Genomic DNA, 61,557 nt, shown 5'->3' on the forward strand with positions numbered 1-61,557 from the left:
TTGTCAAGTTGTTTGGAGAAATAGGCAACAGGTTGATGCCATGATCCCATCATCTGGCACCTTCCTCCTTCTCTTCCTGTATGAACAAAGGAAGAAATGGAGCAGTCTCTACTCCACTGACCAAGCTTTTTGCACCTTCTGCATTGGTCTCTATCAAGGGTGCAGTCTTGGGGCCTGCCCTTCTGTAGCATGAAGAAGGTGGGCAATTTGGGGCGTTGTATGGGGGTAAGGGCTATCTTGACTGGATTGCTGCAGCTTTTTAAGTCCGCCTTCTTTTTAATTTTAACAATTCTTTGTCTCTCAACTCGATCGCTATTCACAAAGACCCTCTGTGCCATTTCCAGCAATTGTGTGGCATGCATTCCACCAAAACCTTCCTGTTTCTGTAACTTTCTTCTAATGTCACTGGATGCTTGAGCACCAAAAGAGAAATTAACTATACACATGTTTTCCGCTTGGTAGGGATCAAAAGGGGTATATATTCTATACGGTTCACACAATCTTTCAAAGGAAGGGGCAGGACTTTAATCTGCACCTTGTATCACTTCTGCCACTTTAGACAAATTCATAGCTTTCTTCTCAGCTTTTTGAACACCTTGCATTATAGCATTTCTGTGCATCGGCAGACTATTTCTTACACTGTCACCGTTAGCATCCCAGTTCAGGTCGACACCAGGATATACGGCAGCTATATTAGTGGCTGCATTTGCCACATCAGGTGGAATATGCTCTGTCAGGTTCTCCTTCAGTACTAAATAGAGTACAAAGAAGGTGTTGACAATCCCTATATGTGGGCTCATGAGTGACCATGACACTTTCCAACAATTCCGTCATTGCCTGCGGTCTTTCAGAGAACGAGGGAGTGCTATTTTTCCAGCTCACAAGGTCAGAACTGGTGAAGGGGACATCTAAGAATGCTGTCCACCCCTCTGCTGTAAGCATTACACGTAGAGGCAAAATAGGCTGGACTGTATTGGATCATGTTCCAACTGAAGAGGATGCTATGGGGACATCTTCCCTCTGTTGTGCCCCCTCCCCTTTCATTTGTCTCCCTTCTGACTGCACCTCAGATATGTCAGAAGTGGGTGGGTATCTACCAAAGAAGCGGTGACAAGGACATGTGTAACACCTCTGCCATAGAGACTACCATAAGAAGGTAGTGGTTCCTCCTCTGACTCCAAAGGAGGTGCCATATTTTGGGTGCGGCCAGATGCCAGGGTCCTAGCTACCACAATGATTCTTATACAAAGTCTTAATGCATGGCTTTTGGTTTCTAACAGCAGTTATTCAACAATGTACATAAGGATGCCTATGCTGCTAACTCCCATCATTCACAATGACTTTTTGGAGCTTCTCAAGCATTTGTAAATCAAGACTCGCCTCTGGTGGCCAAGTTGGTAATAACTTCAACAATTCTATTTCACACAAATATTTTAGCTTTTTCTTGTCCAATGTCACATTAGTGAATTTACAATACAATTGATTGAAGTTTTTTAGCATGCATTCAAGTGGTGATTGTGGGATTGCACTGCCTATACGTGGTTGGTATTATTTGACAGTTTTACTGCTTTTTTCTCACTGGACTGTTACCACAGTAAACTTACAGACAAGGCTTCTTCACTTGGAAAATTTCATCAAGTTACTGAGGTCTGTTTGGGACGTGATCAAGATCCCCATCCATCCCTACGGGATAGGTCGTTTACCTGTAATTGTCTCAGACTAATCACTAGCATTTACTCGACAGGGCATATTATCTCACAATCACAAAACATATATTACTTCACAATATATATCAGAACTGAGGTTAGCTTTTCAGCTGAGCACTTTTTCAAATCAAAGCCGGATACTTCATCAGCCCCCTCTCTGTCAGCAGCTCAGGGATCTCCTCAGCCTCCTCTCTCTCAGCAGCGTCCAGTCCCTCATCAGGCTCCTCTCTGTCAGCAGCATCCAGTCCCTCATCAGGCTCCTCTCTGTCAGCAACGTCTGGTCCCTCATCAGCCTACTCTCTCAGCAGCGTCCAGTCCCTCATCAGCCTCCTCTGTCGGCAGCGTCCGATCCCTCATCAGCCTCCTCTCTCTCAGCAGCCTCCTCTCTCTCAGCAGCTCAGGAATTTCCTCAGCTTCCTCTCTGTCAGCAGCATCCAGTCTCTCATTAGCCTCCTCTCTGTGAGCAGCTCAGGAATCACCTCAGCCTCCTCTCTCTCAGCAGCAGTGGTCCCTCATCAGCCTCCTCTCTGTCGGCAGCGTCCAATCCCTCATCATCCTCCTCTCTGTCAGCAGCTCAGGGATCACCTCAGCCTCCTCTCTCTCAGCAGCGTTGGTCCCTCATCAGCCTCCTCTCTGTCGCCAGTGCCCGGTCCCTCATCAGCCTGCTCTCTGTCAGCAGGGTCCGGTCCCTCATAAGCCTGCTCTCTGTCAGCAGCATCCAGGCCATAATCAGTCTCCACACTCTCAGTAGCATACAGTCCCTCATCAGACTCCTCTCTGTCAGTAGTGTCCAGTCCCTCATCAGCCTGCTCTCTGTCAGAACATCCAGGCCCTCATCAGCCTCCACTCTGTCAGCAGCGTCCAGTCCCTCATCAGCCTCCACTCACAGCAGCATCCACTCCCTCATCAGCGTCCTCTCTGTCATCAGCATCTGGTCCCTCAACAGCCTCCTCTCTGTCATCAGCATCTGGTCCCTCATCAGCCTCCTCTGTCAGCAGCGTCTGGTCCTTCATTAGACTCCTCTCTCTCAGCAGCATTGGTCCCTTATCAGCCCCCTCTCTGTCAGCAGCATTGGTCCCTCATCAGTCTCCTCTCCCTCAGCAGCATCCAGTTCCTCATCAGCATCCACTCCCTCATCAGCCTCCTCTCTGTCAGCAGCGTCTGGTCCCTCATCAGCCTCCCCTCTGTCAGCAGCATTGGTCCGTCATCAGCCTCCTCTCTGTCAGCAGCATTGCTCCGTCATCAGCCTCCTCTCTGTCAGCAGCTTTGGTCCCTTATCAGTCTCCTCTCAGCAGCGTTCGGTTCCTCATCAGCATCCACTCCCTAATCAGTGTCCTCTCTGTCAGCAGCGTCTGGTTCCTCATCAGCCTCCTCTCTGTCAGCAGCATTGGTCCGTCATCAGCCTCCTCTCTGTCAGCAGCATTGGTCCCTCATCAGACTCCTCTCTGTTAGCAGCGTTGGTCCCTTATCAGTTTCCTCTCTCTCAGCAGCGTCCAGTTCCTCATCAGCATCCACTCCCTCATCAGCGTCCTCTCTGTCAGCAGCGTCTGGTCCCTCATCAGCTTCCTCTCTGTCAGTAGCATTGGTCCCTCATCAGACTCCTCTCTGTCAGCAGCGTTGGGCCCATATCAGTCTCCTCTCAGCAGCGTTCGGTTCCTCATCAGCATCCACTCCCTAATCAGTGTCCTCTCTGTCAGCAGCGTCTGGTCCCTCATCAGCCTCCTCTCTGTCAGCAGCGTTGGTCCGTCATCAGCCTCCTCTCTGTCAGCAGCATTGGTCCCTCCTCAGACTCCTCTCTTTTAGCAGCATTGGTCCCTCATCAGTTTCCTCTCTCTCAGCAGCGTCCAGTCCCTCATCAGCCTCCACTCACAGCAGCATCCACTCCCTCATCAGCGTCCTCTCTCAACAGCCTCCTCTCTGTCATCAGCGTCTGGTCCCTCATAAGCCTCCTATGTCAGCAGCGTCTGGTCCTTCATTAGACTCCTCTCTCTCAGCAGCATTGGTCTCTTATCAGCCCCCTCTCTCTGAACAGTGTCCAGGCCCTCATCAGCCTCCACTCTCTCAGCAGCATCCAGTCCCTCATCAGCCTCTCTGTCAGCAGCATTTGTCCCTCATCAGCCTCCTCTCTATCAGCAGCGTCTGGTCCCTCATCAGCCTCCTCTCTCAGCAGCATTAGTCCCTCATAAGCCTCCTCTCTCTCAGCATCGTCAGGTCCCTCATCAGCCTCCGCTCTCTCAGCAGCATCAGTCCCTCATCAGCCTACTCTCTCTCAGCAGCGTCAGGTCCCTCATCAGCCTCCACTCTTTCGGCAGTGTCCAGTCCCTAATCAGCCTCCTCTCTGTCAGCAACATCCAGTCACTCATCAGCCACCTCTCTCTCAGCAGCGTCCAGTCCCTCATCAGCCTCTCTGTCAGCAGCATTGGTCCCTCATCAGCCTCCTCTCTATCAGCAGCATCTGGTCCCTCATCAGCCTCCTCTCTCAGCAGCATCAGTCCCTCATAAGCCTCCTCTCTCTCAGCAGCGTCAGGTCCCTCATCAGCCTCCTCTCTGTCGGCACCGTCGGGTCCCTCATAAGCCTCTGTTGGAAGTGTCGGTCTCTCATCAGCCTCCTCTCTGTCAGCAGCACTGGTCCCTCATCAGACTCCTCTCTGTCAGCAGTGTCCAGTTCCTCATCAGCCTCCTCTCTGTTAGCAGCATCTGGTCCCTCACTTGGCCTCCTCACTGTCGGCAGCGTCCAATCCCTCATCAGCCTCCTCTCTGTCAGCAGCTCGGGGATCACCTCAGCCTCCTCTCTCTTAGCAGCGTTGGTCCCTCATCAGTCTCTTCTCTGCCGTCAGCATCCAGTCACTCATCAGCCTGCTCTCTGTCAGCAGCGTTTGGTCCCTAATCAGCCTCCTCTCTGTCAGCAGCGTCCAGGCTCTCATCAGCCTCCTCTCTGTTGGCAGTGTCCAGGCCCTTATCAGCCATCTCTCTATCAGCAAGGTTGGTCCCTCATCAGTCTCCTCTCTCTCTATCAGCAGCATTGGTCCCTCATCAGTCTCCTCTCTGTCAGCAGTGTTGGTCCCTCATCAGACTCCTCTCTCTTAGCAGCGTTGGTCCTTTATCAGCCTCCTCTCTCTCAGCAGCATCCGATCCCTCATCAGGCTCCTCTCCGTCGGTAGTGTGAGGGGTTAATTCCAGATTTTCTCCTGTCTCAAATAAAATAGAGAAAAATAAGCTTTAATTTCTCTGTCTTTCTGTATTTCTTTCTGTTCTTGTTCCCACACGAGTTCTTATCTATCCTCCCTTTTCTCTCACACGAGTTCTTATCTATCCTCCCTTTTTCTTCCCTTCTGGGAAAGTATCCTTGAATACTTTTTTCTTTTATAAACTGATCATAATATGTTGATGTACTGTCCTGGGAAACCAGGTGTCTTTGAAAGAAGTATTATTAATTGTTCATCCAGATGTCCAGCGACCTCGGACATGCGCAGTGATTAAATCTTACGCAAGCAATTTTTCTCTATAACTTCTGTAATTCTGTTGAATAAACCCACTTTGCTTTTGACAATCCCATGGTGCATGTGGCTGTCCATTTGCGTCGTCCATGAGTACTCATACCTGAAGCTGATTGGGAGGCAGACAGCATCAGCTGAACGGTCTGTTTAGACCCCCTACATTACTTGGTGCTGCAACGTGGGGGCAGAGGCTAACTCCTTACCTGCAGCCGATACCTGCCGACCCTACCTGCTGACCAGCCGGACCAGAGGCCACGGGACCCCAGATCTACAAAACACCGATGTAAGGTAAGCCCTTGACTTGCCACTCCAGCTCTGGGCTCCCCTGACTTCAGTCCCGTGTTGACAGGAGGTGAGTCGCTGCATGTTTATAGGACGCTTCTGCCTGTTATTTTTGGTGTTCTTAGTAACTGTAATAGACGGAAGAACCCATATGTGTATATTGCCATGCTGTGTGCTGTAGAAATTATTGCTTTTATTCTTGCTTTAACTGCCGGACTCATAATGTTAGATGTAATTTGTAATAAGATTACTAAAAGTCCTACCCTTATCCCCGTAAGAAATAAAGATATTGCAAATAGAATTCCTGTCAATACTTGGCAGAAGGGCCATAGAATTCCTGCCAGTTGCGGACTTGGCAGAAGGGACTGAAAAGTCCATAAGTATCCTGCCAGTTGCGGACTTGGCAGAAGGGACTGAAAAGTCCATAAGTATCCTGCCAGTTGCGGACTTGGCAGAAGGGACAATAGTGGTAAATCAAGAGGTAAGTCCATAGTCAGAATGGGGTCCGACCAGTCTAAGACTTTCCTGACACCCATTGAGATAATAAGATTGGGGGAAGGGAAGGACATTTGTAGGCAAGCCTATAAAGTATATAAACAGATAGGACTTAAAAAGGCGGGAACCTTTAACTATGAGTTCTGGCAACAGTACGGGAAAAAGCACATGAAGGATATCAGAGACGCTGGTCTAGAAAAAGGAATAGAGGCCATAATAAGATATAGCAAAAAGGTAAATGTAGAACCATGGGATTGCGCAGCAAGGGATGACGGCATACTTGTGTACTCACCCCCGGTGCCAAAGCTGGCTAGAATGTACCCGGTCCTACCAACCGTGGACAGCTCCGACATTCTTCCTGACTATCAGAATTGTAACGTCACAGTTCCACCAAAGAAGTCCCAAAAAGGGAAACCTTACTGGCATTGTCCCAGGTGCGGACAACAAAACCCTTTATGAAGACAAACGGCTTTAACTATGTGTAGGCGGGAAAAGAATGAAACTATTGAATGTTATTTTGGTAGGCTGGAAACGAAGGCTAGGGACATGGGTCTCACCCTCTGTCCAGATGAGGTGTACTACCCAATGATGTGTGAGGTGTTCATGCAAGGCATTGGCCCATCATTGGCAGATAAGGTAAAGGCATGTACCCCCGAATGGCGACAAGCCAAGCCCAGGGACTTGTATAAAAAGGCAGTAGGGTTCGCTATGGATGAGAAGCGCCCTGCAGTGGTGGTTAAATACTATAGCAACCAGGAGGGGAAGGTGCAGCTCCAGGACAGACCCAACAGAGGAATACGCAAGTGTTATAATTGCGGCAAGGTAGGCCACCTGGCCAAGGATTGCCGTTATCCCAAAAGACCCCGTGACCAGGAGATGGATCAGGGTGCCACCCCCAGCGACAACGACGCGCCGCGTCGCCCGAATCCGTCCCAATGAAGTCCCGGCAAATCCCGCCCCAGTATCCCTATTGTGGAAGCAAAGGACAGAGGCATTCAGATCTTTGAGCCTGCTTCCATAGGAGGTGGGGAAGTGCCTTTCCTTATAGACACTGGAGCTATAAAATCCTGTCTCAGTTCACGAGTAATACGAGATCTTAATATCCCTGTTTCCACAAATAACCATTATTGTTTGTCTTGTATGTCTTGATGTTATGTAATCTAATCTTTGTTGTACGTCTTAGTCTCCTTCATACAAGTGTAAGAAAGTTATACCCCACTCACATCTGTGGGGGCCTTTAAGAATACAAGGGTCAAAAATGCGGAAAAATGCTGCGCTGTTAGAAGCGCTTCACATGTTGTCTTTTCTATGTGTTTAACTATCCCCTGCCGTCTGTGTTTCATAGTTTGTGCAGAGAAATATACCTCTTGCAATTACTAATGATTAGAGATGAGCGAGCACCAAAATGCTCGGCTGCTCGTTACTCGAGTCGAACGTCCCGCGATGCTTTCGAGTAACGAACCCCATTGAAGTCAATGGGTGACCCGAGCATTTTTGTATGGGACATATGCTCCGCTAAGGTTTTCATTTGTGAAAATCTGGGAAATTCCAGAAAGTGATGGGAACGACACAGAAACAGATAGGGCAGGTGAGGGGCTACATGTTGAGCTGCATCTCAAGTTCCCAGGTCCCACTATTAAGCCACAATAGCGGCAAGAGTGCCCCCCCCAACAATTTTTACTTCTGAAAAACCCTCATTAGCAAGGCATACCTTAGCTAAGCACCACACTACCTCCAACAAAGCACAATCACTGCCTGCATGACACTCCGCTGCCACTTCTCCTGGGTAACATGCTGCCCAACCGCCCATTTCAGTAATAGTAGCAGTCAAGACAGGCCCCAGTAACAATTCCCAAGCAGCAGTATAGGGGGAGCACAGTATTAGTTCCATTTCAGTAATAGTAGCAGTCAAGACAGGCCCCAGTAACAATTCCAAAGCAGCAGTATAGGGGGAGCACAGTATTAGTTCCATTTCAGTAGTAGTAGCAGTCTAGGGTATTAATGAGCGACTACTACCCCCAGCAGACACACAGTAAACTGAACACGGTCACAGGCAGCCCAAAGATTTTTTTTTCCAATTTTTTTTGAAAAAGCCCACTGCCTATATAGCCAGTATATCTCTTTCCCTGTACCACTGTCCCTGCCTCACCAGTACTGCCCCTATACTCAGTAAAATGACTGCAGACTGAGGACGCTATGGTCTGCACGCTCGATATACAAAAAAAAACAATGTGCAAAACTGCTAAAAGCAGCCTTAACAGTACTGCACACGGTCAGATGTGGCCCTAAGAAGGACCGTGGGGGTTCTTGAAGACAAAGATAACAGCCTAACACTCTCCCTATAGCAGCTACAGCAGGACGGCACTTTCCCTAATGTCTCTCAGCGTGCATCTGTGGCGAGCCGCGGCCGGCCCCAGTTTATATACTCGGGTGTCACCTGATCTCCCCAGCCACTCACTGCAGGGGGGTGGGATAGGGCTGGAACTTCACAGGAGGAAGTTGTAATGCCTTCCCTGTGTTTCTATTGGCCAGAAAATAGCGCAAACTTTTCTGGGAAGAAAATGGAAGTGACTCGAACACCGTGTGGTGCTCGTCTCGAGTAACGAGCATCTCGAACACCCTAATACTCGAACGAGCATCAAGCTCGGACGAGTACGCTCGCTCATCTCTACTAATGATTAATGTTGTTTAAGGTCTGAATGTTCTGGCCGCTTTCTAAAATCTTAGTTATTGTTCTGTTTCATAGAGAGATAAAATTCAAGGTCATAGAAGGAAGACAGACGTTGATGAAATAAGAAACTTGTAATGAATTACGTGAGTTATACAGTTTTAAAAATAGAAAACACATAGGGATTTTAAGGTATATTTTTGCTTTTTGTGTAAATGTTAGTTCTGTGATTTGTTGGACCGTCTGTATCACTGCTAAATGCTGTTAGTATTGTACTGTCTCTGAGAGAATGTTCTGTAGGAGAGACACGCAAACGGCCAGTATCGAAGGGGTGGAGCTAGATGATGTAAAAGTACGTAATGTTTCATCCCTCTCTTCTCCCAAAGGAGGGGGTAAGAAGCTTGGGCAGTTAGGAAAAGTTGTTTTTTTTTTCTTTTCTTCTCAAATTTGATGAGACATTGCAGGCAGGATCAGATTAATAATGAATTTGCTTAAAGAATATCATATTCCAATGTGGATAGATGTTTGTGGATTATTCTGCCTTGTTGTAATTCATGTCTTTGTTATTTGTACTAATATCTTACAAGCCTTATCTGCATCCATCAAATTCTCACCAAATGGATCGGTACGGGTTGAGATCTCAGGTGACAGTTCAGAAGAGTTTTGTAAACTAACTGCTCTCTTGGTGGATCCGGCTCATGTATTTGTCTTGACAGCTACTGCAGAAACTCAGCTTTCCGCAGGTCCTGACAAATAGTAAGCCACCTGCAAGACAAACTCCAATTCTGCAAAACAAAGGTTGTTCTCCTGGGTCATCGCTTAGCCCAAGGAACTGGACATCTGACATAGAGACAAAAGGCTGCTGTCCAAAAGCCATACCTGTACTTACACCTGCTGCCAAACTCCGCACCTTTCTGGGCCTTGTTTCATACTGCCGCCCATGGATCCACTCTGTTTCCTCTCTTATGCAACCACTCTATGACTGTCTTTCAATCATTCTTTTCTCTCTCACCCCTGAAGCTCACTTCTCAGCTCTCCACCCTTTTACACTTTATCATTTATTCTTTTCTGTACTGAATTTTCTGGCCATGTGACGACAGTATTGACACAAAAGCACGGAGGACAACCACGGCCACTTGGATACTACACCATGAGGCTGGATCCAGTGGCTCGAGGAGCTCCCTCATGTGTTTGTGCGGTGGCAGCAGTACAGGCAATGGTTGACAAATCTTCGGAGTTGGTATTGGACTACCCCCTAGTGGTCCTCACCCCTCATGACATCCGGAGCATATACACGCAAGTGCAACCCAAGCACTTATTTCTGGCCAGTCAAATCCAGCTACAATGTGCTCTGTTCATTCTTTTCAATGTTGCTACTACTTTGAACCCAGCTACTCTCCTTCCAATTAAGTATCCTAGTTCCAAGGGGGGAGGAGAAGACATAGGTGATCTAGGTATTGCAGGTCAGCTATTTTAAAATTTTAAATTTTTTTTTTTGCAACAAGGTTCTGATCTATTTGAAATAGAATACCAGCCTGATTGTCCAGCGGTAATCGGTGCAAGGGGTTTCAGGAGTGCCAATTCAGCTGGCAGAAACTGAACCGCTTGAGGTAATGTTTAAAGGGTCGCGATGCTCACGCGCTTCCTTGTGCTGGAAGGTCCTGAAAGCATATTAGGAACTGACGTGATGGGACCCTTGGGATGTTGTATCAAACTTCACCCATCCGGTGAGGCTCGTATACACCCCGGATCTGAAAGCAACCCGACCTTCTGTCGGATGGCAGCAGACCAAGCGACACATCTCCCTGTCCTCACTCTTACGCACGCAGAGGAACAAGCTCTTAGTGTCGTTCCTTTGAGCCTTTGGGCTACCAAACAGACGGACCTCAGCAGACTGTCAGTCCCACCGGTAATGGTTTACCTAAAGGAAGGGGAAAAAGCCCCCTTGGTCCGACAGTACCCCCTGGAACATGTCCAGGAAGATGCAATTGCAAACACTGTCTCTTCTTTATGTTAACTTAAAGCCCTTAAAGGGGGTGTCTCGCGGCAGCAAGTGGGGTTCAGCACTTCTGTATGGCCATATTAATGCACTTTGTAATGTACATCGTGCATTAAATATGAGCCATACAGAAGTTATTCACTTACCTGCTCCGTTGCTAGCGTCCCCGTCTCCATGGCTCCGTCTAATTTCGATGTCTTCTGGCGTTTTTAGACACGCTTGCGCAGTCCGTGCTTCTGCCTGGTGAATGGGGCCGCTCGTGCCAGAGAGCTGCTCACCGCGTCGTCATCGTAGCTCCACCTCGTCACGTGTGCCAATCAGGAGGCTGGAATTGGCAATGGAACGCAAGGAAGGAGAAGAAAATCCACGGTGCACCATGGAAGAAGACCCGCGGTGCACCGTGGGAGAAGACCAGCGGCACCATCTTTAAAAGAAGAAACTGCAGAACGCTGATGCAGGTAAGCGCAATGCTATTTTTAAAAACTAACCTATGCTTTCTTTTTAACACGGTAGAATGCGGGGGTTAGTGAAAAAAAATTTTTGCGCTTTCGCCGCGAGACAACCCCTTTAAGGAATGTGTCTTCCCAGCCAATACCCCTTTTGTTCCCCGTTAAGAGAAAGAATATAAAGGGCCAGCCAGACTGTCAGTATTTGTTTGCATTTATTTTCAGAGGAAAGCAGTACTGTTGGACAGTGCTGCCACAAGGGGCACAGAATAGCCCAAAACCAGTTCACCAGATGCATGAAGCTGGTATTAGATGCCTAGCCAATTCCCGAGGGCACCGCCCTCTTGTAATATGTTGATGACTTACTTTTGTGTGCTCCTGACCCAAATAGTTGCCTCAATGCATCGCTAAGCCTTTTGTGTTTCCTCCATCAGAGTAGAATGGCTGCAAAGCCAGCAAAGACAAACTTCAGTTCTGCAAATCTCAAGTAGCGGAGTGCACGAAGGTGGTAAGCGACATGCAACTTCCCACCTCGCATGCCGAGTTGCGTACCTTCTTGGGACTGGTTTCATACTGTCGGCCATGGATACGCTCTACCTCCATGACCATGCAGCCTCTGTACGATTGTTTGGGTTCACGGCCATTTGCCCTGACCCCGCAGGCTGAGTCAGCCTTCCATCAGCTGAAAGTACAGATAACCAGTGCACCCGCACTGGGGCTGCCAGACTATGACAAACCTTTCCAAATGTACGTCACTGAGATGGCGGGGTACGTCACTGAGATGGCGGGACACGCCACCGCTGTACTGACACAAATGCATGGTGACAAAAAGCGACCTGTAGCATACTACAGTGCCCATCTTGACGCAGTGGCTAGAGGGTCTCCATCATGCGTCCGAGCGGTTCTAGTAGTTCAGGCACTACTGGACAAAAGTTCTGACATTGTCCTAGATCACACCATGGTGATCTACACCCCACATGACATACATGGTATCCTGACTCAGGTAAGCCGTCGTCATCTGTCTCTTGCCTGGCAGATAAAAATGGAACTCGCAGTGCATTCCTCCTCGAACATCTCATTCCAAAAGGTGCACTACCTTGAATCCAGCCACTTTACTTCCATTAGGTGACGTAGATTCAAATGGGGAGTAAGTACAGGGGATCAGTTGTTTCACAACTCCCTGACTGACGAACAGGAGGCATTTGACACCGGAAACCAGCATGACTGTGTGGCCCTCATGGCCCAGGAAACGTCTGGGTTCGCGCATGTCACAGACAAGCCCCTGCAGAACCCCCAGTTTGAGCTGTTTGTGGATGGATCCAGATACCTGAATGACGAAGGAAGGTTTGTAACAGGTTTTGCAGTAGTCACACTGAATGAGATACTTGTACAAAAACCACTGCCGCCACACATGTCAGCGCAGGAGGCTGAGCTCTGTGCTCTAACTGAGGCCTGAACGATTGCAGAAGGTACCACTGCTAACATCTACACTGATTCCAGGTACGCCTTTGGTACTGCAGACGATTATGGACCCATCTGGCGGTCCAGGAGCTTCCTCATGGCACAAGGCAAGCCCATTAAGAATGGTGTATCAGTAGGTAGATTAATGCAAGCCATCATGTTGCCCGAACAGGTGGCCATAATAAAGGTTAAAGCACACATGCAGGGGCAGTCACCAGAGAGCAAGAGAAACGATAGAGCGGATAGGGCAGCCAAGGCTGCAGCTCTCCTGAACAGGACTCAAGACCCCCCAAGCCCTGTGTGCTGTAAGTTGGATCTTGGTCCCACCACCCTTGTTAATGTGGGATTTGGCGCCACACACGATGAAGTGGAGCGGTGGACCAAGGCAGGAGCTAGGTACGTAGATGATGTATGGAGAATGGGAGACAGGGTGTGTTTACCAGTTACTGGTGCAGAGCCCAAGGGCAGGAAGCAAATATACAAGTCCCTATGCGAGAGTGTGGGAAGAGAAAGAGGTTATAAAAGGAAGTGACGCAGAGCAGTTAGTCAGACTCAGCCAGGAGTGAGTGAAGAGTGTGGAGAGGAGGAGTGGTTCAAAGAGTTATCGTTAACCAAGGTAGAGTGTGGTGATCAACCTGCTCCTTTGGCATCGAGCCGCAGAGGAAAAAGAAGATCCTTTCTGAGGTCCATCTTCATCTAACAGTGAGTTATCGCTCGAGTAATTGCTCTAAATGAGCATGTTCGCTCATCTCTAGTTGTCTACCACACAGCATATTTCACGTCTTTATTGCATTAAATGTTATGCATTCTCTTTGTGCCTTCGAGGAGAAGAGCTATGTAAGTGCCCGATTCCATCCTAACTCAACCAAAACTAAAAAAAAACTCAACTTATGCTTAGTCACACATACTTGGTAGGGATACCTTTCTGCCCCTCGCAGCTCAGTACTGCCGAGGGAGGCTGTGTTTTTAAGTAGGGGGACTTGTAGTGGCCCAGTAGGTCCTACAGAACACTCACGGTACACTTGTCCTGTCTCACCTGTCTGTATGCGTACATGCATACAGAAGGTGCTGTCTGTGGGAGAGACCCTGTGTCTCTCCTTCCGCTCTAAGCATAGGGCTCAGCCCTGATGTCAGCTGGCCACTCATTGGCTGGCAGTCAGGTTTAATCTTACTAGTGCAGATCCCAAGGGTGGGAAGCAAAGATACAAGTCCCTATGCAAGAGTGTGGGAAGAGAAAGAGGTTATAAAAGGAAGTGACGCAGAGCAGTTAGTCAGACTCAGCCAGGAGTGAGTGAAGAGAGGCTGCAGTTCCATGGTCGGAGAGGAGGAGTAGTTCAACGAGTTATTGCTACCCACGGTAGAGTGTGGTGACCAACCTGCTCCCTTGGCATCCAGCCGCAGAGAAAAAAGATCCTTTCTGAGGTTCATCTTTATCTAACAGTGAGTTATAGCTACCCGGTGAAATCAAAGCCAGGATTAGCAATACAGCCACTTGTCCCTCTGCTTCATGAAACCCTACAGTCAAATCTAACTAAATTGTTTCATCTAAAGTCACTAGTGGGGAAATTATCTAGTAAATCAATCTTCAGGAAAATAAGAGAGAGCGTTGAATCAGAGTATCAACAAGTCAATACTGCTGTATCTTGCCTGAGTACTGCATCCTTGTATACCTGGTATATATATATATATATCTACAGAGAATTGTAAAGTTAACCTGTTGTTGCAAAATACAAAAGTTAGTAGATCTGCTCACTCTCAGATGTTGTTGGATCACCTATATCTTGGATACATGATGTGATACGGGTGGGCATGGAGGCTCTAGACCCTGTTGTATTATCTCTAGCTTGGATAAAAGATGTGATACGTGAGGGCATAGAGGTTCTAGTACCCTGTTAAACTGTGTCTAGCTTTGATACAAGATGTGATACAGATGGGCATAGAGGCTCTATTACCCTGTTGTACCACCTCCAGCTTGCATATAAGATGTAATATGGGGACCTGGAGGCTCTAGTACCTTGTTGTAATACCTCTAGCTTTGATACAAGATGTAATACATGCGGGCATGGAGGCTATAGTTTTCTGTTGTACCACCTCTAGCTTGAATAGATGTGATACGGGTGGGCATGGACTCTCTAGTACCCTGTTTTACCACCTCTCGATTGGATTGAAGATGTGATACGCACTGGGACGGAGGCTCTAGTACCCTGTTTTACCACCTTTCACATAAATACAAGATGTGACACTGGGGCCATGAAAGCTCTAGAACCCTGTTGTATCTGCTCAAGCTTAGATACAAGATGTGATACGGATGGGCATGGAGACTCTAGTACCCTGTTGTACCACCTCTAGCTTGGACACAAGATGTGATACGGCTGGGCAAAGAGGCTCTAGTACCCTGTTGTACCGCCTGTAGCTTGGATACAAGATGTGATACATGCAGACATGGAGGGTATGGTACCCTATTGTACCACTTCTAGCTTAGACAGATGTGATACAGCTGGGCATGGAAGCTATAGTACCCTGTTGTACAGTCTGTAGCTTGAATACAAGATGTGTTACAGGTGGGCATGGAGACTCTAGTACCCTGTTGTACTGCATATTGCTTGGATGCAAGATGTGAGACAGGTGGGAATGGAGGCGCTAGTGCCCTGTTGTACTGCCTCCAGCTGGGACACAATCTGTGATATAGACGGGCATGGAGGTTTATAGTACCCTCTTGTACCGCTTCTAGCTTGGATACAAGATGTGATACAGGCAGGCATAGAGGCTCTAATACCCTGTTATACCACCTCTCGCTTGGATACAAGATGTGATGCAGGTACACATGGAGGCAGGGGCGTAACTAAAGGCTCAGGGGCCCTGATGCAAAACACGAGCTGGGGCCCCCCCTCTATCTGTATCTGTACCCGTACCCATACCTAAACCATGCTGCACAGAGACATAACTTGAAGCTTCTGGGCCCCATTGCAAAACCTGTAACAGGGCCCCCCAACTATAATGCTTTATTCATAGTACTGGGCTCCCTATATGGAGAAAAGAGGCCTTATGGGCCCCCTAAGGCTCCTGGGCCCGGGTGCAACCTCATCCCCTGCACCCTCTATAGTTACGCCCCTGCATGGAGGCTCTAGTATGCTGTTATACCATCTATAACTTGGTTACAGGTACACATGGAGGCTCTAGTACCCTGTTGTACTGCCTCTAGCTTGGATACAAGATGTGATACAGGTGAGCATGGAGGCTCTAGTACCCTGTTGTAATGCCTCTAGCTTGGATGCAAGATGTGATACAGGCAGGCATGGAGGCTCCAGTACCCTGTTGTACCGCCTCTAGCTTGGATACAAGATGTGATATGGACATGTATGGAGGCTCTAGTACCCTGTTGGATTGCCCCTAACTTGAATACAAGATGTGATCCAAGTGGGCATCAAAGCTCTAGTACCCTGTTGTACCACCTCTAGCTTGGACACAAGATTTGATATAGATGGGCATGGAGGTACTGTATTACCCTCGGGTCCCTGTCACTAGGTCAGAGCAGGGACCACTGCCCAGTTTTCGCCCTGGGGCTTAGCCCAAGGGGGCAAGTGGGTAGGGATACGGGAGTGGGCTGGTGTTGGGAACCCCCCTGGCCATCTGTCTCAAACCAGCCATAACAGAAACACTGGCCAAAATGATATTGGGTTTTTCTCGACCTGCCCTGTTGACTCCAGATATGGTGGTTGTATCTGCTCTGGCAAACCAGGTGCAAGCCCTAACTGGTTTGGTGCAGGATCTGTCAGCTCAACTTCAGCAGCAGGAACAGGCTGCCACTAGAGCCCACCCTGCTGCCTCTGCTGTTCCGGGTGCATGGTGCGAGCCTAAAGCCACCATGCCAGACTTCTTTTCAGGTGACCACAGAGCCTTCTTTTCTTTCCGTGAGGTTTTCAAGTTATATTTTAGTTTGCGACCCCATTCGGCTGGGTCGGAACACCAGAGGGTGGGCTTAATTATCTCACGTTTAAGGGGGTGACCCACAAAATTGGGCGTTTTCGTTGCCTCCCGACTCACCACCCAGCCAGTCCATTGAAGCTTTTTTTTCAGCCCTTGGTCACATATATGATGAACCCGATAAGGCGGGGTATGCTGTCAGTAAACTGTTAAAACTTCACCAGGATAGACGCTCAGCGGAAGAATATTGTTTACAGTTCCGTCAGTTTTGCGTTGAGTCCCAATGGAATGACCGTGCTTTAAGGGATTTGTTTTTGACTGGGTTGTCTGAGGCGGTAAAAGATCTGTTGTTGTCACATCCTGAACCTGAGATGTTAGATCAAGCCATGTCCTTAGTAGTTAGGGCGGCCCGACGACTTAGAGCCAGCCACAACCCTCAGCACAGAGTACCTCCTGCTCCTCATTTTGGTCTTTTCTCCTGATTGGAGTCCCATGTCGAGCATTTGCGTACTGTCCTGTCGCGTCTCTGGGAACATCACTTGTTTGCTAAGCTGGAGAAATGTCTGTTTGGGGTTCAGGAGATCTCGTTTTTAGCTTATGTCATTTCTCCTTCGGCCACACGGATGGATTTGGGCAAGGTTAGGGCCACCAATTTAAAAGCTTTGCAACGCTTTTTGGGCTTTGCTAATTTTTATCGAAAATTTATTCAGAATTTAACCGACTTTACTAAGAAGGGAGCGGAGGTTGGCTCCTGGTCTCCAGAGGCTGTAGAGGCTTTCATACTTCTCAAGAGGGCTTTACAGCGCCGATTCTGGTTCAGCCGGATCTTAATCAGCCGTTCATCATTGAGGTTGATGCCTGGGAACACAGAGTAGGGGCGGTTCTCTCTCAGAAATCCTCAGGCCGAGCCGGTCTCTAACCTTGTGCCTTCTTCTCTAAGAAATTTAACCCTGCAGAGCGCAATTACAATATTGGTAATAGGGAATTGTTAGCTATAAAATGGGCCTTCGAGTAATGGAGACACTTCCTGGAGGGGGCCCGGCCCCCTATTACGGTCCTTACTGACCATAAGAGCTTGGTTTATTTGGAGTCCACTAAGCGTCTTGATGCCCAGCAGGCACACTGGGCTCTGTTTTTCACACGTTTCAATTTTGTGGTTACTTATGTGCCTGGATCTAAGAATGTGAAGGTAGATGCCTTGTTGCGCAGTTTGGGGGTCCCTGAGTTGAACAATTCCCAGCTGGAGTATTTTGCCCCCAGGTGTTGTGGTTGCAGCTCTGACATGTGACTTCTCCACTCAACTTCTGGCGGCCCAACAGGCGGTTTCCGGTTGTTCGTTCTCAGTGCTCTGCGTCTCCTTGTTCTGGAAGAGGTCCATTCGTCTGTCCTGGCCAGTCATCCAGGGGTCCAGGGTAAAATGGAACTGTCTGCCCAGTTGTATTGGTGGCCGCAGATGTCCCAGGATGTCAAGGAGTTTGTTAGGTCTTGCTCCACTTGTGCCCGGGGAAAGAATGTACGTAGACGGCCTGAGGGGCTGCTTCTCCTTCTTCCTGTTCCAGATAGACAGTGGTCCCATCTGTTGATGGACTTTATTACGGATTTACCCGTGTGGCTTTCCTCCACACTACAGTTAGCCATCATATTTATCAAGGAGATTGTGTATCTTCGTGGTGTTCGGATAGACATTGTTTCTGACCGAGGAGTGCAATTCGTTGCCTGGTTCTGGTAGGGCTTCTCCAAGTGCTTAGGAATCGGGTTGTCTTACTCCTCTGCCTTTCACCCCGAAACTAATGGGCAGGCCAAACGTATTAAGCAGGAGTATCTGCCTTTACCGAGTGTGCTCGCTTATCTCTTATTTACACCCATGCAGGTTGCGCTTTGCACAGATGTAACAAAGCATTCCTATAGAAAGCACAAATGTATAATGATGTAGTTTTCCGACTTCTGTGGGGCAGTCGACAACTCTGGTGGTTTGACGGAAACATCTACTGGTCCCTGCTTTGAGATGTAGCACTAGATGGTAATCTAAACCACTTCGTATTGTACATGGGCCCTTCCTGTGGAGACATATAACTGAAACTATTCTCTGTGTATTTGCTTTCTTTTGGGTAATTTGGGTCTAAATTGCAGTATCAAAAGTTGTTAGAGAGCCAGAAACCTGCTTTAAATGTGGTAGAATTCTAGTTTAAGAATACATTGGTGTTAAAGGTTTTAGTTTCAGTTTTGGTGGTGAGAGATGTTTAAGTGGGGTTTCATGTCTGCACCTGGAGTTTCACTTTCCTGATCCATTTTGGAAGCACAAAAGGGGAATCCCCAGGTCAAACGGCTCCATCTCAGGACAGAACTGAACAGCACTGAACGGACCCTAGTAACTATAATGGGGTCTGTTCAGTTTCCGCTCAGCTGCCTGGGTTTAAGCCAGAAGAAAAAGAGCTGAATGCCGCATTTTTTCTTCCATTTTTTTAAAGTAGGATCTCCCGTGCAACCTACGACTAGAGGTTCCAGCACAGATGTGAAACCACCTGTCATGTCTGTCCCTGAGACCTGTGGTTCTACAGGTGCTCTGTAGTTCACCTGCTCAGGTGTGGGGATGGAGCTGGCTAGGCGCATGTGTGTCTCCAGTCAGCCAATCACTCTAGGTCAGAACACATAAAGCTGCCTTCCCAGGTGTGGGTGTGGTCAGCTGTGTTCCCAGGTGTGGGCGTGGTCACCTGTCTTCCCAGATCTGAAGACCGCTGCGCCGCCCTCTATTGGGGCGATGTCCCCGCTCAGGTAGGTCTGTGTCACTAACCCTAGTAGAAGGGAGAGGTGTTAATGGGTTGTTATTTCACCTGGTGTTCCCTATGTTTGGTAACATTTGTGTGGGCCCGGTGCTCACTTGCCCACATGAACGTAACACTTGGTCACTAAGTGGTTAAGGTAATTATTCCAACTTAATTTAAGTTTGGAATTCTTCATAATCAGCTAAATATGCGGAAAACTAATACTTTTGACAGAAATTGAGAAAGGGCCATATGAAGCTTAAACACAATGGGCGCATGATCCAACAGTGTGACTGGATAAACCAGAGAGTCCCAATGATGATGAAATGGTGAGGACAAGATAAAAAAGAAAGTCTTGAAAGAGGTGTGAGGAGTAGCGGTGTGACGTGTGTGCTCCCTAACATGTGCGGCAATCATCCTCCACAGATTCACACTTTTGTATTTTCCAGGTTTCAGGGCTTCTTCACGCTAATGCTTGGAACTTAGCCCCGCCCCCGTCCCGCCTCCTTTCATTGCAAATAGTGCAGAGGAGCGGAGAGGAGGCAGAGAGGGGGCGGGAGCTCAGTTTCTGCTCCTGGCTCTTCCATCCCCCGCCCCCCTGCAGATGTTCATGTGAATCCAGCCTAAGGCTGTAAGGGCTCCTTCACATGGGCATATCCTTAAATGTGCAACATAGTTGTGCTGTGAACAAGGTTGATTTGCGTGCATCTGCGTAGTTTACCGTACTTTTTTGCACACGCAGAGCCTGTTGCTATGCGCCCCTCCCCAATTTATCAATTTAGCCTAATGAAGTCCAGATGTGTTCAATTAGTGCTGCACCTGCAATTACGAGTGCCGGCCACTAGCGGAGTCGGAGCAGCGGCTTCCACTCCAACCCTGATGTATCCCAGCTGTGTGGAAAATCCCTTTAAAGTAATCCTGGGGCGCAGCAGGTGACACCCTCATTGACGTCCGAGAACGCTGATCGGTGGTCGGTGACATCTGTTGGCGGTCGCCATGTTTCCAGTTTTAGGGCTTATTCACACACATTTCTGCTGTGTATTATGTTGCTAAATCTGAAAAGAAAAACGCTGCATGTTCTATTTTCAAGCGTATTTTGCACAGAATAGCACATATTAAACTTAAACCAATGGGAACAGCTTGCGTGTTTTTCTGTGCACAAATACTCAAGGCACGTGCGAAAAATATAGTAAAATACGTGGACACGGGTTGAAAAACGCAAAACCTATCACGCAACTGCGCACATAACCATGCTTGTGCCTGTGTGAAGCCGGCCTAAGGCTAGCGTTATGCAGCCCGCTATCGCCCTCACTATCCATGTAAAAAGCCCCCTGGATACAAGGCGTTTTCATGTGCCGGTGGTCACCACTGACTACAATGGATCACCTCATAACGGAACCAACTGCGCCAGCAGACACCACAGACTGCAATGGGTCTGTCTCCTAATGGAACCAACTACACCAGCAGACGCCACTGACGAGAACAGGTCCATATCATAACTGCGCCAGTGGACATCACTGACTACAACGGATCCATCTCATAACGGAACCAAGTGTCCCGGCGGACACCACTGACTACAAAGAGTCCTTCTCATAATGGAACCAACTGCGCCGGTGGACACCACTGACTACAATGGGTCCATCTCATAACTACGGCAGCAGACACCACTGACTACAATGGGTCCCTCTCATAATGGAACCAACTATGCCGGTGAACACCACTGACTACAACGGGTCCTTCTCATACCTGAACCAACTGCACCGGCGAACACCACTGACTACAATGCGTCCTTCTCATAACGGAACCAACTGCGCCAGCGGTCACTGCTGACTACAACGGATCATCTCATAATGGAACCAACTGCGCCAGCGGTCAGTGCTGACTAAAACGGGTCCTTCTCATAACGGAACCAACTGCGCCTGCGGTTACTGCTGACTACAACGGATCATCTCATAATGGAACCAACTGCGCCAGCGGTCAGTGCTGACTAAAACGGATCTGTCTCATAACGGAACCAACTGCGCCTGCGGTTACTGCTGACTACAACAGATCATCTTATAACGGAACCAACTGCGCCAGCGGACAACACTGACTACACCGTGTCCTGCTCATAACGGACCCAACTGCACCACTGGTCACCACTGACTACTACGGATCAACTCTTAAACAGAACCAACTGCGCCAGCAGACACCATGGACTGCAATGGGTCTCTCTCCTAACGGAACGCACTGCGCCAGCGGACGCCACTGACTACAATGGGTCCATCTTATAACAGAACCAGCTGCGTTGGCAGACACCACTGACTACAATGGGTCTGTCTCCTAACGGAAGCAAACTCCACCAGCGGACGCCACTGACTGCAACAGGTCCATCTCATAATGGAACCAACTGCGCCGGTGGACACCATTGACTACAACAGGTCCATCTCATAACTGCTCCGGCAGATGCTTACAACAGTTCTGTCTCAAATCTGCGCTGGTGGACACCACTGACTACAACAGGTCCGTCTCATAACGATATCAACTGCACTGGCGGTCACCGCTGACTAGAACGGGTCCATCTCATAACAGAACCAACTGCACCAGCAGACACCACAGACTGCAACGGGTCCGTCTCAAAACGGAACCAGCTGCGCCAGCAGACGCCACTGACGAGAACGGGTCCATGTCATAACTGCGCCAGTGGACACCACTGACTACAACTGGTCCATCTCATAACGGAACCAACTGCACCGGCGGTCGCTATTGACTACAACGGGTCCGTCTCAGAACGGAAAGAACTGCACCAGCGGACGCGTCCTTCTCATAATGGAACCAACTGCGCCGGTGGACACCACTGACTACAACAGGTACGTCTCATAACGGAACCAACTGCACCGGCGGAAACCACTGACTACAACGGGTCCATCTCATAACGGATCCAACTGCGCCAGCAGTCACTGCTGAGTACAAAGGATCATCCCACAACGTAATCAACCGCGCTAGCGGTCACTGCTGACTAAAACTGGTCCGTCTCATAACGGAACAAACTGCGCCAGCGGGCGCCACTGACGAGAACGGGTCCACGTCATAACTGCGTCAGTGGACACCACTGACTACAACGAGTCCATTTCATAACAGAACCAACTGTACCAGCGGTCACCACTGACTACAATGGGTCCTTCTCATAATGGAACCAACTGCGCCAGTGGTCACTGCTGACTACAACGGATCATCTCATAATGGAACCAACTGCGCCAGCGGTCACAGCTGACTAAAATGGGTTCGTTTCATAACGGAACCAACTGCGCCGGCAGACACCACTGACTACAACGGGTCCTTCTCATAACGGAACCAACTGCGCCGGTAAACACCACTGCCTACAACGGGTCCTTCTCATAACGGAACCAACTGCGCCGGCCGACAACACTGACTACAACAGATTATCTTATAACTGAACCAACTGCGCTGGTGGACAACACTTACTACAACGTGTCCTTCTCATAATGGAACCAACTGCGCCGGTGGACACCACTGACTACAACAGGTTTGTCTTATAATGGAACCAACTGCACCAGCGGACACCACTGACTACAACTGGTCCTTCTCATAACGGATCCAACTGCGCCAGCGGTCACTGCTGAGTACAAAGGATCATCTCACAATGTAACCAACCGCGCTAGCGGTCACTGCTGACTAAAACGGGTCTGTCTTATAACGGAACAAACTGTGCCAGCATACGCCACTGATGAGAACGGGTCCACGTCATAACTGCTTGTGCCTATGTGAAGCCGGCCTAAGGCTAGCGTTATGCAGCCCGCTATCGCCCTCACCATCCATGTAAAAAGCCCCCTGGATACAAGGCGTTGTCATGTGCCGGTGGTCACCACTGACTACAATGGATCACCTCATAACGGAACCAACTGCGCCAGCAGACACCACAGACTGCAATGGGTCTGTCTCCTAACAGAACCAACTACACCAGCAGACGCCACTGACGAGAACGGGTCCATATCATAACTGCGCCAGTGGACATCACTGACTACAACGGGTCCATCTCATAACGGAACCAACTGTGCCGGCGGACACCACTGACTACAAAGAGTCCTTCTCATAATGGAGTCTGTCTTATAACTGCGTTGGTGGACACCACGGACTACAACGAGTCCGCCTCATAACTTTGCCGGCGGACACCACTGACTACAACGGGTCCGTCTCATAACAGAACCAACTGCGTCGGCGGACGCCACTAACTACAAGGGGTATCATAACAGAACCAACTGCGCCGGCGGTCACTGCTGACTACAACAGGTCTGTCTTATAACAGAACCAATTGCGCCGGCGGACGCCACCGACTGCAATAGGTCCGTCTCATAATGGAACCAACTCACTGGCAGTCACCGCTGACTACAACGAGTCCATCTCATAACTGCGAAAGCAGACGCCACTGACTACAACGGGTCCATCTCATAATGGAACCAACTGCGCTGGAAGTCACCGCTGACTACAACGAGTCCATCTCATAACTGCGCCAGCGGACGCCACTGACTACAACGGGTCCGTCTCATAATAAAAACCAACGGCGCCGGCAGTCACTGCTGACTACAACAAGTCCATCTCATAACTGCGCCAGCGGATGCCAGTGACTACAACAGGTCCGTCTCATAACAGAACCAACTGCGCTGGTGGTCACTGCTGACTACAACAGGTCTGTCTCATAACAGAACCAACTGCGCCGGCAGACGCCACTGACTGCAATAGGTCCGTCTCATAATGGAACCAACTGCGCTAGCAGTCACCACTGACTACAACGAGTCCATCTCATAACTGCGAAAGCGGACGCCACTGACTACAACGGGTCCGTCTCATAATAAAAACCAACTGCGCCGGCAGTCACCGCTGACTACAACGAGTCCATCTCATAACTGCGCCAGCGGACGCCACTGACTACAATGGGTCCGTCTCATAACGGAACCAACTGCGCCGTTGGACGCCACTGACTACAACGGGTCCGTCTCATAATGGAACCAATTGTGGCGGTGGACGGCACTGACTACAACGGGTCCATCTCAAATCTGTGCTGGCGGACACCACTAACTACAAATGGGTCTGTCTCAAATCTGCGCCAGTGGACATTACTGACTACAACGGGTCTGTCTTATAACAGAATTAACTGCGCCAGTGGACACCACTGACTACAATAAATCCATTTCATAACTGCGCTGGCGGACACCCCTGATTACTATGAGTCCGTCTTATAACTGCGTGGGTGGACGCCACTGACTACAACGGGTCCGTCTTATAACTGAAGCAACTGCGCCGGCGGTCACCACTGACTACAATGGGCCAGTCTCATAAATGCGCTGGTGGACGCAACTGACTACAACGGGTCCGCCTCTAACAGAACCAACTGCGCCGGCGGACGCCACTAACTACAACGGGTCCGTCTCATAATGGAACCAACTGCGCCAGTGGACGCCACTGACTACAATGGCTCTGTCTCATAACGGAACCAACTGTGCCAGCAGACACCAAAGACTACAACGGTTCCGTCTCATAACAGAACCAACTGCGCCGGTGGTCACTGATGACTACAATGGGTCCGTCTCATAACAGAACCAACTGCGCCGGCAGACGCCACTGACTGCAATAGGTCCGTCTCATAAGAGAACCAAATGCGCCAGCGGTCACCGCTGACTAAAACGGGTCCATCTCATAACAGAACCAACTGCAGCGATGGACACCTGACTACAATGGGTCTGTCTCATAATAGAACCAACTGCGCCGGCAGTCACCACTGACTACAACAGGTCGGTCTCATAACTGCGCCGGCAGACGCAACTGACTAAAACGGGTCCGCCTCATAACTAAATCAACTGCGGGGGCAGACGGCACTGACTAAAACGGGTCTGTCTCATAACAGAAACTACTGCGCCGGCGGACGCCACTGACTGCAATGGGTCAGTCTCATAAATGCGCCGGTGGACGCAACTGACTACAATGGGTCCGCCTCATAACGAACCAACTGCGGCGGCGGACACAACTGACTACAATGGGTCCGTCTCATAACTGCGCCGGCAGACGCCACTGACTGCAACGGGTCCATCTCATAATGGAACCAACTGCGGCGGCAGTCACTGCTGACTACAACGGGTCCGTTCGGTTCCTGCACCTCGCTGCTGTTTTTACTGATCTGAGCCGGACGCTCTGAAGAGAAATGTGACATGGGCCTCATTCACACGGGGGGGATGGCGAAGTGCCTCATTCACACGGGGTAAGTGAGGAGGGGGGGGGGGCACAGGTTAGGTAAATTTCCCGGGTACAGATGCAACGGATATCGCTCCCATGCGCCCCTCGTTCGCTCCCATGCGCCCCTCGTTCGCTCCTGCGGTGTCTTTGCGCTTACGGATATTGTAAGTCTGATTAAGGCCCAAGTATTTGCGGTGCGTATATACAGGCGCCCGGCGTATTCGTGCCGCCGTTATCTATTGCCGTCTGTATGGTGTGGGGCTGCATGCTCTCGTGAGCGGGCCCCGTGACGCCAACCGCTTCTCATCCCTGCGTAATACGCGTCAATGCACTTGTGCGAACGAACCAATAGACCGCTTTCGCACGGACGAGAAAATCACGCCAGATTTGTATGTTGTGGGTTGCGGAAATCTCGCACGAATACAAAAGGTGTCACACGCAGGAGCAATGTTTTCCCGGATCACTCAGGCAGCCTGCAGAGAATAGCCCCCACTGACTTTAATGCGTTGATTCACGTATCGCACGCACGCCGTCTTTACGCTAAATATTACGCAGCACGCGCTCTTTGCGGAGGGAGGCGCACGCTTCGGTCTAACTGCTCATTATAATGACTGGGGGCGTGGCTACCTGCTTGGGCACTAATGCCAGTGAAACAGTAACAACACCCATTGCGCGGCTGCGAGAAGAGAGAGCGCCATCTACCGGCTGTAAACACAGCCTGCAGTTGCTGGAGACTCGCTGGAATCTACCATCCAGCGGCATTAGAGAGGGGCACACTGCTTCTTCACAAACGGTAAATCAGATGGAACCGGCCGCGGGTGTGCAACACAAAATAACGCCCCCTGCCGGATGAGGGAACCATTAGCGGGGAGGGGCCAGCACTGACAGATATAGACAGCCCGCCCCCCGCCCTGCCGTGGGCCCGCCCACACCTCCCTCGTGATCTGTCCGCAAGGACCCCCATTGAGGTAGCTGCGGATCGCCGGTTGTAATGTGATTGGTTGTCCTCGCCGCTCCCGTAGGCCCACAGATAGGTGACCGTGTAGTGCCTGCTGGTCCCCATCTGCTGAGGAAGCTGTAGGCATCTGCGGTGTCGCCATAGTTCTGCTTCTCGTCCCTTTCTTCCCGCTGAGGAGCTCTGACGGAGCGGCAGGATGCTGGAGGAAGCCGGAGAGGTGTTCGATAACATGCTGAAGGCGTCCTTCCCGCTCACGTTCTTCGTCTTCATCCCGGCCGTGCTGCTCCTCGTGTCCCCGCTGCAGACCGACGCCGCCCATGAGTTCACCGTCTACCGCATGCAGCAGTACGACCTCCAGGGCCAGAGCTACGGTCAGTGCCACCACTGGGGGGCGCTGCAGGGAGGAGACGGGGACTTACCTGTAAACTTACTAGAGCAACCAGTGTCAGGCAGCTGCTGCCAAGGCAATAGGATCATGGGGTCATCAGAGGAGCTCTAGGGGCGCATGAGGAGGACATTGTTCTTCTTTACAAGTCACTGGTCAGAACACATGAGGACTATTGGGGACAGTTTGGGGCACCGGTACTCGAGGATATATCGGCGCTTGGGTGGATACAAAGGGCATATCCAGGACTGTAACAAGGGGGCGCTCTAATAACAATGTATAATATATCAGGGGTCAGTACAGGGATCTCTCCCATCATCTATTATACCCAGGACTGTAACAAGGGGGCGCTCTAATAACTATGTATAATATATCAGGGGTCAGTACAAAGATCTCTCCCATCATCTATTATACCCAGGACTGTAACAAGGGGGCGCTCTAATAACTATGTATAATATATCAGGGTCAGTGCAGAGATCTCTCCCATCATCTATTATACCCAGGACTCTAACAAGGGGGCGCTCTAATAACTATGTATAGATATATCAGGGGTCAGTACAGAGATCTCTCCTATCATCTATTATACCCAGGACTGTAACAAGGGGGCGCTCTAATAACTATGTATAGATATATCGGGGGTCAGTACAGAGATCTCTCCCATCATCTATTATACCCAGGACTGTAACAAGGGGGCGCTCTAATAACTATGTATAGATATATCAGGGGTCAGTACAGAGATCTCTCCCATCATCTATTATACCCAGGACTGTAACAAGGGGGCGCTCTAATAACTATGTATAGATATATCAGGGGTCAGTACAGAGATCTATCCCGCCATCTATTATACCCAGGACTGTAACAAGGGGGCGCTCTAATAACTATGTATAGATATATCAGGGGTCAGTACAGAGATCTATCCCGCCATCTATTATACCCAGGACTGTAACAAGGGGGCGCTCTAATAACTATGTATAGATATATCAGGGGTCAATACAGAGATCTCTCCCATCATCTATTATACCCAGAACTGTAACAAGGGGGTGCTCTAATAACTATGTATGATATATCAGGGGTCAGTACAGAGATCTCTCCCATCATCTATTAATACCCAGGACTGTAACAAGGGGGCGCTGTAATAACTATGTATAGATATATCAGGGGTCAGTACAGAGATCTCTGCCATCATCTATTATACCCAGGACTGTAACAAGGGGGCGCTCTAATAACTATGTATAATATATCAGGGTCAGTGCAGAGATCTCTCCCATCATCTATTATACCCAGGACTGTAACAAGGGGGCGCTCTAATAACTATGTATAATATATCAGGGCTCAGTACAGAGATCTCTCCCATCATCTATTTATACTCAGGACTGTAACAAGGGGGCGCTCTAATAACTATGTATAATATATCAGGGGTCAGTACAGAGATTTCTCCCATCACCTATTATACCCAGGACTGTAACAAGGGGGCGCTCTAATAACTATGTATAATATATCGGGTCAGTACAGAGATCTCTCCCATCATCTATTATACCCAGGACTGTAACAAGGGGGCACTCTAATAACTATGTATAATATATCTGGGGTCAGTACAGAGATCTCTCCCATCATCTATTATACCCAGGACTGTAACAAGGGGGCGCTCTAATAACCATGTATAATATATCAGGGGTCAGTACAGAGATCTCTCCCATCATCTATTATACCCAGGACTGTAACAAGGGGGCGCTCTAATAACTATGTATAATATATGAGGGGTCAGTACAGAGATCTCTCCCATCATCTATTATACCACGGACTGTAACAAGGGGGCACTCTAATAACTATGTATAATATATCAGGGATCAGTACAGAGATCTCTTCCATCATCTATTATACCCAGGACTGTAACAAGGGGGCGCTCTAATAACTATGTATAATATATCAGGGGTCAGTACAGAGATTTCTCCCATCACCTATTATACCCAGGACTGTAACAAGGGGGCGCTCTAATAACTATGTATAATATATCGGGTCAGTACAGAGATCTCTCCCATCATCTATTATACCCAGGACTGTAACAAGGGGGCACTCTAATAACTATGTATAGATATATCAGGGGTCAGTACAGAGATCTCTGCCATCATCTATTATACCCAGGACTGTAACAAGGGGGCGCTCTAATAACTATGTATAATATATCAGGGTCAGTGCAGAGATCTCTCCCATCATCTATTATACCCAGGACTGTAACAAGGGGGCGCTCTAATAACTATGTATAATATATCAGGGCTCAGTACAGAGATCTCTCCCATCATCTATTTATACTCAGGACTATAACAAGGGGGCGCTCTAATAACTATGTATAATATATCAGGGTCAGTGCAGAGATCTCTCCCATCATCTATTATACCCAGGACTGTAACAAGGGGGCGCTCTAATAACTATGTATAATATATCAGGGGTCAGTACAGAGATCTCTCCCATCATCTATTATACCCAGGACTGTAACAAGGGGGCGCTCTAATAACTATGTATAATATATGAGGGGTCAGTACAGAGATCTCTCCCATCATCTATTATACCACGGACTGTAACAAGGGGGCACTCTAATAACTATGTATAATATATCAGGGATCAGTACAGAGATCTCTTCCATCATCTGTTATACCCAGGACTGTAACAAGGGGGCGCTCTAATAACTATGTATAATATATGAGGGGTCAGTACAGAGATCTCTCCCATCATCTATTATACCACGGACTGTAACAAGGGGGCACTCTAATAACTATGTATAATATATCAGGGGTCAGTACAGAGATTTCTCCCATCACCTATTATACCCAGGACTGTAACAAGGGGGCGCTCTAATAACTATGTATAATATATCGGGTCAGTACAGAGATCTCTCCCATCATCTATTATACCCAGGACTGTAACAAGGGGGCACTCTAATAACTATGTATAATATATCTGGGGTCAGTACAGAGATCTCTCCCATCATCTATTATACCCAGGACTGTAACAAGGGGGCACTCTAATAACTATGTATAATATATCTGGGGTCAGTACAGAGATCTCTCCCATCATCTATTATACCCAGGACTGTAACAAGGGGGCGCTCTAATAACCATGTATAATATATCAGGGGTCAGTACAGAGATCTCTCCCATCATCTATTATACCCAGGGCTGTAACAAGGGGGCGCTCTAATAGTTAATAATAAATGGCCGTCTGCCACAAGCACTAGTTGGCATTGTCCCGCTCAGCTGATGGCCGGCTATTCTGGTCGTCTTGTAACAAGACCGGGAATATAAACTGAAGCCGAAGTTCTCCAGGAGGAAGACCTCACCATGCAGACAGTGCCTCGGGGTTTCTCTCCAGTGGGTGGCCGGCTGGGGGTAAGTCTAGGAGCTGGGTCCGGGTGGTACAGTTTCTCCTTGAGGTGAACTTCTAGAGTACCTTCCCATAGTTCCATCTCCCGGAGGAGCGTGCATGGTCTTAACACCAGCCGATGAGCGCTAAAAAATCAGCGATTGTGTTAGTGATCATCGTTGCGTCTGAACGTGTGCCCATCCTCCGCTTTTCAGGCACTGCTAGCTGATCATTAAATTCAAGCTAACCTAAAAAGCTTCCTTCAGCCTTATCAGCAGTTCTCCTGGGGGGGAGGAGGGGGTGCTGATAGCATTGGGACAAAGGATCTGAGCGCAGATAGTAGCCTCAGGCTATTAACTGCATTCAGCTAAAAGCTTCATTTAAAACACCTAATTACTACTAAGTAGATACTTAATAATTTATGCAAAATGATCGCTCAAAGCTGTCCCTGTCCTCTGAGCGGCCTGTACAGTTCCCCTCACACCTCCTAGGTGCTCTCCCTAAGGAGTGATGTTACCCCTCCTGCCCCGGCTATAGGCCCCTCACTAGCCAAGCCAGAGTCCTGCTGCACACCGGTGAGGCAAAACCCAGAGGCAGGCGGTGTCTACATGGTGATTTTCCTTCTGAAAAATGTTATCGCGTTGACCTGCAGGACTGCGGCCTTCCATTAGGTGATGCTGTAGAGCCATTGTTTTATCTTCTTATTTGCATATTTCCCAGAGGAGCATGCATGCCCTGAAAGGTCTCTATACCCCTCCCGACCCGCATCTGATCGCCCCTTCTAATATCTGGTGGCGCTGCATCTCCCTTATTTGCCTAATACCAGGGGACGCACAGGGAGGCATGTAGACACCCGCTCACTTCACCATAATCTTTGTATAGCGCCAAGTTATTCCGCAGCCATTAACGCCATAACCCTATAGATGTGCAGCTGCGGGCTATGTGTAGCGATAGATCGTGGGGGGATCTCCCTCCATACAACGCTTCTTACAGCCGACACCCGGTGGCAGCAGCTCTGATTAGCCATGCGGCTGATCGGAGCTGTTAACCCTTTAAATGCCGCTGTCAATTCTTGACAGCAACATTTAAATCCCCCCGAACGACGTTTGGGGGTCCCATACGACCTCCAGCGATAAGATCGCAGGGTGCCGTGCGGGTGTGATGACAGCCAGGGGCCATCTGAAAGGCCCCAGGGCTGTCTTGGCAGAATGCCTATCAAGCCATGCTTGTGGGGCGGCTTGATAGACTACCTGCCCAACCGCAGTATGATGTAGCGCTAAATAAAGTTTTATTTTAAAAAAAAGTACTAAAAGTTTTTTTGAAAATAAACCTTTTGCCATATTTATATCTAAATAAAAAAACAAAAATACATATTTGGTATCGCTGCGTCCGTAAAAGTCTGATCCATCAAAGTAGCGCATTATTTACCCACACGGGGAATGTTGTCAGGGGGAAAAAAACGCCAGAAATGCACTTTTTTGGTCACCCAGTCTCCAAGAAAAAAAAATGCAAAAAAAAAAGCGATCTAAAAGTTGTATGTATTCCAAAAAATGAGCCCGCACAACTGTTGGTGCTAAAAGTTTTTTAAAAGTTTTTCACTAAACAGTGCATCCCGACTGTTTCTCTATGGGGACCAGACAGGTACGGCGCGTCCCATCCCTGCGAAATGTAACTGGTGGAGGAGGAATCTTAGTAGTTCAAAGGGATTACTGCACCAGTAACCTTTACCACCCATCCTTCAATCAGAACTCTGCAGGCGGCGCCCCCCCCAGGTGCCAGGCCCAGCGGTCTCTATTCACCTCTATGGGCTGAGCGTTGTGCTCAGCTAGCTCTATAGGCAGCGAATGGAGTGATGGGCACGGGGCTGTACCGCAGCCATATTCGCTAGGTGTACTTGAGGGGGGCGCCATCCCTCCTTCCACTTCACAAGGCCCCCTGGCCGTCCTCACCCACTGATACACTATGACTCGTTGATCACATGCCCCTCTATAGGCAGCCATTTATGTCTTAGCCGGGCACGGAGCGGAGTGGCGGGGGCATCTCACAGCCTCAGAGGTGATGAAGACGTTCGGTAGGTGCCATCGCTGTAAGATGTCGGCCGGCCCCTGTAGCCCTGATTCATAGGTGTTGCACAGAAGCCGCTCTTCTAACTAACTGACTTGTGACCTTTGTTTCACACAGGTACCCGGAATTCTGTCCTGAACACAGAGGCCCGCACAACGGAGGCAGACGTGCTGAGCCGGCGATGCGTCCTCATGCGCTTAGTGGATTTCTCTTTCCAGCAGTATCAGAAAGCGCTGCGCCAGTCGGCGGGGGCGGTGGTGATCATCCTGCCCCGTGACATGGCCGCTCTGCCGCAAGATATAGTGCAGGTTGGTGCTCTTGTTATGTGATATCCAATGGTTTCATTCTGAGTTGCAATGTTTTCACTCCTGCGATGCTGCGTGGAAAAAAAGAGGCAGCATGCCCATTCTTTTAGCAATATCGCCCATTGTCTCCAACGGGGTCGGCGGCAGCAGCAACAGCCCTATTGAAAGCAATGGGAGAAGATCGCGATCGCCTGCCGCAGCTGCAACAGGGGATTCCTTCAGCCCCCCCAGGGATGTGATGCTGTCACATCCAGCGGTTTAACCTTGTTTTCAGTGGCGGCAGCAGCGCCAGCCCCACTGAAAACATAGGGAGAAGATCACAATCTCCTGCCGCTGCCCTGGCAGGGGATTCCTTCATCCCCGCGTGGAATCTCCTCATCACTGAACACTGACAGCAGCGGCAGGGTGTTCAGCGATTAGGGGACTTCCTGCGGGCTGCCGCCCCATTGAAAGCAGTGAGATGGAGGGAACCTCGCAGTGATGCGGGTCTGTTTTTCACATGAAAACTCCTTGCATCCAGGGGGGTTTTAGAAGGTTTGTGAGAGTGATATCGGAACGTGAATCGCCCCCCAATATCGCTCTCGCAAGTGTGCAGGAGCCCTAAGGATGTGGGAACCCCGGCACCATGTGAACAAGGTTTGTTCCAGTCTCCATATGGCGATAATAGCAGTACATGGGCTGTCTTACCCTAGGACCTCATTCACACGGCGTGTACAGCAGCGCTCCGGCTCTCGCTGGCCTAATGGCTGCATTGCTCTGATGAAAGATCCGCAGTTTTATTTCTGTCCAAATCTGAAATTAAAAGCATCTGGAGGTCGAAGACCGACCCTTCGCGCCGGAACGGGAGCCATTACATCTCCATACAAAACAACGACCATGATGCGAATACCTAATTACTGAGGGGGGCTTACTAATGGTGAGCTGCCTGAAAGCATGTGGCTGCCTACCCAGCAATGTCCTACACTAACTGCTATGGCCTCTGTTGTGTGCAGCGGGTTCACCGCCTCCGCTGCAGACATCACAATCACTAATGCAGTAAATACTAGACGTAGGGCGACTGTTGGCTCAGCGGCTGTCTGGGGTTTGTCCAGCCTGATGCGGCACATAATGGCCTCTAGACCAGCCAAATATTGGTCCTTTGAAGCGTTTGCATTGGATCGTCTCGTTTCAGAGAGCTGTCCCAGCTTAGAAAGTGGTTGCATATTGCAAGTAAAAGCCATCCCATCTGATGAGCGGGGCCGAGCTTCTAGGATCTCTACAAGCTGGAGCGTTCTGGACTTCCCCTGCTTTCTTCTGTGCAGCATACATGGCCCCCCCCCCTTCCATTATCCAGCTAGTAGGAACCCCAGTCGGCCCCGAGAACATTGGGTGTTCCAGCGATATGCCAATCACCTCCTGTCATAGGAAAACACTTTCAATACTGGAACTTAAGAGTTATCCAGGCAGCGGCCACCGGGGTACAGAGTGGAATCTGCTGCTCAGACCCCTGTTTGTTTTTTCCAAAAAACCTGTGACCTCCCTGTACCTGCAGCGACGGTCAGCTGAAGGGAAGCACTGAACACCTATATGTTTTGCCTTTTATTTTTCATTTCTAGCAATTCATGGGCATCGAGCCTGAAATGCTCTCAATGGAGACTCAGGTCCCGGTTTACTTTGCAGTGGAGGACGCAGAACTTCTGTCCATCTACGAGCAGACGCTTGCAGCTTCTGCTAACCAGGGCACCTCCTCTGCTGCGGAAGGTGAGTTATGAGGGGCTTTGGGACTAGATCTCAGTAAACGTGTCTGCAGTAGAGATGTGATTTTCGCTGCCATTTCTGCCCTTGTAGTACTCCTTCATACGGCCACTGCTAACGGCTTCCAGATGGTGACAAGTGGCGCACAGAGTAAGGCCATCGGTGACTGGCTGGTGACCAGCGTGGAGGTGAGTGCTTAATGGTAGATCAGACCGCATTATATTCAACACGTGCAAGGATGCAGCAGTCCCATGCAAGGGCCAACGGTGGCCATCCACATCCGATGGAAATAGCCTGATGGTTGAACAGCTCATCATCTGGCCGTTTGTTTTCAATGACATGGGCCGGGGACGGACAATCTTTCTGGGAATGTTCTTTCAAAGAACGATCTTTTGTGCGACCATCGAATGAAAACTTCAAGCATTGCCAACATCTTTCCAAACGATGACGGCCAAGAACAATTCATTGTTAAACTTCAGCTGATGAATTATTCTTCTGGTTGAAATCGGCACAAATATTGGCCCAAAGGCCTTGTGGACACGAAACGCCAACAGTACGGTTCTTTCGATCTGTTTGCAGTGACACTCCTAAGAGCAAAGCTTTTTCTAAAAGCTTTTGATGACAGTTCATAGGGACATGTTGAAAGTTTTGATCACTGGGGGTCCTGCTGTTGAGACCCCCCACTGATTGCTAGAAAAAGCCAGCTGAAGCGCTCATCCAAGTCCTATCACTGCTCACTATCTCAAGATGGGCTCAGTAAAGAATTTATGGGGTCGTCTTCCGCTTCAGAGCATGTCTGCAATTGCTTTTTCTAGCAGTCGGTGGGGGGTCTCAACAGCCGGACCCCCAGCGACTACAACTTTTGACATGTAGCTATGGCATCCAGCAAACCAATAAACATAGGATATAAATCAAGTTAAAAAAAAGTTATCTTAGTACAGCAATAGGAAAAAAACACTTGAGCCGGTTCCATACAACTCGATGTTCACATCATCCTACAGTAATTGTATCCTACTGCAAGGCGATCATGCTGATGGATTACACACATTAACCCCTGCATACAGAATACATATCTATACCCCTCCACCCCGTGTTCCTAGGATATATCCAAGTTTATGGAAAGTGCCGTTACGCTTTTTGTAGCTTGTTATACTTGGCCTGACGCTCAAAGTCATATGTAGACAGTAAAAATCCAATTCACCACAGCATTATGCCAAACAGCCAACCTCCAATAACGGAGCGCACGGAGAACAACGGGAATGTAATGTGGAAAGAATGATGTATGTACTATGTAGCTCCAACACTGCTCATTAAAAAAAGGCTCATTACAATATATACATAGAAAGGTAAAAACGCTCACATGTGGGAACAGGACCCTGTGCATTTGGACAAAACAGCTAAGCCTAAAGGGGTTCTGTCTAGAGATGAGCGAGTATACTCGCTAAGGCACATTACTGGAGCGAGCAGTGCCTTAGCCGAGTATCTTCCCTCTCTTCTCTAAAGATGCGGGGAGCGGCGGGGGAGGAACATAGGGGAGATCTCTCTCTCTCCCGCACCCTCTGCTCCCCGCTACAACTCACCTGTCACCGGCGCCGGCCCCCAAATCTTTGGAGACGAGCGGGGAGATACTCGGCTAAGGCACTACTCGCTCATCTCTAGTTCTGTCATTGGAGGAAAAAAAATTCAATACTTGCCTATTCCTCTCCTGTCAGTCTTCTCCTCGCCGATCTTCTCCTGGCTCCTGCAGTCCCTTGGGTCACCTCACCTCCAGCTGGCGGATTCTTCTTCCTGTGACGAAGCATTTGTTCTCAGCGTTCTCCTTCCTGCAGGTCCGTGTACCCGGTCACTAGTGACGTAGCATTCACTGCCTAGCAGGGAGTGCTGAGCTATTGCTGAGACTGTGCATGCGTGCTGTCTCGCCTCAAGTGTACATATACTATTGCAGAGAGGCATGCACAGTCTTAGCAATCGCTCAGCACTCCCTGCTAGGCAGTGAACGCTACGTCACTAGTGACCGGGTACACGGACCTGCAGGAAGGAGAATACTAAGAATGCATGCTCCATAACAAGAAGCGGATCCGGACGGCTGAAGAGGAGGTGACCCGGGGGATTGCAGGGTGAGAAGAAGATGCGGTAAGACTGACGGGGGAGGAGTAGGTAAGTATTGATTTGTTTTTTTTATTTTTCTAATGACAGAACCCCTTTAACCATAGCATATAGTACGAGAAGGAAGTAATTTAAAGGTAACGGGACCTACAGAAGCCGGACCGCTCCTACTAATGAATAATGAGGCAATGAAACAATACAAAAACTTTAGTATATCAACAGAAGATCAGATGTTAAGACCCGGTGGAAGTCCGTTTAGCTGCATAATCTAATCGCCTCGCTTGAAAGCAATTAGTTAAACCAATCTTCCCCTCTTGCCAGATAGAACACCCTTTCAGTGCCAGTGACTTTCAATAAGGATATATCCCCTTGGTGGATTTCCAACGAAAATGGTAGGAGTGCCGTAACAATGTATCAATGAATATAACGAGTCTGGGATGTCGTGGCGGAGGAGAAGGTCGGGGTTTGTATAAGGCCGGCTGCACAGGACCGGCTCGGCCCTGACCACTGCTGGCGTCTGTGCGGACCCGGCTCTCTTCTCTTGTATCTGTATTGATGGACGCATTGAGCTGCTGTCTGACCTGCGCAGTCCAAAATGTTTAATATTTTTTATTTAAATGTTTATTTTTCGATGGAAGCGGTCCGTGTAGAATCCACAGTAAAATGTGGTGCAAATTTACTTATTTTCTTTCCCCTTCCCCCTCTGCTCACGAAAATCACAATTCATTTCTGTGAGTTTGTAGGGAAAAAAGCTGTCTGTTGGGTTTTGTTACAAACAGGATTTGCTGTGGATCCGCGGATTCCGCAATGCAAATCCATTCGTGTGCAGCTAACGAAGAGCACATACCGCCTCCGGTTGGGCACATCTGAAGCGGCTTTTAGTCACGAGCCAATTTTGCGATGTCAGAGTAGTATTGTTCTGATCAGCTAGGAGTGGTCATGCGTCTTGTTGTACGCTTTATCTAGGCAGCACCTGGTTGGAGGATGTGGGCGAAGGAATCCTCCGGAATCTTCTATACTTACGCAGGATCATTCTACAGCCAGGTATCAACATTGTTGCGCTGCTTACTCTTTAGCACAAACCTTTCAGGCCTCATGTCCACGGGAAAAATCAGGCCCGCTACGGATTCTCCATGGAGAATCCGTAGCGGGTCCCTCCTGCCCCGCGGACAAGAGGCATAAAAATAAGAATTAACTCACCTCTCGCCCGCTCCGGATCTTCCCTTCGCCGCGGCATCATCTTCTCTGCGTCGCGGCCAGATCTTCTTTCTTCGGCCCGGCGGATGCGCAGGGCACGTCGGTGCCGTCCCGAAGAAAAAAAGATCCGGCCGCGACGGCGAGAAGATGGAGCCGCGGCGAAGGGAAGATCCGGAGCGGGTGAGTAAATTCCGATTTTTGTCTCCCGCAGATCCGGGCGGCTTCCATAGGCTTCAATAGAAGCCCGCGGGAGCCGTCCACGTGGGAGACGAAAATGGAGCATGGTCCGGATTTTTTCATGCTCCATTTTTTTTTTTAAATCACTTTTATTGACCATCCGCGGGTATTTATCTACCCCGCGGGTGGTCAATGCATCCCTATGGGGTGCGGATCCGCGGGCAGGAGAAGAGTTAAAATCCACTGCGGATTTTAATTCTTCTTTTGCCCGTGGACATGAGGCCTAAAGGCTGTTACACATGTGCGCTGCGCTCTTTATTATACAAACCCCGACCTTCTCCTCCGCCACGACATCCCAGACTCGTTCTATTCATTGATACATTGTTACGGCACTCCTACCATTTACGTTACTGCATGTACTATCTGATGTCAGCGATCCAGCGGGTGGACGGCTCATGAAATAAAACTACGCATTACTGAGTCTACATCTAGGTATACTGAGCCGTTCTCAGTCTGCAGCATCCACACTTTTTTTTTTTTATTTAGGAATACACCAAGGGATATAGCTTTATTGATGGTCACTGGCACTGAAAGGGTGTTCCGCCCGGCAAGAGGTGGAGATTGGTTTAACTAATTGCTTTCAAGAGAGGCTTATTGGGTTCTGCACTTAAAAACCGATTTCCACCTGGTCTTAACATCAGATCTAATCCTATGTTTATATACCAGTGTTTTTATATGGCTTTTCATTTGTTTCATTTCCTCATTAATTATTAATTAGTAGGAGGGGTCAGGCTTTTGTTATGCCACATCCTTTAAATGACTTGCTTCAGGCTAGGCCACTAAAGGCCCATTTAGACACACTGACTTTTGAGCGATACTCGTCATTTACAGCGCAAGATGATCACTTAAATGTTGAGGGATCACCTTGCGCTCTGAGCGCAGCATGCAGAAGACAAATGGGGTGGCCCCGCTTGTCGTCTGCATTCAGCTGTTCTCTGCTCGAAGCGCCCGGTTGTTATACAGCTGAGCGGAGGATGGAGAACACAGCTGGACCGCTCTGTTCTTCATACCCCGCCTGTCATCAGGGAGCGGGATGAAACAATAGCATCAGCTGTATCCCGCTGTGAATCCCTGATGAGGCTCATCGTTGTCTTTCAGCATGCTGACAGATCAGCGATGGCTCAACAAAAACTGCATGATGTCCGTGCAGTTAGACACAACAATTATATATAATCGTTATGTCTAAATGGGCCTTAATTCAGGACTGATCACCAACCTGGGTCCTCTTACCCCACTGGTGGGTAATCCGGATGCGGTGGCCTTCTTCCAAGTTTCCTCCCGAACAACTAGAATAGCAGACCCAGTCCCTTGGGTGCGTGACCTGTTTGTTGGTTCGGGTACCAAGTCCTTACAGGAGATATTGGATTGGGGGCGACCCTCTGACCGGAGCGTGGTACCCTTGGTAACATCCAGCTTTTCATACACCCCATAACCTCTTGTGAGAACTTTTTTTGTCTTTCGACTCCAGAGAAATTAACTAGAATCTCTGCATTCTATCGACTTCTCCTGAAGAGTGGCGATCGGGAGGGAGGCCGGACAGAGCTGGTGGCCGACCGTCAGAGGAGTCGTAAAGGAAGGCTTACATGCTGACCCACAGAATGAATGTGTCCAGTACGATGCAGGAACCTAATTACAAAATCCTGACAAGATGGTACAAAACAGAGTCTACCCCAGTATCCGGATACGTGTTGGAGGTGCCTCCAGGAGAAAGGGACCTTTCTCCACCTCTGGTGGTCATGCCCGTTAATCCAGTCTCTATGGAGGGGGTTGGCACTCTATGCCTAGGCCTGTAAGAATCCAATCAATGCCCCCAAGATCGCCCTGTTGTCACTGATCACGGGCTCACTGGCCTGAACCAAGGGATCGCTATGGAGATTCTTTTCTACTTGCAGTTAGGCAAATTATTCCTAGGAAATGGAGGTCCGCTGTTGCCCCTTCAAGGCTGATGTGGCTGGAGTCCTTAGACAACGTAAAGTATATGGAAGAGCTCTGCGCTAAAGATGAGCTGAGAGGCACCAAATTCTATGCAACCCGGGCCGTCTGGGTTTAGTTCCTCCTTTTCCCAGGTCTGGGTGTGTGGCTCACTAACGGGGCTGCCCCATCTAATTTGCCCAGCAAGTTGGATATGACTTATCTTGCCTAAAGGCACCCCAGTGAACACCGGATAGAACGCCTTGGTTCCCCCCCAGGCCCTCATCTGCTCTTCCTGCTGTCTTATATATTTTCTTATATCTACTCCTCTGCTTTTTCTTCTGTGTAGGAGTAACTTTTTGCTATAGATAAAGTTAAGTGGCTGCGTTGTGAGAAGCAGGATGGGCCAGACCCCGCTAAGGGCGGTTGGGATAATTGGACGGCCTCATGACCATTAAGAGAATGCCGTCCGAATACAATCCTCCATAAATGTCTTGCTGCTTGTACCGGCTGTATTCTATGATTACGGCTTCATTTTTTGCCAAAACACGTTGGCCCCTGTTTGCACATGTGAGCGCTTTTACCTCTCTATGGACATATTCTAATATTATTATTATTTTTTTTTTTTTAATGCGAAGTGTGGAGCGATATACATTGTTATTCCACATCTCTCATAAAGCCATTCATTGAAAATGTCAGTCCAATAAGTTTGGCCATCCACTTTTCAATGAGATTGTAATGTCCCTGTGCCGCGCTGCTTACTCTTTAGCACCTTTCAGGCCTCATGTCCACGGGAAAAATCAGGCCCGCTACGGATTCTCCATGGAGAATCCGTAGCGGGTCCCTCCTGCCCCGCGGACATGAGGCATAAAAATAAGAGTTAACTTACCTCTCGCCCGCTCCGGATCTTCCCTTCGCCGCGGCTTCATCTTCTCTCCGTCACGGCCGGATCTTCTTTCTTCGGCCCGGTGGATGCGCAGGGCACGTCTGTTGCGTGCCTCGTGCATGCGCTGGCCCGAAGAAAAAAGATCCGGCCGCGACAGAGAGAAGATGAAGCCGCGGCGAAGGGAAGATCCGGAGCGGGTGAGTAAATTCCGATTTTAGTCTCCCGCGGATCCAGACAGCTTCCATAGGCTGCAATAGAAGCCCGCGGGAGCCGTCCCCACGGGAGACCCACGCGAAAATGGCGCATGGTCCAGATTTTTTCATGCTCCATTTTTTTTTTTTAAATCCCTTTTATTGACGATCCGCGGGTATTTATCTACCCCGCGGGTGGTCAATGCATCCCTATGGGGTGCGGATCCGCGGGCAGGAGAAGAGTTAAAATCCGCTGTGAATTTTAATTCTTCTTTTGCCCGTGGACATGAGGCCTTAGGGTTTGCCTATTCTGGACAACTTCGGTATTTCTAAGGCCTCATGTCCACAGGGAAAATCAGATCCACTGCGGATTTGCAACGCGGATTTGGGCTGCGGATGCACTGTACTTGTCTTTTATTTTTCATGTGGGAGATCAATGTAGCTGTGTGCTCTATAAGCTCCGCACGTGTGATCCGCACCTAAATGGAGCATGGCCAGTTTTTTTTCATGCTCCAGAAATTTTTAAATCCACTTTTATTGACCATCCGTGGGTATTTATCTACCCACGGGTGGTCAATGCATCCCTATGGGGCGCGGATCCGCGTGCGGGAAAAACGCTCCGGATTTTAATTCTTCTTTTGCCCGTGGATCTGAGGCCTTATACATATATATATATTTCCAGGGTCGGCTGGCTGGCCTCGGTTCAGAAGACCTTCCCACCATTGCTATTGTCGCTCACTACGATGCTTTTGGAGTTGCTCCAGTAAGTGCCGCATCAAATGATTTCTAAACAGCATTTCTCCTTCTTTTTCCCTTATTGAGATCTCGAACAGCCCTGTTAACCCCGTGTGCCTCTTTCCTTAGTGGCTGTCGTATGGTGCAGATTCTAATGGCAGCGGGGTAGCGATCCTCCTGGAGTTGGCTCGCCTCTTCTCCAGGCTGTACACCTACAAGCGCACACATGCCAGGTAAGTCCCACACCCAGAAACCTCATCCTAGTTTTACCAGCTTTGCAGCCTGATAATTTATGCATCAGCAGGGAATTGCTTCGGGCGCCAACCGCTGCTTGGAAACTAATAGAAGTCTTCCTATAACTTGGGTAGAATGGTGTACATGAATATCGCTCTTTTAGTATGTCTTAGTTTTTCTTCTAATGTCTCATGTGTTCCTGCAGAGACCGGAGCTCCAGTATTAGTAGTTCTGTGTCCTGCAATAGAGGGCCGTTAACCCCTTAAAGGGGTTGTCCCGCGAAAGCAAGTGGGGTTATACACTTCTGTATGGCCATATTAATGCACTTTGTAATATACATTGTGCATTAATTATGAGCCATACAGAAGTTATTCACTTACCTGCTCCGTTGCTGGCGTCCTCGTCTCCATGTTGCCGTCTAATTTTCAGCGTCTAATCGCCGGATTAGATGCGCTTGCGCAGTCCGGTCTTCTTCTTCTTTTCTGAATGGGGCCGCTCGTGCCAGAGAGCTGCTCCTCGTAGCTCCGCCCCGTCACGTGCCGATTCCAGCCAATCAGGAGGCTGGAATCGGCAATGGACCGCACAGAAGCCCTGCGGTCCACCGAGGGTGAAGATCCCGGCGGCCATCTTCAGCAGGTAAGTAAGAAGTCACCGGAGCGCGGGGATTCAGGTAAGCGCTGTGCGGTTTTTTTTTTTAAGTCCCTGCATCGGGTTTGTCTCGCGCCGAACGGGGGGGCTGTTGAAAAAAAAAAAACCGTTTCGGCGCGAGACAACCCCTTTAAATGGGTTTTGTCATTTAAAATAAATTTAAAAAAATCTCTACTTGCCTGTTCCTCCTCGTCAGTCTTCTTACCACATCTCCTCACTGATCTCCCGTCCCCCGGGTCACCTCACCGCAAGTCAGCCGGATCTTCTTGATTCTGAGTGTACATTCTCGGCCTGCGGTGTACCTGGTCACTAGTGACATAGCGCTCACTGCCTAGCGAGGAACGCTAAGCCGTTGCTGAGACTGTGCATGTGCACTGCAAGTGTTCATCTACTATTGCTGAGAGGCAGCGCGTATGCTAGGCTGTAAACGCTACGTCACTAGTGACATACAGTACATTGCCGGGCAGGAAGAAAACTGCAGAGAATGGCCGCTTCGTCACAGGAAGCAGAAGAATCGGCTGGCCCAGGGGACTGCAGGAGCCAGGAGAAGATCCGCTGGGAGAAGATGCAGTAAGACGACTGATGGGGGAGGAATAGGGAAGTATTGAAGCTTTGTTTTCTAATGACAGATCCCCTTTACCGCTGCGGGACGCACAGTTATGTCCGGCTGGTTTGTGGTGTGTATGGAGGGAGGTTAACGGGTTGATCCCGCTTCATACAATGCGGGTGCCGGCTGTTTCTTACAGACGACACTTGCATGTCATTTTTATTGCAGTCTTTATGCCATAGAAACAAGACCTACCCAAAAATGGCGGAATTTTAGTTTTTTTTCTTCCATTTCACTTCACTTTTACAGTTTTCAGTATGTTATATGGCACCACTGAAAAATACAACTCGTCCAACAAAAAACAAGAAGCCCTCGGATAGCTATGTCGATGGGTAAAGAAGAGAGTTAGGATTTTTTCTTGAAGGGGTGTTAAAGGGGTTGTCCCGCGGCAGCAAGTGGGTCTATACACTTCTGTATGGCCATATTAATGCACTTTGTAATGTACATTGTGCATTAATTATGAGCCATACAGAAGTTATAAAAAGTTTTATACTTACCTGCTCCGTTGCTGGCGTCCTCGTCTCCATGGTTTCGGACTAATTTTCGGCCTCTGATGGCCAAATTAGCCGCGGTTGCGCAGTCTGGGTCTTCTGCTTTCTTCAATGGAGCCTCTCGTGCAGGATGCCGGCTCCGTGTAGCTCCGCCCCGTCACGTGCCGATTCCAGCCAATCAGGAGGCTGGAATCGGCAATGGACCGCACAGAAGAGCTGCGGTCCACGGAGGAAGAGGATCCCGGCGGCCATCTTCACCGGTACGTAAGAAGTCACCGGAGCGCGGGGATTCAGGTAAGCGCTCCGGTAAGCTTTCTTTAGGTCCCTGCATCGGGGTTGTCTCGCGCCGAACGGGGGGGGGGGGGGGGGGTTGAAAAAAAAAAAAACCCGTTTCGGCGCGGGACAACCCATTTAAAGGCCCTCATGCTTCCCGAACCACGGACAATATCCAGGCGGTCCCCCGCGCTGTAGAGAGGAATGGTTGAAATGCTAAAGTGCTTGTTTGAGAGAGCCAAGCTCATAAAGGAGGCAGGAATGGGTAATAGTCGTCGGTATTCGGTTTGACTGACAAGTCTTTCCCCAAACGCAAATGGAGGAGAGACCTGCCAATCTGGGCGGGGAGAATCCAGCGGGCAGCGACCTCAGGGACTCTTCTCCACATTCCCAGCTACTTTTGAAAGTATTTTTTGTCTAAAATGCTGCAGCATTTGGGAGTGAAACCTGTATCTGTGTAATGTGGGCGCCTGTCCGGATCTCGTGTTGCCTGTGGTTCAGGTAGCACAATATTTGAGCATCTTCTCCCACCCATCACTGTGAGGACCTCACCAGCAGAGCACACAGACCAGCATTTCTGTTAAGCATCACAATGTAGAATTTGCGAACCTAGCTGCGGAATTGGCTTCACAACACTGGACATACCTCAAGAAAGTGGTAAATCAATTAGCCCCGTGTGGCGCTGAGTGTTCAGCCAGCAAAAATGCAGTCCTAAGCTCCTGCTCACGACCTGAAGGTTGCTGGTTTAATCCCCGCCTGGCTCAGGTAGCCGGCTCAAGGTTGACTCGGCTTTCCATCCTTCCTAGGTCGGTAAAATGAGAACCCAGCTTGCTGTGGGATAACAAATTACCTGAAAGCGCTACGGAATAAGTTGGCGCTATACAAATAACACGATTTTTTTTTTTTTTATGCGCTATAATAGGTTTGCTTAACGGAACAAGTCCTTCCTCTGAATTACATGTTTGGTGCTCCCTGTAGGTTCACATTCCATATTTAATGCCGCTGCTATACTGTCTTGTCACCTGTCCTTAAATTCCCGTTTCTCCCATGTACAGTTACAATCTGCTGTTTTTCGCATCAGGAGGAGGAAAGTTTAATTATCAGGGAACAAAGAGATGGTTGGAGGATCATCTGGACCATACAGGTATTATAGCATGTAGGGTAGAAAACAAGGGATTGGATGGTCCTCATGGACTGTATTAATTATATCGAAAAAGGATGTGAAAAGAACTGGTATGGAGGCGCAACCCTCTAAGCTACTAGAAGATGTAGATAGGACAACAGGATGCCTGGGGGTGACACGACTCCAAAGATGTATTGCATGTGTCGGAGGTCCTGTGTGCTTCTCCCCTGCCCTCCTGCACACAGGACCTCCGACACATCCTATATATCTTTGGAATCGTGTCACCCCTAGGCATCCTGTTGTCCTATCCAGCCGAACTGACGAAGGGGTTCTTCCCCGAAACGCGTATTCTATTGCTGGTTTTTAATTTGTGAAAAAATAATAAAAAAGAAGTGCTTTCACCATCACACATTGGACTTTGATCTACATCTTCTAGTAGCTTAGAGTGTTGCGCCTCCATACCAGTTCTTTTCACATCCCTTTTTGCTACACTCACGCCCACACTGGTGGAGCGTCATCTGGTTGGCAGCACCTCCACCATTCAAAATACTCAATCATTGAAAGCTCTTTGTACTCCATAAATATTCCACCCCCCTCACTGGGTCTCGCTCCACCCTCCTTTTTCATTTCTTTTACTCGTATTAGTTATATGGCTTACTTATAACCCATTTATTCAGACAGCTACAGTCTGATTGGAGGGGGGGCACTGGCATGGTGAATTGAGGAAATTTATTCTGCGCTCCACTCTTTTTAGATTCAAGCCTTCTTCAAGATAACGTGGCTTTCGTGCTGTGCCTCGATACTGTAGGAAGAGAGAACGGCTTGCATCTTCATGTCTCTAAGCCTCCTAAAGAAGGAACCTTGCAGCATGCTTTCCTCAAAGAGCTGGAAATGGTAATTCACGGAAGCGGATCTTCCTACTACTAATTAACATCGTCGGGACCGTTCGAGTCGTTTTGATGACTTGGTAAGCGGAGATTTGTCTTTTCATTAAGCTTTTTGAAATCCTGCACTGTTTCCCCAGGTTATATCAACCCAGTTCCCGGAGGTGAAGTTTTCCATGGTTCATAAGAAGATAAACCTGGCTGAAGACACACTAGCTTGGGAACATGAACGCTTTGCTATCCGCAGACTGCCGTCTTTTACGGTCTCTCACCTAGATGGGCACCGAAGTGGTCACCGCAACAGTGTCCTGGATCTAAGGTCAGTCAGTCTCCCAAAGCTAGAACTAAATCTTTCAAGGAGTGCTTCTTAGGCCTCATGTCCATGGGGAAAATAAAACTTAAAATCTGCAGCGGATCACCCGCGTGCGTGATCCGCACCTAAAATTTCCCATTGGAATGCATTGACCACCCGCGGGTAGATAAATAGCCGCGGATGGTATTTTAAAGTGATTTAAAAATTTCATGCGTGTGAAAAAAAAAAACGCGACATGCTTCATTCAAGTGCGGATCATGCGTGCGGGCGCTCATAGAGCTCACAGCTCAATTGATCTCCTGCATGGAAAAAAAAAAGGAATTTAAGCTCCTCTGCACTGCATCCGCAGTAGAAATCCACGTTACATATCCGCAGCGGATCTGCTTTTCCCCATGGACATGAGGCCTTAAAGTTTCTCTTTTAATCATGTAATTGTTCATAACTGGGGACTCCGCACCAAAATATTGCAGTGAAGTGCATGATTTCCAACCGTTGCACCCTAGACATAAGTCTTAACCCTTTCTAATCCAATTTCCCTGCCACCCGCATCCTGCCCAGCTCTTATTCATTCTGAGTGGGAAAGCATGTTGTGGATTCCTTGGAGATGTGTGTGTGTGTGTGTGTCTCTATTAGCAATTTTAGTAAAATTAAAAGTGAGTTAAAGGGGTTGTCCCGCGCCGGTTTTTTTTTTTTATTCAATAGCCCCCCCGTTCGGCGCGAGCCAAACCCAATGCATGTGTTAAAGAAAAACAAAACGTTTAGTACTTACCCGAATCCCCGCGCTGCGGCGACTTCTTCCTTACCTTAGCAAGATGGCCGCCGGGATCTTCACCCACGATGCACCGCGGGTCTTCTCCCATGGTGCACCGTGGGCTCTGTGCGGTCCATTGCCGATTCCAGCCTCCTGATTGGCTGGAATCGGCACACGTGACGGGGCGGAGCTACGAGGACCAGCTCTCCGGCACGAGCGGCCCCATTCACCAAGGAGAAGACCGGACTGCGCAAGCGCGTCTAATCGGGCGATTAGACGCTGAAATTAGACGGCACCATGGAGACGGGGACGCTAGCAACGGAACAGGAAAGTGAATAACTTCTGTATGGCTCATAATTAATGCACGATGTATATTACAAAGTGCATTAATATGGCCATACAGAAGTGTATACCCCCACTTGCTTTCGCGGGACAACCCCTTTAATATTAGTTATATATGTGTTTGTATATTACACTATGCAGAAGAGAGGTCTGTCATCGGAGCTCTCCTCCGCATACTGTAATATACAGAAGAGCTCGGACGTTGCAGCTCTCTTCTGCATACTGTAATATGAATATACAGAAGAGAGCTGCAATGGCTGACCGCTCTTCTGCGTACTATAATATATACAGAAGATAATGCAGACATCGCAACCCTCTTCTGCAAAGTTTTAGAAACTTGCACCAAACCTCGTCCAACATGGGAGCTGGGCAGGGAAATTTCAATCTCGGACGAGGTCCAATACTGGATTGCAATGGGATAAATAATGGTAAAGCCAACCTCATTTGCCTTAAGAAACCTGTACATAATTGGACAACCTTTCCTTCCCATGTTAAAAATCTGCAAGCAAGTAAAATATAATGCTCAGGGCGGGGCCAAAGGAAATAGGTGTGAAATTCAGGCTGTGCTGCAGGTTTCCAAATCGGCCTGCTTACGATCTTGCGGAAGCGCTGCTGATCGCCGCCGTGGATTTTGCTCTTTTCATTGCGCAATGATATCTGCAGATTTTGCCATCGATGGCATGTGTCTCTACCAGGGTACTGTTTTTCTCTTATTTCAATATAAATCGAAGTCTTTTCTGTTAAAGTGATGATGTACCCGGATAACAACGTGTGAGCGTCTTGTGTATAAACTGACATTTTGTGTTTGTACACCAGTTGGAAGGTGGACACAGAGGTGTTGGCCCGCAACACTCGTATACTCGCTGAAGCACTCACCCGTGTCATATACAACCTCACAGAAAAGGTACGTATATAATCTAGCGTCATCTGCTATTTCTGCTCTGGTCTCCTTTTCCTACAACAGTCTGCATTCACATTCTGCTTAATCTGCTTACAGGGAGCTCCGTCTGACCTACAGATCTTCACACAGCAGATGGTAAGCAGGCCAAGTTAAGGGAGAGGGAACGGCCGCAGAGGCCTGGCAGAAATAGACTTTTACCTAAAGGGTTAACCCGTGGAGATCTCGTGATCACTCATACCATTGGTTTGAGGTCTTCATTAGGAATGTTCTGTGTTTTCTCTGCAGCAAGTCCAAAAAGAGCAGTTAGAAGCAGTGATGCAATGGCTGACCAACCAGCCTCGTGCAGCACAGTTGGTCGATAAAGACAGCAGTGTACTGAACACTCTAGAATACTACATGAGCCGCTACCTAAAAGATGTCAAACTTTACCACGTCAAGGCTGATAAAAGGTAAATGAGTAATACTGTTTCAGATAATTTACTTGTGCTAGTAGTATGAACCTGCTTTAACCCTTTGCAATCCAATTTTGGATTCAGGGTTTCCTAGGGGGCTTTCTCTTTCTGTGATTATACAATGGCGCCATCTGCTGGCTAGAGCCAGTACTGTGGTATGGGACATGCTGGAGAGGCCCTTGACAACAGAGCGGCCAGTAATATACAGTAAGAATACCCTGCCGGATGTTTTCCGACATCGGAGCTGTACAGCCTTCAATCAGAATGTCTTTAGACGTCAGACAGTGGATTGGAAAGGGTTAAAGCCTCCCTCCAGCCCCCCATGACTTGGCGTGAGCTCTGCTTGGACAAGAGGAAAAGCCCCTCTGGCCCTGAGCTCTGGCAAGACTTTGTGAGAGCAGGAGTTACTGCTGTAAGGTGACCAGATGTCGCGATTTAGGGCAGACAGTTCCACTTTTGGACCCTGTGTCCCGCTGGACCCCAGTGGGGCAGCCATTTGTCCTGCTTTTGGGACGTCACCATTAAAGTGAATTATTTATTTTTTTACCAGCCGGGGTGCCGCAGATTTCCGGCTGGTAATGGCTCTGCTGCACCACAGCCGGATGCACACTGACAGCCCCTCCGATCCTCCATGATGTAACTGCATGGCCTGGAGAATTTAAGGTGTTAAGGGTGTTTTTGAGAGTTTGGTAAAAAAGTATTCCAGGGTTGGTAATGGCATAAAATTACTATTCCCCTTTAACCGTCCCTTCGCTCCCTTCCTGCTGTTACAAGAAGCGATGACATCCCATTCATTGACTGCAGTGGTTGCAAGAACAGTCGCTGGTCTTGGCGGTCAGCTGTGCACGGACAACACTCGACCCAGCGGTCACATGAATGATGACGTGGCGGCAGCACTTCCTCTAACAACGGCGTCACAGCTGTAAAAAAGCAGAAGGGGAGGCTGCCTTCATCTTCCAGATTGGTGGGGTCCGAACCTCTGGACCGCTCATCAAACAATACCCTAGGATATGCCGTAACCTTCTATGACGGGAAGACTCTGTGGATTAGATGACGTTTGACTACTGATACAATTCTGTGCAGTTTTCTCATTAATCTTTTTTTGCTCCTTTACATCCTGTGCTTCAAATATCATTTTGTCTTTGCAGAGACCCAGAATTTGTGTTTTACGATCAGCTGAAACAAACCATGAATGCATACCAGTGAGTGTAGATTTGCTTCATAATGAGCTGCAATTGTCCATTATGTTCTGTCAATTAATGTGGAATTGATCTGCTGTACTGAAGGGGTTACACCAAGATATAAAGTTATCCCCTATTCACAGGCCACCACCAACTCTGAGAACGGGGCTCCTGGGGGTCCCTGCAGGAAGGGAGCTGAGGTTGCTCCACTAATTCCTACGATGGCACCGCAGATTGCTGAGTGTTCGCACTTGGCCCCGCATATAGTTAGCAATGTCCCCACACACACCCTGTCCCAGTCTCTGGCGGCAGGAGCGGGCTGCCCGCCCTGTCCCGGTCTCTGGCGGCAGGAGCGGGCTGCCCGCCCTGTCCCGGTCTCTGGCGGCAGGAGCGGGCTGCCCGCCCTGTCCCGGTCTCTGGCGGCAGGAGCGGGCTGCCCGCCCTGTCCCGGTCTCTGGCGGCAGGAGCGGGCTGCCCGCCCTGTCCCGGTCTCTGGCGGCAGGAGCGGGCTGCCCGCCCTGTCCCGGTCTCTGGCGGCAGGAGCGGGCTGCCCGCCCTGTCCCGGTCTCTGGCGGCAGGAGCGGGCTGCCCGCCCTGTCCCGGTCTCTGGCGGCAGGAGCGGGCTGCCCGCCCTGTCCCGGTCTCTGGCGGCAGGAGCGGGCTGCAGAGGGACGGCACACTGTAGAGTACCAAAAAGATGCTCCACACTTAGTGTTTCATGGGGCATACAAGAGTTTACGTGGACATTTCTGCAGATGAAGGTCCTCTCTTGGATATTGGTTTCTTAGGATTTGCTTGTACATTGCAGGAATGCTTATTTTTCAGTCTTTTTGCGGAAAGAATCTGTAGTTGAATGCCGTAGTAGCAAACAGGATGAGATTTTGAATTCTGCGGCGTCATTTTTTTTGTTATGCATTTTCCTCATTGAGTGCAATAGGGAAGTCTAAATCCCCAACAAACCTCACCTGTCGCAGATTAAGACTTGATTCACCTGAGCAATTGTGCCACGATAAATCGCTGGCTGAACATGACAATCATCTGAAGTATTGGATACCAACGCACTTGTTCAGATGGGCGATTTTTTTAAAAGCATAAAATAGTCCGGCCGCTTTTACGCTGACCAGAAAAAAAAAAAAAAAGATCTGAACCTGTCTTTTGACCGGAATACGCCGGCTGGTCCCATAGACTCCTATAGGAATCTATGAGAGCTGCCAACAAAGGGAGGTAGGAGGGAGTTTAGCAGCGGCTCTGCTAAACTCTCCGCCCCTTGCTGGCTGCCTGCAGAGGGACGGGGCGGGAGATTAGCACACCAGCTCCCACCTTGCCCCCTCCCTTTGCTGGCAGTGTGAAGGAGCGCTTTACGTGGTTCTATTACTGACACAAATACTTGGTCCTTTTAAAAGGCACTGTGATCAGCCAACAAGCAAGCAAATGCCAACAAGCGAGTGAATGTTGCTTTTTAGCAAGCATGAAAACGCTCATTGGTTTACGGCATATCTCCCTGTGTAAATGGGGAGATATATAGCCGGCGTAGTGGGGATGAATGCTCATACAAACAATCATTTGTCCTCATACCAGAGATTCCCAGTCCCTGTAAGGCCGCCTGCACACGGGCGGAAATCCCGCGGCGGCATTTCTGCCACTGAAAGCCTGCATAGGAGTGCATTACAATACGCACTCCTATGCAGACGGCCACGGTTTGGCTGCGCGAAATTTTGCGTGGCAAACAAACCGCGGCATGTCCTATTTCAGCCCCGCACAGAAACGTCACTCACCCGGCTCCGGTCTGCGCATGCGCCGGCAGCCGGTACATGATAGGGCCGCCGGGTGCGGGTGAGTACGCGGTCGTCCCTGCAGGCGCTCGGGTCGGGTCCCACGGCGAGAATTCTCGCCGCCGGATCCGACCCGCTCGTCTGCAGGCGGCCTAAGAGAAATGTTAACTAGTGCAGATCCATATGCTTTCTCTATCAGCACTCATTACATCAGGCTGAGATTTGGCCCTGTAAGAGGATCCCTACTTACAGATCTACCACAAAATCCACAAGTTCTGGAAGTAAAAAAAATATACCGTATTTTTCGCTCTATAAGACGCACTTTTTTCCCCTCCAAAGTTGGGTGAAAAAGTCAGTGCGTCTTATAGAGCGAACCTACCGAGATGAGACCCGTCCGGAGCTGAAAAGGATCGTGAATCCTTCTCACTGAAGTGCCGGCCGTTTGCATACAAAACCAGCACAGCAGTAGAGCAGAGCGGCCGCACAACAGCTGATTGCTGGGGGGCGGGGGAGGAGCAGGGAGCAGAGCGGCCTGTACAGCAGCTGATTGCTGGGGGCGGGGGAGAAGCAGGGAGCAGAGCGGCCTGTACAGCAGCTGATTTCTGGGGGAGGAGCAGGGAGCAGAGCGGCCCATACAACAGCTGATTGCTGGGGGCGGGGGAGGACCAGAGCGGCCGGCCCGTACAGCAGCTGATTGCTGAGGGCGGGGGAGAAGCAGGGAGCAGAGCACCTGTACAACAGCTGATTGCTGGGGGCGGGGGAGGAGCAGGGAGCAGAGTGGCCTGTACAGCAGCTGATTTCTGGGGGAAGAGCAGGGAGCAGAGCGGCCCATACAACAGCTGATTGCTGGGGGCGGGGGAGGAGCAGGGAGCAGAGCGGCCCGTACAGCAGCTGATTTCTGGGGGAGGAGCAGGGAGCAGAGCAGCCCATACAACAGCTGATTGATGGGGGCGAGGGAGGAGCAGGGAGCAGAGCGCCCGTACAACAGCTGATTGCTGAGGGCGGGGGAGGAGCAGGAAGCTATTATACAGACAGGCCGCTTCTGCTATATTGCTGACAGTGTGATAAAGATAGCAGGTCCGCTCCACACCAGCACCCATACAACAGCTGATTAGTGAGAGGGAGCTGCTGCTCCCCCCTTCCCTTAGCAGTCAGCTGTATGTACAGACACTCTCACATCTGCAAGCTACATAGGAGAGGGAGGGGCAGAGGGAGAAAGAGCTGCCTGTATTGTGTATATATTTGTGCCTAGTTATGCACAACCATAATGATACATGCCATGCAGGGTTCCTGGAAAGTTGGGTAACAATTAATAGAATCATTACATTATCACTCAGCTCTTCCAGGATCCTGAATGCCAACTGCAGAGTTATGCAAGCATGCATACCACATGCATTGCCATAACTATTCAACATGGGATTCAGGGCTCCTGGAAAGCTGGATGACAAGTAATGAGATCACCATTACATTTATACTCAGCTTTCCTGGATCCTGAATGACAGGTTGACCTAGTGGCATATACTTCATTCCGAGGCGGTACTACTGCTGTTTATTTCTCCTGTAATACCTCCCTCACTGCCTGGTCTGGGGAGTGCAAAATATTTTTCTCCTATTTTCCTCCTCTAAAACCCAGGTGCGTCTTATAAAGCGAAAAATACGGTATAGAATTCCTTTTTTTTTTTTTTCAGATCACTTATATTGAAATTATAATTTGTAGACTCGACCTTTATTTGCTCTATATTTCTACATGAACATCGAGTACATATCAGGGCCCAAAGCAAGTAATGAATTAAACCTAAATGAGTCCTCCTCACCAAACAAAACCTATTCAACAGATGCTAAACCCCCCAAAAATGTAAACTAGTTCTCCATCCTCCACCGCTCCCCTTCATCTGCCCTACAGCCCATTCAGTGCCATCAACACAATTAACTTCATATACCGGACCATCACCCCCAGATCTTCTCAAACTTCGCCAATTTTTTTTTTTTTTAAGTAATCTCCTTTTCAAAGATCCGACCTCCTTTTATAGTCAATAATCCTCGTATTAAACCACTTTAATAGTGTGTGATAAACTCTATATACTAGATACAATTGCGATACCCATCGGCCTACACATATGGATAACATTGAAATCGTGCGCAACGCTGCAGCCCGATCATCTTCACTAATTTTACCTCGATCTCGCTCCAGTTTTTCTTTTGCCTGTACTGGATTTGGAATTGCCGTGACTCAAGAAAAAAAGAGAATCTTCTTTATGTAAGATGTAAAACCCATCGTAACTCCAAGAAAGTTCACCAAAGGGTGTTGGACCGTAAACGCAGAAACTGACCGGACCCGAGCAGCAAACACACTTTCTTTCAGTTCCTTCAATTAAAAGCAACGATGGGGAACATCATGAAGCTCTTTAAATTGTTCAAAACCATGAAAGAGACCCCCCAGAATGCACCTGGTTAAGAGACCTTACCCCTCTTCTCCAGCGTCAAATACCCCTTCAACGTGAAAGCTCTTTCACATATTGTCAGAGAGGGCTACAACCTGTCATTTTAGAAACGAGTCTGCCATTTAACCCTACCCCCTTCAACTAGTGCAGTTGGGATGCCAGAAAATAGACCAATTGCCAACCCTCCAGACCATTTATCCCTTTCGAAGGGTCTCCAATTTAATTCTAGCAGATTTCTTATTGCGCAATAAGCACCTAAATATTGTATGAAGTCTATAAAATATATTGTAATGGAATCCAAATTGGGGCGTTTGGAAGTATACAAAGGAGTTTCCTCTGCCAATTATTGACAGTGGTCAACAACTCCAAACTTTGATCTTCTCCTCAAACCTTCGTACTAGTAGAAGCAAGCGAGCAGAAATACAAGTCCTGAGGTCTAGAAGATACCCCAACTCCCAAATATTGGAATTCCTTTACCGTTTGTAATTGTGTACGTTCCAACTGAAAATCAGCGCCAAACGGTCTAAGGGAAGAGTAATAGATTTACCCCATTAATAGTAAGCTCTGACATCCTACCAAGTATGGACATAATAGGACCCACAGATACTCAAATCACCTGCATACAGTGAAACACGCTCCTTAATTTCTCCATGATGCAGTCCAACTATTTTAGGTGCTTACCTTATAAAAACCAGCCAGGGGCTCAATCACCAAGGGAAAGAAGAGGGAGCAGGAGACAACCTGCCTTGTTCCCCTCTCTAAGGCCTCATGTCCACGGGCAAAAGAAGAATTAAAATCCGCAGCAGATTTTAACTCTTCTCCTGCCCGCGGATCCGCACCCCATAGGGATGCATTGACCACCCGCTGGGTAGATAAATACCCACGGATGGTCAATAAAAGGGATTTTAAAAAAAATGGAGCATGAAAAAATCTGGACCGTGCTCCATTTTCATGCGGGTCTCCCGCGGGCTTCTATTGAAGCCTATGGAAGCCGTCCGGATCCGCGGGAGACAAAAATCAGATTTTACTCACCCGCTCCGGTTCTTCTCTTCGCCGACGCGTCATCTTCTCTCAGTCGCGGCCGGATCATTTTGCTTCGGGGCGGCGCATGCGCGGGGCACGTCACCGACGTCATCCTGCGCATCCACCGGGCCGAAGAAAGAAGATCCGGCCGCGACGCAGAGAAGATGACGCCGCATCGAAGGAAGTATCCGGAGCGGGCGAGAGGTGAGTTTATTCTGATTTATTCTTATTTTCAGCCCTCTTGTCCGTGGGGCAGGAGGGACCCGCTGCAGATTCTACATGGAGAATCCGTAGCGGGCCTGATTTTCCCCGTGGACATGAGGCCTAATAAATCTGTCGAGAAATTGTTATTTACCCTCCCTCTTGCCCCTGGCATTGAATTAAGTAATTTAATCCATACCAGAAACATATCACAAGTTTTGGCACCATTAAGTGAAAAACTGTCTGTGCCCACCCATCCTTGAGCCCCATGGTCCGCCTGAAGATTCATAAAACAAGCGTCTTTTTATGACGCAGTTCTTTGAGGATGGGGGAGCTGGGGGCTTTAATGAAGGCACTGGGGTAATCCTCTTTCATGGCAGCATTGAGAAGGTCAGATACTTCTTGGTTACATAGGAGAATTTACATTTTGGAGACATATATTTTTTTTCTTTATTTTAAGGATCTGTATGCTTCTAAAAAGTATACAGATCCTTCAATAACAGCCGTCTTCCTGCAATGACTTCTGGTCACGGAATCGGGTAACTTGGTACTACTTCTCTAATGAAATTGATGCAAACTTTTCGGAAGCAATACCACTCTGTATAGGAAGTTCCCTGAAGGCCCATTTAGACAAGACGCGTGTCGGGCAAGCAATGGCCGCCCCTCGTCCCGCACATACTGGCTGCGGTGCTGCTGCAGGGAGCTTGTATCGCTGGCTCATAGCAGACGGCTGCAGATTTCACCTCTTGTGCTCCCCGCCCCTCTCCATTGACTTAACATAGCAGCCAATCAGTACTGACCGGCTGCTATTTACACTGAACGATCAGCTCATCGTCCAGCACCATTTATTGCATAGACGATGGACGATGAGCTGATCTCTCAGTGTAAATAGCAGCTGGTCAGCACTGAACGGCCGCTGTGTTAAGTCAATGGCAAGGGGCGGGGGAGTGAGGAGAGAAATCTCCTGCAGCTTCCCCGCTGTGAGGCAGCCATACAAGCTCCCTGCAGCAGCACCGCAGCCAGTATGTGTGGGACGAGGGGCGGCCATCGTTTGACCGACATCACATCTAAATCCACGTTTATTCTAATTTGTTGGAAATCATGTTTTTGTGTTTGTTTTGCCCGTTATTAAATCTTCTTTCTTTTTCAGAGTTAAACCAGCCATATTTGATCTCCTGTTGGCCATATGCATTGCTGCTTACCTTGGTCTAGCCTACCTTGCTGTTCAGGTACATTGGGGATTTTATTTTATGACTTGGAGTCAAAAAGAAAAGTTGTTGCCCATAGCAGCCAATCAAAGTATTTGAACTTTTAAGGCTTTGTTTGCATGTCTTTTGTAATTTACATTAACCCCTTCATGACACGGCCTATTTTGGGCTTAAGGACGCAACAATTTTTGGCGGATTTTCTTCTCCGTTTATCAAAAGTCATAACTTTTTTATTTTTCCGTCGACGCGGCCGTATGAGGGCTTGTTTTTTGCGTGGCGAACTGTAGTTTTTATTGGTGCCACTTTTCGGTACATAGACTATATTGTAAAACTTTTTTTTTTTTTTAATGATAGCAGGGAGAGAAAACGCATCAATTCTGCCATAGATTTTTTTTTTTTTTTTTTTTACAGTGTTAATCATGCAGCATAAATGACACAATCCATTTTTTCTGCAGACCGGTACGGTTACAACGATACCAAAATTCTTACTTTTTTTTAGGTTTTCCCACTTTTCTGCAATAAAAACCCTTTTTTCTTGAAAATCTTTTTTTTTTTTCTAAATCGCTGCATTCAAAGTCCTGTAACTTTTTTATTTTTTGATGTACGGAGCTCTATGAGGGCTTATTTTTTGCGAGACAAGCTGTAGATTTTATTGGTACCATTTTGGGGTACATACGGCTTTTTTGATCACTTTTATTGCGTTTTTAGTGAGGCAAAATGCTAAGAATTAGCATTTTGCCTCAGTTTTTTAGTGTTTTTTTTTTTAGCGTTTTTTCCGTGCACAGTCAAAAGCATGTGCAACTTATTGTACGCATCGTTACGGACGCGACAATACCAAATATGTGGGATTTTATTTATTTTTTTACCTTTTTTTTATGCTAATCTGAGAAAAAGCATAAATTTTTTTTTTTTACTTTTTTTAATTCATTTTTTTAATCTTTGTTTTTTTTACACTGTTTGTGTCCCTCTGAGGGACTTTAATCACTGCCCTGATGATCGCTGTTATAAGGCATGGCAGAGCTACTGCTCTCCCATGCCTTATCGCTTATACAGCGATCCTAGGCATAGGCAATACAGGACGCCAGTGCCTGTTGCCATGGTGACAGGCCGGGGTCTCGCGATGACATCGCGAGTTCCGGCCGGAGACACAGAGGGAGCCGCGCTCCCTCTGTGAACTCTTTCCCTGCCGCGATCTACTTAGATACTGTAGCAGCGGGACGATGGCTGTGACTGACAGCCGTCTCCGGCTGCGGGATAGCACGAGATCATATGTGATCCCGAGCTATCTCCAGGACGTAAGTTTACGCCCTGTTGCGGGAAGTACCAGGCTGCCAGGACGTAAACTTACGCCCTGCAGCGGGAAGGGGTTAAGGGCCCTTTTAGAGGAGCTGATTTATGGTTTGAATGAGCGAATGATATCAGAGTTAGCTCATTCCTTCCTGCAGTATACTGGCAGATACAGTAGGTAGGGTAGGTTTATGTAACATATAGGTGATGGTTCCACGTGGCGTAAACACTGCAGATCATCCACTAGTAAGTTGTAATTAATGATGTGTCTTCTTACAGGTCGTTAGTTAGACTAAATAAAAAAATCAAAATCCTAAAACAAAAATGTTTAAGAATTATTTTTTTTTTATTTGTTGCGCCGTGTTCTTGTTACTTTCGTTTGTTTGAATCATCGCTCCGTCTAAAAGCGCCCTTGGCGCGGGCCGGGAAAGCTGCTGGTGTACCTGATGTGTGTCCTCCACAGTGACGTCCAGTATGGTGTAGGTTTTAGTGGGTTGTGTTTTACGGTGGGATGCTATGGCTGACTCATGCCACTGTATGGCATCCCTCAAGTCAGTTGGTAAAGGGCCACTCCATGATGTAGCTCTCCCCACAATATATATATATGGGCTAGTGTTGTTTTTTTTAACCCTTTCTACTTCTGTTTGCCCCAAACCTTTTCACATTTCTTCTGATTAGTTCTAAACCCCGTTGCTTGGCCTTATTACGTTGTCTGATATACTTGTTTGTTTTCACAGAACTTTGGAGTGCTTTATAAACTAGTCCAGAAAGTGGCCTTGAAACCAAAACAGTTGTGAAGACACATTCCTTAGCCAAGTCTCATGCGTTGGGATCCTGACACCCCTGAGAAGAAGGGGGGTTCTGCTACCACAAAACATTCTCTTCTCATTTCAAGCACTGGAGGCTGAATTTCATTATAGCCCTTTAAATTTTTTTATGCATGGATTTCAACGTGAAGCCTTCCTTTACTAAAGTGTTGTGAACAGAATAGACCGGTAGTTCAGTACGGGGTCTGCGGGATGCAAAGTTTCCCTTCTGCCTTGGACTTTTTTTTTTTTTTTTTTCTGTTGGTACTCAGGATTTAACTGTGAGGGTTAACCATTTTTAAGTATTTATGATGCCAGGTATTGTCCTACCGTTTTGCCTTTTTCTTTAGTTTTTGGTTTATTTTCATCCATGCACTGAATCACTCCCTTGTGACTATTTAATTAAAAGATCAGCGTCAAAGTCAAACATGAACACTGACTTAATTATGGAGATAATAAAGAAAACTGTAAAACAAGTGATTGTGTATCCGTAGCGTCAACCAACCACTTCCTGTGTTTGACTGCTAGGAGTTTGTAAACTAAGGCAGTACTGATGTCCGCACACTTACTGTAAAGGTAGAAGTACAGCCACTGAAATAGGGGCCGGCCGGACAAGGTGCAGGCCAGGTGAATTTGTGTTTGCCTCAAAGAAATCCCCCCAGTCCCCTGTTCATTGGTACCGAGCTTGTGCAAAACATGCGGGTTTGTGGTGTTTCAAAGATGAGATGGATGTAGTTCAGTGTAAAACCATGATGGCAGAGCTCAGCATCAGTCACCAGCTTCTTATTAGCACTGTATTGAAGCTGAGAAACTTTTCTCTCAATGTTTTGAAAGTTTTTGATTTATTTTTTTTTTTTATACATTTATACCTTTTTTTTACCTCTTAAATTGGTTGTCGTAGAAAAAAAAATTATCGTCTATCATGGGGGGGACGCAAAGCTTCTGCCACTAGGAGGCGACACGAAGCATAAAACTCCTATTAGCTATACCCCTCCTGCAGGCATAAGCTAGCTTAATTATAGCTTAGTGTCTGCAGGAGGCAGACCTGTTTAGTGTTAGCTCTCCTGGAAGATGTCTATTGTAGGAATACAGTGAGGCAGGGCTTTTCCGTGTCCTCCCAGGGAAGGGTAAACAGTGCAGGGTTTCTGCCATGCTGTTAAGATCCGACCCAAAGAAGAAGAAAGGGTGGCTCAATCATGCCTTGTGCAATAGAGATACCCGCCAGCCATAGTGTTCCCCACCCTGAAGCAACTCCCATCCTCCATAAGGGTGAGTGCGGTGGGGAATACTGCTGGAGACGGAGGCCGTGACGGAAGGTCTACACGGCTGGGGACGGATCTTTGCAGGATCTTTTGGAAGAAGGGTGAGTATGCAGAGGTAAGTATAATCCTCTCCCCTGTCTTCCCTGAACTGCTGCTACAAGGGACAGTCAGGGAGCTTTGTCCCCAGGAACCCTCTTCCGCTTCAATCACGTTTTTTACCCCTGGATGTGGCAAATTTGCTGGACTGGGGGCACTGTATGTTGGAGGAAGGCCCTTGGGGTTACCACTGGTGCGGGGATCCCCCTGCATGATGAGCACAGGCATCACTGTGGGCCCAGGCCTTTCGGGCACACCAGGCCCCGATTGGCATTGCAGCACCTTGCTGGCCTTTGTGGCCCCCGCGGTGGTCTGGGACCTCTATGGCTGTAGTGTGCAGCGGCGGCACAGTGTCTAGGGGTCGGCCGGCGCAGCTGGAAATTTAGCTTGTGGTTTTCGGGTATAACTGCTGGTTTGCGCCCACGGCTGGCTAGGGAGGTGCTGCAGTTGTCGCGGACCTCATGGTGTTCAGCACCCCCCTGGACGTAGGGGGGGGGCTGTGATCGGCTGCTGAAATTAAATCTTGGTTCTGGTTTTGGGCTTGCCAGGCTCTGCTTGATTTTGCCACGTACATGGCAGCCTGTAGACTGTCGGCGGCCCCTGAGGTGTTGGGGAAGGGGGGGATGGCCGCTGCGGCTCTGAGTGTTATACTAGGCCCTGGCTTTTTGGGCCTACCAGGCTCCGCTTGAGTTTGCTGCCTGTCTGGCCCTGTCAGTGGCCCCCAACATAGCGGGCAGCATTGTGGCCGTGGCGATAAACTTAGGCCTCATTTTTTTCGGGCCTACCTCTCTTTCCCTCCAGGCAGTCAGGGTGAGCTGTCGCCACAGGCCCGCGGACCCTGCAGATGCAGTGATTCCCCCATAGACAGGACTTGCCAGGGAGGTAGGGATGCTAAATTGAGCCCCTGACTTTAGGCCACACCCACTCTGAGCATGGGAACTTTGAAGGAGGGCTTTTGAATCCAAGTCCATCCACTCCCCCCCATCTCCTGGTGCTGCTGTGCGAGGCTTTCCACACCTTCATTCTCGGCCACCTGTGGCCTGCACTGCTGCGGCTACATTGGAGAAGCGCTTTATGATCCAGAAGCTCCATCTGTGATCAGTCTCCCCGTGGATGGGGTAAGCTCTGCCTGAGGCAACTTCCCCAGCGCTGTACCTCTCCTGCAGCTCCCCTTGCCGCGATACCTCCCAGTGATACTGTTCGCGGTATTGCGCTTTCACCATGTCCGACCCCCATCATGAGCCCTGCTGTGCGGACTGCCTCCCATCTCGGCAGGCTTCCGTAGGGACTGTGTCAGTTTCCCCCCCCCCCCCCCCCCCCCCCCCAGTCGCCCAGGCAGTCGATCCCAAATGGGTGCACTCCCTTCCATGGCGGTCTCTGGCCTGGCTTAGCATGTCTGCAGCCATTTTACGCAGGAAAACATGCGTTGTGCTGCTCTGCGGAATTTGCATCCCGTTCACCCTATGCATTATGGGCCTTGCAGAATTTTTTTGCTGTTGATGGGCCCCCATGCGTCGCCACACAAGCAGTCCCATGTGGCAGGTACCGTAGCCTATGGAGGCCTGCTGTCCACTCTGTGCACAACTTTACTTTTCCCCCCTTAACCACTATTAGGCCCTACCAGTCTAGGCGCCATGGCCCGCATCCGCCTTGCCTAATCTGGGGAATCTGGTTTTGCTGTGATCCTTTGCACACGGATTCTGTGGACTCGGGTTGAGCCTTGCCTA

At 48.8% G+C, this 61,557-nt stretch overlaps 1 protein-coding gene across 1 annotated transcript; it reads left to right on the forward strand.

Moving 5' to 3' along the window:
* The first annotated feature begins 26,433 nt into the window (after positions 1 to 26,433).
* Positions 26,434 to 58,948, forward strand: NCLN (nicalin). Its single transcript, XM_066604677.1, has 15 exons — positions 26,434 to 26,797; positions 32,350 to 32,540; positions 34,133 to 34,277; positions 34,365 to 34,459; positions 41,482 to 41,562; positions 41,664 to 41,767; positions 44,843 to 44,931; positions 45,665 to 45,804; positions 45,935 to 46,113; positions 48,017 to 48,104; positions 48,198 to 48,236; positions 48,387 to 48,550; positions 49,702 to 49,755; positions 56,322 to 56,400; positions 58,404 to 58,948. The coding sequence occupies exons 1-15, from the start codon at positions 26,623 to 26,625 to the stop codon at positions 58,461 to 58,463; spliced, it is 1,683 nt and encodes a 560-aa protein (XP_066460774.1). The 5' UTR covers positions 26,434 to 26,622; the 3' UTR covers positions 58,464 to 58,948.
* The last annotated feature ends 2,609 nt before the right edge of the window (positions 58,949 to 61,557 follow it).

The sequence above is a fragment of the Eleutherodactylus coqui genome, chromosome 5 (genome assembly GCF_035609145.1).
Source record: "Eleutherodactylus coqui strain aEleCoq1 chromosome 5, aEleCoq1.hap1, whole genome shotgun sequence".
Classification (NCBI taxonomy): domain Eukaryota; kingdom Metazoa; phylum Chordata; class Amphibia; order Anura; family Eleutherodactylidae; genus Eleutherodactylus; species Eleutherodactylus coqui.

Bases quoted from the DNA above. Each gene is read 5' to 3' on its own strand.
- NCLN (XM_066604677.1), top strand. From the start codon at position 26,623: ATGCTGGAGGAAGCCGGAGAGGTGTTCGATAACATGCTGAAGGCGTCC. The intron at 26,798-32,349 runs GTCAGTGCCACC...TGTTTCACACAG, and splicing joins CCTCCAGGGCCAGAGCTACG to GTACCCGGAATTCTGTCCTG. The intron at 34,460-41,481 runs GTGAGTGCTTAA...ATATATTTCCAG, and splicing joins GGCTGGTGACCAGCGTGGAG to GGTCGGCTGGCTGGCCTCGG.